Source organism: Nicotiana tomentosiformis, chromosome 9 (assembly GCF_000390325.3).
Source record: "Nicotiana tomentosiformis chromosome 9, ASM39032v3, whole genome shotgun sequence".
Taxonomy (NCBI): Eukaryota; Viridiplantae; Streptophyta; class Magnoliopsida; order Solanales; family Solanaceae; genus Nicotiana; species Nicotiana tomentosiformis.
Window position 1 is genome coordinate 7,192,921 of NC_090820.1, and position 72,089 is coordinate 7,265,009.

A 72,089-nucleotide genomic window follows, 5' to 3' on the forward strand; every position below is an offset into this window, starting at 1 on the left:
GGCATGAAAATCAGTACATAAAAGACATAGATGAAATATGGAGTACATAATTCCATATGTAAGTCTAAATAACTTTGTGAATCCTGAAATATTTATAATGCCATGCACGTGCGTATAAATATCGTATCATGCATAGGTATAGGTGTACATAACATCATCAAGCCTCTGAGGGTATCCCATCATATCATCCCAGCCATTGTGAGCAAAATCATTAACATATATCAGCTGATCAGGTGGTGGTGCGTATATAACGCCGTAACCTTTTTTCATATCCCATATACATATAATATATGTGTATATAACGCTATCTGGTCATGGGTCAATGTACATGTATAAATGAATGAAATGCATAAGAAATACGTTAATAAGATTTCTCGAAATGTTATAAGATCAATATGCCTTTCGGATAAACTTTATCAACTACGTATTTTTCTGAGACTCATAAACATAAGATATAATAAAAAGTCACATGGGGAATGAAGAACATAGACACCCCTAGTACTTCTATGAATAGAGTCATTTATGAAATCTGTGTGTTTGCTCGTTTCGTTTGTATTATATGAATTATGCCAAATAGAAAGAAAGGGTAGCCTTAACATACCTGAGCCGATTCTCTTAACAATCCCTTTAACCTATGTTTTTTTTGCGAAAAATACGTAATGGCGGATCGAAGTAGGGAAAAATCCATATGATATTCTTGAGAAAGATTATACCGTGTTCTCTTAGAATTGCATCTCACGCTGCTATTACATAATCTCGTATGAATTTGCTGAAGAAGATCTGTTACTTAGCAAATGTTAGCATCACACTTCAATAAGATAAGAATGTCTCTTAAAGTTATAGGTTGTGGGCCCCACTTTTGTGGCTTAGTTTTGCCCAAAGATCCCTTAAATGTGCCACCTAATCTTCATGAATCAAGAGTCATGGCTACATAGCCCCTTGCTGCCACGTTACCAAACTTGTCCACCAAATTTTCCAATTGATTTGTTAACTTGTTAATCTCCCACTAACCAATAATTAATCAGTTACTCACATAATTAAGAATTATCTCAAATTACTTAAAATACTAATCACTTTTAACACACTTTATATACCTTACTATCATGGTCATGTGGTACCTTGTATGACACTAGTCCATAAATACGGGGTATTATAGCTTGGACCGTATTTTACCACAAAATGTCAAACTTCAACAAAACTCATTTTCTTCCACTCGTTTACCCTCTAACCTTCACGAATTTACTTATCACTTATTATAAGTAGCATAATACTTATAACATAAAAAATAATCTCATTCCCGAGTCTATGTCGATTAACTTATGAAGAAACTTTAACGTAGAAAATGCGAAATGTAACATCCTTCCTCCCTTAGAAACATTCGTCCTCGAATGTTTCACTCCCCGGGATCTATATAAATTTTGGCAGAGTCGTCTTTGTAACAGTACTACTACTACCCTTCCTGTAGAAAACTCAATAATTTAATGCTACATATTGCCACAATCATCAAAAACGACAATGGCCTTACACGACCAATGACAATAACTAACACAAGAATCCATACTCGTACATTAAGGCTGTGATGTCTCAGTCGGATCCTTCTCTGGAAGAGGAAACACGTGAGGATACCTAGATTTCATGTCTTCTTCGGCTTCCCAAGTCATTTCTTCCACATTATTATTTCTCCAAAGTACTTTCATTGAAGCTACCTCTTTAGTCCTTAATCTCCGAACCTATCTATCTAGTATAACAATGAGAGTTTCCTCATATGATAACTGCTTTATGACCTGAACATCGTCAACTGACACGATTCTGGAAGGATCTCCGATACATTTATGAAGCATAGACACATGAAAGACTGGATGTACAGACTCCAAGTCAGAAGGTAAGTCTAATTCATATGCTACATGGCCTACCTTGCGTATGATCTTATATGGTCCAATGTACTGAGGGCTAAGTTTTCCTTTCTTACCGAGCCTCATAATGCCTTTCATTGGTGATACCTTTAGGAATACCCAATCGTCAGCCTAAAACTCCAAGTATCGTCATCGATTATCCGCGTAAGATTTTTGACGGCTTTGAGCTGTTAATAGACTTTCCTGTATAAGCTTAATCTTATCGATTGCATGTTGTACTAACTCTGGTCCTACTAACTTAGTTTCCCCAACATCGAACCATCTTATAGGCGACCTACACTTCCGTCTGTAAAGAGCTTCATATGGAGCCATTTGAATACCGGTATGATAGCTATTATTATACGCGAACTCAATAAGCAGTAGATGATCATCCCAGCTACCCTTGAAGTCTATCACACAAGCCTGTAACATATCCTTAAGTGTCTGAATAGTACGTTCAGCCTGTCCGTCTGTCTGAGGATGAAATATTGTACTAAGACTTACATGAGTTCCCAATCATTTTTGAAAGGACCTCCAGAAATTAGCTATAAACTGAGCTCCTCTATCCGAGTTAATAGATATAGGGACACCATGAAGTTGAACTATCTCCTTAATATAAATCCTTGCATAATCCTCTGCGGAATATGTAATCATAACGGGAAGAAAATGGGTTGATTTTGTAAGTCTATCAACAATCACCCATATAGAATAGAACTTATGCTGGGTACGAGGCAAGCCTACAATGAAATCCATATTAATTACTTCCCACTTCCAAGTCGGGATCTCTATAGCCTGAAATAGTCCACCAGGTTTTTGATGCTTAATCTTAACCTGCTGACAGTTAGGGCACTGAGCAACAAACTCCGCTATATCCTTTTTCATTCTGTCACACCAATATATTTCTCTGATATCATGATACATCTTTGTTTCTCCTGGATAGATAGAATAACGAGAATAGTGAGTTTCTCTCATAACTTGCCGACGCAACCCTGCAACATTAGGGACATATAATCGTCCTCGATACCTGAGGACCCCATCTTCTGTAATCTCAAATGGTGTCTTCTCCTTCTGAGGGGTTGTATCCCTATAATGTGCTAACACAGGATTTGCGTACTGGCGTTCGTTCACTTCAATTACTAAAAAGGATGTTGTCGTGTCCTGAATAGTAATTCCAGTATCACTTGAGTCCAATAATCAAACTCCAAGACTAGCTAGCTGATGAATGTCATGGGCTATCCCATTTTTTTCTAGTTGTAAATATGACATGCTACCTATAGATCTACGGCTGAGGGCATCGGCTACTACATTCGCCTTCCTTAGATGGTATAAAATATCAACGTCATAGTCTTTCAGTAGCTCCAACCATCTCCTTTGTCGTAAATTCAATTCCTTTTGCTTGAAAATATACTGAAGGCTCTTATGATCCGTGTAGATATCAACATGAATGCCATACAAGTAGTACCTCCACATCTTTAGTGCATGAATCACCGCGGCAAACTCTAAATCGTAGGTCGGGTAATTCTTCTCGTGCTTTCTTAGTTCTCTAGAAGCAAAAGCTACAACCTTACCATGTTGTATCAATACACAACACAATCCAACGCCCGAAGCGTCACAATAGATAGCATAACCATCGGTCTCCTCTAGGAGCGTTAGAACCGGTACTGAAGTTAATCTGTCCTTCAATGCCTGAAAACTTCATTCACAAGCATCGGTCCATTGAAACTTAGCTCCCTTCTGAGTCAACTTTGTCAATGGTGCTGAAAGGGAAGAAAATCCCTCTACGAATCTCCTATAATAATCTGTCAAGCCGAGGAAGCTACGAACCTCCGTCGGTGTCGTGGTTCTAGGCCAAGTCTTTACTTTTCAATCTTTTGGGTATCAACCCAGATACCTTCACCCGAAATAATATGCCCAAGGAAAGCTACAAAATTCAACCAGAATTCACATTTAGAGAATTTTGCATACAACTTCCTTTTTTGTAGAACTCTGAGCACAGTACGCAAATGATCTGCATGCTCAGTCTCTGAACGAGAATAAACCAATATATCATCGATAAATACAATCATGAACAAATCTAGAAAGGGTCTAAACACACGGTTCATCAAGTCCATGAATATCGCTGGGGCATTAGTCAAACCGAATGACATAACACGAAACTCAAAGTGCCTATATCTGCCCCTGAATGATGTCTTCGGAATATCCTTCTCCTTAACCCTTACCTGATGGTACCCGGACCTCAAGTCTAACTTCGAGAAACACTTGGCACCTTGCAACTGATCAAATAAATCATCAATCCTCGGGAGCGGATACTTATTCTTGATCGTCACCTTATTCAACTGTCTATAATCAATACACATCTGCAAGGAACCATCTTTCTTCCTCACAAATAACACAGGTACTCCCTACGGTGATGTACTTGGTCTGATAAAGCCTTTTTCAAGCAAGTCCCTTAGTTGTTCCTTCAACTCTCTCAATTCTGCGGGTGCCATTCTATAGGGAGGAATAGATATTAGCTGAGTATTTGGTAATAGGTCAATAGCAAACTCAATTTCTCGTTCTGGCGAAAGACCCGGAAGCTTATTGGGAAAAACATCGGGAAATTCATTAACCACAGAGATAGATTGAATGGTTGGTGACTCTACTTTCATATCCTGTACCCGAACTAAGTGATAAATATAGCCCTTTCTGATCATCTTCCTTGCCTTGAGATAGGAAATAAGTCTACATCTCGGCAATGCCGTATTACCTTTCCATTCCAAAACAGGTTCCCCTTGAAATTGGAATCAGACCATCTTTGATCTACAATCAACATTGGCATAACAAGAAGACAACTGATCCATACCCATTATAACATCAAATTCTACCATATCTAACTCGATTAGGTCTGCTACTGTAGATCGACTATGAACTACTACTATACAATCTCTATATACCCGCTTAGCTATCACTGGATCCCCAACAGGTGTGGACACCTCAAAAGGTTTAACCAACTCAGGTTATATTCCAAACTTACTAGCCACCAACGGAGTAACATATGATAAGTTGGAACCTGGGTCAATCAATACATATACATCATATGAGGAGACTGATAATATACTTGTAACAACATCAGGTGACGACTCATGATCCTGTCAACCTGCTAATGAATAAATGTTGTTCTAAGGACCTCTCGAGCTAGATGCTCCGCCTCTGCCTCTACCACGACCGATTAGTACTTATGAACCTTGCCCCAGGGGGTGTACTGATAATGACGAACCAGCTACAGATCCCGTTGGATGAACTTTGCTTACATCACCTCTCTTCGGACAATCCCTCATAACGTGGCCTGGATAACCTCAAGTATAACAAACACCCAACCCCATACGGCACTGCCCGACATGCTGCTTACCACACTGAGCACATCATGGCAAGGGCGACCTCATCTGACTTGACTCACCCCTATACTGAAAACTTGAGGCCTTGGAATTCTGACTAGGACCTGAATATGTGGAACGATCAAATCTCCTACCGGCAAACCGAGGGGGTGCGCTAGCCGATGGCTGGGCTGGATACCTCAGGTATTGTTATCTCTGACCACCTGGAAACTCACCAGAAGGACCCGAAGATCTCGCTCTCTTACTCTGGCCCCTATCATGCTCACGATCGGCCCTCTACTTCTTCTTACGCTCCTATACACCCTGAGCGTATGCCTAAATACGATAAATGTCCTTGCTTGCTGAAATGAGACCGACATACAGTCGTTAAGCAGGTGCGGCTCCAACCCCATCACGAACCGGTGAACCCGATCCTCCATCTTAGATACAATAGTGGGAGCATACCTAGCCAATGAGTCAAATTGAAGGTTGTACTCCCGAACACTCATATTACCCTGCCAAAGGGTCAAGAACTTATCAACTATGGCCCGTCTAAGCTCTAGTGGCATATAATGATGAAGAAAAGCCTCTGTAAACTCTTGCCATACTGCTGGAGGGGCATCCTCATCTCTGGACAACTCCCAAGACTCGTACCAATTAACTGCAACATCTTGAAGTCTATAGGAAGCTAGCTCAACTAACTCAGTTTGAGTGGCCTTTATTACCCTCAAGGTCCTCTGCATCCTATCGATAAATACATGAGGGTCTTCGTTTGAATCTGCTCCAGTGAACACCGGAGGGTCCAAATTAATGAAATCACGAACCCTCGCACTGATGGACCTATTTGCATGAACAATACCTATCTCCTGATGCCAAGCATGTGCGGCTACTAATCGAGTCAATAGCTGAATAACATCTCTCATCTCCTGACCTTGTGCATCTGGCTGATGAGCTTGATGAATAGGGGAAGGCACTGGAGCTGGTGGCCCTCGGAGCTCCTCTGGAGAGGGCGGGGTATGTGAAGTCTGAGATGTAATCTCACTATGAGACTCTTCCCGAGCCCTAGTAACTCGTGGCACTCGACTAGTAGTCTCATCAGCCACAGACTTGCCCTTCTGGGTGGCTGTAGCCTTCTTAGGCATCGCTGAAAACATAACATATCGTTAAGAAAATGAATTCTTATATCGCATGATCTAAGATAAGAAAGAAGGATAACATCCTATATATCATGTAGCCTCCTGTCTATAAGTGTGGTGCACAACACACCCATAAACAAGACTCTACTAGATACGGTCTGTAGACAACCCTAGGACATAACTGCTCTGATACCACTTTTGTCACGACCTAAACCGATGGGCAATGACGAGTGTCCGAGTCCTACATGTCGAACACCCCTAAGCATGCGTCTAAGATATAAATATGAATTTAGGGTAGGTCATGAATAACATCTTTCAATAAACTGCTGAATTACGTGAATAACATACGTGAGGAAAACATATCCAAAAGATATATTTACATATACATGCGGAATACGGTAAGGCGACCTGACAAGGCTACTATAGACAACTATATATCCAAGACTGTAAGCCGACAAGGCCACATACTATTCAACTATACATGACTGTCTACAGACCTCTAATAGAGTGTACAACTGTATAATGGATGGGACTGGGGCCCGTCATACCCATATATGTATATAAACACATCGCACCAAAACTCAAAGCAGCTCCGAATCAAATGGAGCACACCAAATCTCGTTGATCAAGGATCCTAAGAAGGGGGACTGTTAGCCTGTCTACCTGCACCCGCGGGCATGAAACGCAGGCCCCGGGAAATAGGGATGTCAGTACGAATAATGTACTGAGTATGTAAGACATGAAAATCAGTACATAAAAGACATAGATGAAACATGGAGTAAAGAATTCCACATGTAAGTCTAAATAACTTTGTGAATCCTGAAACATTTATAATGTCATGCACGTGCATATAAATGTCGTATCATGCATAGGTATAGGTGTACATAACATCATCAAGTCTCTGAGGGCATTCCATCATATCAGCCTCATATCTAGTTTATGCTTTCTTGGTATTGAAAAGTCCTTTGGTGGTTTAGGGTTTCAATTTTAATATTTTGTGGTCCCAACTTCCTTTTTTATTTATTTATAGAAAATAAGTGAATTAGATTTTTTGTATTAGCTTTAATTTGTTCTTTTTTGCGTTGTTTATTGGAGGGTGGGGTTGGGGACACTTTATTTGTTACTTTAATACTTTAATGTATGGTCCCCCATATCCATGGCTGCATCTATTAGTTTATTGTGGTTGACTGACTTCTTCAATGTGTGGCTGATTCTATTTTATTCTGCCTTTATGCCTTTATCTGCCTATATCTCTGTACCTTCTATTATTCTATTTTATTCTGCCTTCCATTAGTCTTTGTTTGTTTATGTTGACTGGTTTTAGTGTGTATGTTATACTGTTTCTATATTTTTTACCTTATATGATTTTAGTTTGTCTTAAATATGTATATTCTTTATTATGCAGTTTACTAACAATGGTCCTGCTGGATTTGGTCTTTCATCATGGTGGAGAGTGGGTCAAGAATCCACTCGTGGCATACTCAATAAAATTTCTACACACCAAGGAATGTTTTGACTTTGACTTGCTTTCCTATAATGATTTAGTGGATGAATATGTTTTTAACCTGGGGTATATAGGAGTCCAACAATTGATAATTAATGGTCCTTCTGGTGCATACTATGAAATAGAAGGTGATTATGGTATTAGGACTTCATTGGACTTTGTGAACAACCGGTTTAATGTTATTAACATATTTGCTGTAGAAGAATGTGAGCCAAGTATTAGTGTACCTAATATAATCCATCACAATGAGCATGGTGAACCTGATGAACTTGAAGCTGCCACTGATTGTGATGAAAGTGATAATTGTGATGATAATGAATATGTTGTTTCTTCAGACTATGATTCTGATATACTAGAGAAACTTTTTACACAAAAGAAGAGAGACATTAATGATAAATTGACTAACTATAAAGAGTTGGATAGGTCCATGACATTCAAAGATATTGCTGAAACTAGGAAAGTGATAAATATGTATGCACTTGCAAATGGTTATGGGCTAGAGCAACTTAAAAGTGACCCAACTAGGCTTAGGTATATTTGTGAAGCTGGATGCCCTTTTGTATGTCATATATCTAGGAATTCTTCAGAGGGTGGGGCTGAATTCAGGACCTTAAATTCTGAGCACACTTGTGAACCTGCATATGAGAATCATATAGTTAATGCCAAGACCATTGTTGCATACTTCAAGAGAGGGTTGCAAGATGATCCAAAAATTAAGGTTAGAGAGATTAGGGCAAGCTTGAAGGCTGCATTTAATATAAATGTTAGTGAGGCAAAGTGTAAGAGGGCAAAGAGATTGATTTTGGAGAGTCTATAAGGGAGTTTTACTGATGAATATAATAAGTTGGTGGCATATGTTAATGAATTGAAGTTTAGTAATCCTGGAAGTGATATAGTAGTTAACTTATCAAATGATGCTCTTGCTGAAGGCAAGAAAAGGTTCCTAAGGATGTACATATGTTTTCATGCAATGAAGATGGGGTTTAAGAGTGGGTTGAAGCCCTTTATAGGGTTGGATGGAACTTTTTTGAAAGGAAAAGTTAAGGGTCAGCTTTTTGTGGCAGTTGGTCAAGACTCTGCAAATTATTTTTATCCATTATCTTGGGATATTGTGGATAAAGAAACAAAAGTCACACGAAACTAGTTTTTAAGTCATCTACAAATGTCACTGGACCTTAAGATGGGTGAAGGAATCACTTTTATCTCATATATGCAGAAGGTATGAACACTTTACTTCATTATTTTATTATTTTACCAATATGTATACATAGATTATAATTCTTCTTCTTTCCTTTATATGCAGGGGCTGATTGATTTAATCTCAGGAGTTCTTCTCTAAGCACACCACAGATTCTGTGTAAGACACATAGAAACAAACTGGTGCAAGAGATGGGGGTCTGAGGAATACAAAAAATATCTTTGGTGGGCAGCTTTGAGTACCTATGAAGAGGAATTCCAAGATTAGTTAAAGAGTATGAGCCAAGTAGATGATGATGGTAAGGATGTTGTTGAAGATCTGTTAAAGTGTCCACCTACCTGCTGGAGTAGGGCATTCTTTGATACTACCTGCAAGAACCAGTCAGTGGATAGTAACTCACTGAGTCCTTCAATGCATGGATATTGCAAGCCAGACACAAGCCAAGATCAGAATCAAGGTTATGAATATGTTGACTGATAATGAAACTGGAGTGGTGGGGTGGGGAAGTGAATACAGTCCTAAGACTCTAAATTTGTATAACCAATTCATGAGGATTGCACAAAAGTGTCATATGAATGGCAGTGCTGACCAAGGTTATGAAGTGACAGAAGGTAGTGATAGGCACATTATAAATCTGGGGGTAAAATAATGTACTTGCAGGACATGGGACCTTTGTGGAATCCCATGTCCTCATGCAATCTGTGCCCTACTGTACAAGAAGGTTGACCCTTTAAGTGGGATTCACTGGTACCTTTTCAAAAAGGCATATCTCCAAACTTATTCTCATAAGTTACAACCTGTGAGAGGAGAAAAGTTTTGGAATATAGACCCCTCACAGAATACGGAACCATATGAATTTGTAAGAATAGCCGGCACGCCAAAAGTAAAAAGAACAAGAGAGATAAATGAGTCCTTTAATAGGCAATGACAATGGTCTCAATCCAGAAAAGGGAGAGTAATGACATGTAATAACTGTGGAGAACTTGGACATAATGCTAGGGGATGTGCCGAGGTAATCTATCTCTTGAACAATAAATTTATGCTTCTATTTTTTTCTGTCTTGTTCTAACATATAATTGTGTATGCTGATAATAACACTCTAAAGGAAAACAGCCAATGGGTGGCAAAACAAGGGGAAAACAGGAAAAAAAATAAAGAACTTTAGTTGATGAACCTGATGATGAACAACCTATATCCCCAGCTACTGCAGATATCCCAACTGAAGATGACTTCAATTTATCAGCACCCCAGCCAAGCCAAAACAGTCAATCCAGCAACTTTGTGTTTATGCCAACCCCTGCAGTTCGAAGACAGCTTCCAACTAGCAATGAATGCCTAGATTTTGAGATCCCTAACTTTGAACGTGAGCCTGACATAGCTATAAGACCAAAGAGTATCTCAGAAGCAAGGACAAGACTCCAGCTGAGACAGTAAAGCGTACCAGCTACAACCAGGCAAATTGGATTTATTAGTGATTCAAGCGGTGTAAGTCAACCATCGAAGCTTACTTTCTCAACAAAAGGCCTAACATGGCAGGAAAATTCTGCCATCACTGGAAATCAGTTGAACAAACAAAGGTTGACCAAGTTGCAAGCAAAAAAGGGTAGTGGTAAGGAGCAGAAGTGATGGAAATTTGCTTCTAGTGAACTTTTATGATGTAAATTTTTTGAAGTATTGTAATTACCAGTGTTTTAAAAGGCGTGGGCGTAAGGCAGGGCGTTTTATATATGCCTCAGCGGGGCATAAGCCCCGAGGCGCGGGGAGTAAGCCCCATAGGTATTTAATTTTTAATATTTTATAAAATAATATAATGACAGTTAATATTTATAAATAGGAAAAATTGCATAAAAATTAAAGAAAACTATATATATGTGTGCTCCATCCCCACAAAAAACTAATCAAAACAATCTATTATATATACGTTACTTACAAGCACAAGTAATTTGAGTCTAAAAGAATAAAGTTTTCTATATGGAGGAATAAAAAGGATGATTAACCTGCAATTTGAACTTTGAATTTGCTGCTATGAAGAAAAATGTAGTTCTCTTTGTATTTGTAAAAAAAAAAAAAATATTTATTGCTTTTGGGAGATATTAACAGACTAGCGGATAAGATACAAATTTGAAAAAATCATGAATTAGGGCTTAAATTAATAAAAAAGGTCTTTACTTTTAAATTTAATACTTTTGAGTTCCTCTTTAAACCTTTTGAGTAATTACCAAACTGATTTTTGAAAATTTAGGTATTATATGAAGGACTAATTCAACAAATTTTGTTTTAATTTGAAAAAGTCTTTGGGGCTTACTCCTTACTAAAAAAATGCGCCCCGAACGCCCGAGCGTACGCCCCGAACGCCCGGGCGTACGCCCCAAATTGCGGGGCATACGCCGCTTGAGACTTTCGCCCCACACCATCGCCCCGGGGCTTGCCCCAGAAACGCCTTTTAAAACAAAGGTAATTACTGCCATGACAGTAAACTTTATATTTTGGTTGTGGTTCTTTGGTTGTGACAAATTGGGTATCATGTTATAACTAGGTGTTGGCATCTTTTTGGGGTTATAATATGGTATCTAGTTGTCTTATTAAACGCACTTTATGAATGTTGATAGTTGGTGAATGTTCAGTTCATTGTTGTCCATTTTGTTCCCTTTTCAATTTTAGTTTTCCGTTATCTAGTTATCCATATTTATGACTGGAATGTAAGTTTTTCAGTTTTACACTTGCTGCTGTCTTTTATGTCAAATGAATTGGATTGGAAGCAATTAAATGACTTAGTTATTCAACATGCCATTTAGAATAATAAAATATACAGAACATATACTAGTAAGGGAAAACAACAAATACTACTACACCAACATCATCATACACTAAGGAAAAAAACTGACCAACAAATACTACTACAACATCATCATCAAATCTGCAGAACATGGCTGGAAAGCAACAAATTCTACTATAGCAAATACTACTACTACAACATGGCTTAATTGACCTAAAAGTCCGCTACATATATATAACTCAAAATCAGCAACCTTGACTCTGCAAAAAAGTCACTTCATCACCTAGGCTACAAAAAAATCAAGAAACAGTCCCCAAGAAATCATAAGCATCATCCTTGTCTTTGCAAGTTTATCTTCTAACTTGATGACTTTATTCACTTCATATTGGTGTATAGCCTTCATGGCAATTACTTCTTCCTTCAATTTGTCCCTTTGCATCTTAACCTTATCCATCGACGATGTTATATCTTTAATATTAGTCCAATCACTTTACGGGAAGATTTCATCTTTCCATTCCCAAAAATCACATGAACTAGGCTATCAAACATAATTGAAAAAGAACATTTAGCTAATCATTACAAACTCTAAACTCGTAGATTTCATAATTACAACAAACTTAAAAAAAAGAAAGAGAAAACTGAAAATTAACAACCTTAGGCCTCAGACATTTGTAGAATTTTCTTCCAGGGTTACATGGAGTAGACGAAGTGAAGTGGTTGGTTATAATGCCACAGCGACACCTAATCTGTGATGAACAACTATCTTGAGACATTTATCAACTAAAGCTACGACGAGAATGAAGAAAAGAAAAATTTTGGGAAGATTTCAGTCGAACCCTAAGTTCTCAGCAATGGAGTATCTTTTGAGGGAGAAGAAGAAGACGTTGGGTTAGGGTCAAAATTTTGGGAGTGAAATTGGGTCAATCTAATTTGGGAGTAGATTTAGGACTTTCAACTTAATGGAAAACTGACTTGGCAGCTGACTTGAAAAAAATGGAGTAGGTCAGCTGCCACATCGACCATCCGTTAGGGTTATGGGCAATTACATCAACTTTGTTAACGGTAGGGTGGGTATTGAACGTAAAGTGAAACGGAGGACAAACGTGTATTATTTCCAATAGTACAGGGGCAATAATGGCCTTTTTTCCTAATTTAAATATGCATGAGTTGTTTGGAGAATACAAACTATCGTAAAATCAAAATATTCGGAGTCGCTTAGTTTTGTAGTTTTTTTTACCATAAATTTGTTTTTAGTTTTATATTTTTTTTTACAAAATATCTTTATTTTACACATAAAAAATATAAAAATAACACAAAAAAACCTAAAACTTAGCTGTGTTGTTAGTGCAACAACCCATAAGATCAATGAAGGCCATGAACATATGTTCTTGGTCATATCACACCACCTCCACTAGCGGGGCATGTATTTCCTCTGCTATACCCAACAAACCTTAGGACAACGTACACAGAGTCTTATGGCAGAACTACATTCAAACTTTTTAATTAATAAAAGGCCTTAAATTTTTTAATTTTATATATATATATATATAATTAATTAATGTTATCTTTCTTCTTTTCACTATTTATTTATAGGATAGTGGTCTAAACTAAAAGACATGAAACCTTTAACTTTATATAATATTGTTATTATATTAGTAAAGTTTAACTTAGGTTAATAAGATACTAGTTATGTATTTGCAATATATTATCTTTAGATATTATTGTAAAAAATTTTAGTTGCTTACATGAATATTTGAATAATTTAATTCTAAATTCTAAAAAAAAATATCTTTTATTTCTTTTTCTCTAACAAAGTTTTCTTATTGTTTTCTATAATTTCAGCATTATCTAAGAAAAAAATCATAAATTTTTTGGACCTCAAAATCTGAAGCCTAAAACAAAGGCTTTACTAGCCTTCCCTTAAACTACCCCTAATTGTAACATGTAAGTGATCATAGGAGACAACAACAATAACCCAATAAAATTCATTAGTGGAGTTTGAGTAGGGTAGTGTGTACGCAGACTTTACTTCTACCCTGAGGTGATAGAGATGTTGTTTATGATAGTCCCTCGGTTTAAGAAGACGAAAAGAGACAAATGATCAATAACAACAACAGAAAACAAAAAAATTATAGCTATAAAATAAATAAAAAAGTAATAACAATAACTAGTAATAAATACCCAGTACTATGAAAAAATAAATGTTTTGGGCCTCCAAAGTTATGATGACAATTCACTCGCTTTGTATAATTTCGTTATTTTTAGCTATTATTATAAGTTAGACTGCAGCGTTGAAGGATATTAATTAAAAAGATCGAAGATAAGTGATGTAAATTTCTATTTGCGATGTATGTAATTCTGATAAAATCTTTTTTTTAAAAAGAAAAATGTAAATGATATACTACTAGTAATAATTTGCTTTGGAAAGTTCAATGTAATTCTCGACCACTTGAAAAGCCAAATAGTATATTTTGCCTTTTTGCAAAATAGTCACAGCATCATAAATTGGTCATTTTTGCAATTTGGTCATTTTTTCGCAAATTGATCATTTTTCGCTCCGACTATTCTTTTCCAATTTCAAGTTAATAATGGCAAGTTCTCAACCCTAATACCAACCCCTTAAACCCTTCCTCCGGAGCACCACCGTCTCCGTCTCCGCCACCCCCACCCCCACCCCCATCCCCATCCCCACCCTCACCTACACACTCTCCCCTTCAATACCCATTTTTCAAAAATGTCAATTAGAACCATTTCAAGACTAAAAATCCCATCTTTATTTCTCCTTAAACACCTTTCAGCTGTTTCTCCATTACCAAAAATCTCTTCAAACTTAGCCTCTTCTTCTTGTTCCACATCATGGGTCCCACAGTTTTCTAGAAATTTCTTAGGGGTTGTGAGGTTTTACCATGATGGAAGACCAAGAGGACCACTTTGGAGGGGTAAAAAGTTAATAGGAAAAGAAGCAATATTTGTGATACTTGGGTTAAAAAGATTCAAAGATGATGAAGAGAAGCTTGATAAGTTTGTTAAAACACATGTACTTAGGCTATTGAAAATGGACTTGATTTCTGTCCTTAATGAACTTGAAAGACAAGAAGAGGTCTCTCTTGCTGTTAAGGTTGGATTTTTTACTGCAAATTTATTTAGCTTTGTTCATATGAGGTAGTTAGTGAAATAGGAAAACAAGAATTGCACAAATTTTATTATGTTCTATAAATATTTGTCATTTCTGTTTCAGTAGTTTTGCATGATGATAACATGAGTTGAGCTTAAATGGAGAAGTGAGGATTCATATAGCCGACCCCAACTTGTTTGGACCTTAGTCGTAGTAGTTGTTGTTTCAGTAGTTTTATTGTTGTATAAAGTTGCCTCTCCATGTGACCAGGCGTTTACGGGTTCGAGCCGTGGAAACAAACGCTTACAGAAATGCAGGGTAAGTATGCGTACAATAGACTCTTATAGTTCGGCCCTTCCCCGGACCCCGCGTTTAGCGGTAGCTTAGTGCACTGGGCTGTCCTTTATTTAGTAATAGAGGAAGTGTAGTCTTTCTTTGTGCCCATTTAATGTCTAGTTATTGTGGAAGGGTTAAAATGGTCTCACGTTCCTTGAATAAACTTGAAAGGTTCAACCTTTAAGGTTTTTTAGCACTGGACTTTGTTGTACTTTTGAATTATCGATTTAGAACTTAATATTTGTTGAAAGTTTATTGGTTTAATACATATAAATATTGGGTTCTGTGAACATTGAATATAGGCTCCATCCAGCTGTGTGATAGTTGGGACACTGAGGAATATCTAGAAAGGCATTTCGGGAATCGGCCTGTTTCTATCTCTTTTCGTTTGTTTGAAGAAAGGAAGGCTCCCAAAGAATCGATCTTTCTTTTCGTTGTTGAGTCTTTGTTTTGGTAAATTAATGCGTGATATTCCAGATCCTCATGACTAATGGTAATGTTACCATTCATATAGATTCCCAGTTTTACTTGGACGCGATAAAATTTGTACAGTTTCACTTGTAAGGCAGATGCTGCAGTAAAGTGCTTTTGGTACTTTACGGTGATCAAGTTTATAGCCGATGGTTATGGTCATGAGGCATAGGAGAAGTTACTTATATTAGATCATAAATGATAGAGTTGGATAATTAGTTTTCCGTGGCTTTATGATAAGTTTGATTGTGAAGTTGTCCTTTTACGTTAATTTGGAATTGAAGGTTATGTAGATGTAGACTTAATTCTTTTAATGCTCTGTGCTGCAATGGACATGTGTAAATAGAACTTCTATTTTGAAGAAAAGAGAGTAAAGTGATCTTGACAACTTAGAATTTGGGAAAAACAGAGGATTACATATGCTACTCTGTGCTTTATGATCAAATGTTCATATAAAGATGTGGGTTACCTCCTCCTACATTGTCAGGTGGAAACTCGGTTGTGGTGGGAGGTATTGAATTTGTGCAGGCTATAATGATGATGTACGGTACAGTGAAAGAGGCACTTTTCATTTGAGCCTTGTTTGAGGAATAGCTTCTCATACATAGTTTCTTTTTGCTGCACCCTTGAGTTTCTAGCCTGTAAAGAAGAGGTGTTATCGATTATAGAGACTCGTATTCTTTTGTAGATTCTTTACTTTTTGATTTACTGCTTCTATATGAGAAATCTTTTTATGAATAAAATTACTTACTTTATGAAGAAAGAGAGAGAGAGAGAGAGAGAGAGAGAGAGAGAGAGAGAGAGAGAGAGAGAGAGAGAGAGAAGCTATGCATTTGCTTTTTATGCTTCAGTTGGAATATGGAATGGCATTAGCACAAACAACTAATTGTTTGTATTTATAGGTGTTTTGGGTTATTCAGAAACAGGACTGGTACCAACCCGATGTTTATCTTTACAAGGACCTGATCATAGCATTGGCTAGACGGAGAAAGATGGATGATGCAATGAAGTTATGGGAGAGCATGAGAAAGGAAGATCTATTTCCCGATTGTCAGACATTCACAGAAGTTATTCGGGGCTTCTTGAGAGACGGATCTCCTGCAGATGCTATGAACATTTTCGAGGATATGAAAAAGTCTCCGTATCCGCCCGAGGAGCTGCCTTTCAGGATTTTATTGAAGGGACTTTTGCCACATCCCCTATTACGGAACAGAGTTAAGCAAGACTTTGAGGAGATTTTTCCTGATCGGCATATATATGATCCTCCGGAAGAGATTTTTGGATTACGTTGAGGTTCGTATGCTCTGTGTTTTGCGTAAACTTGTTTCATACTAGGTTCCTTGTTGGTCAGAAAATGGCCTCCTAATAGCTCTTGCATCGTCTGTTTTAAAAGCTATAACATATTAAGCTTATTGGATAATCACTTTTCATAATACTTGCCGACAGATAATTATTTTCTTAATGGCTAGCTTGTATTTAGAATGAAATAGTAAAGCTATTTCAGTTAAGCTAAAGCAATTGAAAAAAAATTAAGCACACATATCATTGTAATTTTCTGTTCAGGATTGAGACTTGTTGCTGCAATGAGGCCTATAAAAGTGGTGGAGCAGGGCAATTTGGAGATCTTTTAACTTTCATCTACTCATTATCTCTAAGGACTCAACTCATATGAGAATTCAAATGGACTTCGTTCTTTTCACCTTTATTTTTTTAACCAAAGATATTACTATGTTTTTTTGCATAAGTCTTTGCATAGTCTTATTGTACTTTGGGCTTGATGCTTAGGACTCTAGGAATGATTACTCTTCACGACGATTAGGTTGTATGATGTTATGCTCATAGTTAAGTAGTTCTTTCATCGTATATGATTTCTTTATGCCAAATGACAAAGATGCTCAGGAGTTAGGTGGACATTCTTAGCTCTATCTTTTGTGTATACACCCTGGGGGATGTAGCATAGTTTTTATGGGTTCAACCGAACCCAGTATTTTTTGACACGCAACATAAGCGTATTGTGAAAACTACCAAAATTACTACATAAATATGAACTTATGAACCAAGATTCTCAAATGTACAATGAATTCAGTGCTAAAAACCTGTAAAAACCTGTAAGACTAAAGCCATTGGATCTGTATCTGCCTATATGTTAGTATTAATTTTCTTCTCGACACGCGCCTTCTTACCATGCAATCTGGACAATATTTGAAAATAGTAAAGTATGTTGTTATTTTAGCACACATCATTATCTCCATTATAACTCATTCATTCTTCAACTCTTCTATTAAATTGCTTGACTTCTATTAGCATTCAGAAGCACCCTTGGAAAAGGCAAAGAAAAGATTCTTTTATTATATCATGTTATATTATCCATTTTCTTCATTTAAGCTATTATTGTATGTTTGCTTCTTTTGCTTGAATTATATGCGACTGTTTTTTTATTGGTCTCAGGCTTTGAAGAACAAAGCCATACAGTTGTCTTTGCTGCTGCGGAAATATTTATTAGTGGAGCACGCATGATATATATCCAGTTCTAAGAAGCTTCTTCTACCTCGATATCTTATAGTACACAAATGCTATTAGCTCGTTCGAAAGGTATATCCTTCTTTTGATGACATGCTGAGAGTGAGTAACGGTGTTTCTGTGCTATCCTTGGCCGCGGAAATACCAGAAGAATGAGTAGTTCTTATGGTTTTGTTGCTAGATCAGACGTGATGTTAGTTCGAAGTTCGCGATATTTATCTTAACCCCTTGGCCGTTTGGACTAGGAGTTTGCTGCTGCTTATTTGGCTGCTACTTGGTACTGGTGTGAACTTGAGAAATAAATTAACTTCTCAGCAATCACCAGAGTTTTCCTTTTTTCCTCTTGGGGAACTTGTTCAGCTTTAAGTTACTATTCTGTAACTGGTAAAGTTGCTGCCATGTGACCGGGAGGGTACGTTTTCGAGCCGTGAAAACTTCCTCTTGCAGAAATGCAGGGTAATGCTGCATACGATAGATCCTTGTGGTCCGGCTCTTTCCCGGACCCCGTGCATAGCGGGAGCTTGGTGCAGTGGGCTGCCTTTTTGTTCTGTAGCTAGCTCAATAATATGACTTGGTATCTTTCGTGATATTTTGATTGTTATTCACATGGTCTGTAAGGTGCTTATGACATTTTGAGGGTTAAAGTATAGAATGATGTTACATTTGGTTACAGGACTATAGACATAGAAACTAGTCAACCACCTATAATTCTGCTTATTGCATTTTGTATCTCAATTCTCAAAATCCAGTTTATTAGAGACTGAATTATGACATAATGATCAATGAAGTGAGTAAAAATTATGGGAGATGAGTTTTTGAACCTAAAAAGAGGCAAAATGCTAAATGATTATTTCTTATAAGTCCAAGCTTTAGTGGACAGAGTTATTCATGCATCACTGTCGTTGAGGTGCCCAAGTCTTCACTCCCTAATAAACACTCATTATTCAATTGATCGATACAATAATTCTAAGAAAAATTAAGTCTTTACATTTTTCTCCTAAAGGAAGTAATCTTAACAAAATGAATGGTCATTATACTAACTATACATGGATACAACACAATCCTTCAATTTTAGTTAGTTCATTTTTATAACAAGAAAAGGGAATAAATTAAACCCTCAAAAAAGTTCAAACCACTTCATAATGGGTGGTAGAGAGATCATTTATCTCTACCAATCTTTTTCAACTATCAATACTATTTTTCTTATAAAAGAGAGAAAACAAGAAGATAATGATAATACTCAAGTAAATTTGAAAGAAGGAAGAAAAAAGAGAGGAAAAAAACAAGAAAAAAAGAAAGAAAAAGATAACTAAGATGGCTTGGATCTCCTTGATCTCCTTCTCAATTTCAAGGAGGTCAAATTCTTTTCTTGTCAAATTAATTCCTTTAGCTTTTGTCCTTTGCCTAAGCCTCACCTTTCAATTACCTATTGTCAAAGGAAGAATTCAAATTCTACCTTTACAAATTCCTCCACCAAATCTTGTCAAAGCATGTAATAACGATAACGAATGTATTTCGTGGATTCAAACGGATAGATCTAAATCAGACCTTGATTCTCTTCAAAAAGCCGATTTAAAAACAATAGCATTTTTGGCACTCAAAAAAATCGAACAAGAGGCTACAAATGTGTCAATTACAGTGAGATTGAAACTTTTGAATAATAGTGCACAATTATCGTCCGATACACAACAAGCTTTAAGCGATTGCAACGATCATTTCATACCCGCGATAGAGTTAATTAATGACGCTGTTGATTCTACTGTTAATGGCGCGTTTAACGATGCGATTAAATACTATACAACTGCCATAACAGATTTTGAAGTTTGTTATCCTCGTCTTAAGGCAATGAGAACTGCTAATTCTGTTGATGTTGAAGATTATGCTGATAATCATATTGCAGAGGTTGCTAATGCACGTAATGCTTTAGTTAAATTTATTAATATCCCTTTAGATATTCTTAAAATTGTTGCAGCTAGTACCCCACATTAAGTGATTTTTCTTGAAAATTTAATGTGTGTGATTCAACAATTGTTTGTTGTCTCAAATGTAAGAGGTATGTCATATATACTTTGACATACAATAATAAATATATATTTTGTACTATAATATTGGTATGAGATCATGAACTTGAATGGAGCAGATGATTAGTGAAGATTTATATAGTCGACCGCAACTTGCAGAGAATTGAAAAATATAATATAATTATTATTGTTATTGTAAGAGTTAGAATAGGTTTTTTCTATTCAGGGAAGAAGGTTATATTGTCTAATGTGTCAAAATTTGCCTCAAACATTTATGGTACAAAATATTGATTATGTATATAGTGAACTTTTTTATTTTTATAGTACTGAGTTATACTTGTAATGTTGTTTGTATTTCTTTCTATTGTCAATTGCAAATCTTTTGTCAATTGTATTCTTTACCTACAATTTCGGTGTGTTTATAATTTCGAAAGTACTTTCATAATTGATAGAATCCAACGTCCAACTTATGAGCTGGAAATTCCAGTTACATTACGAGTAAGTGAAAATCGATGTTCATTCTTTAAAATACAAAGGTAGAGTAAGTGCACAATAATAACTACAGCAAATCCCAATCTAATTAAGCTCGATTATATGAATCTTTAACATCCAATTTTGTTCAATTTTGATCTATCTCATTCTAATACCCAAGAAAAAATTGAAATTCGTAACACTAGAGTATAGGGTGGAAAGTGTAATTTTAAAGTTATATTGGGTAGTCTGTCAAACCATAACAAAACAACAAGGGAGGATAATGTAATTATAAGAAATATAAAAATCAAAAGCTCAAACATGCCCGCTATTTAGCTGAAAAGAAAATTCTTCTGTACTCTTTTTAGCAATAAATATATAAAATGGAAACCCCAATTTCTAGCGAATCAAACGATTGGGATCGACCTTTTACAGAAGAAGAACTCCAGGAAATCGAAGTTGCATTTCAATCAGCTACTAAAAGGCTTCAGAATTCCGAAGACTCATCTTCCGCCGGCGATGGCGACGAATATCGCCGGAAAAGTCGCCGGAGATTGCCGGAATCGCTTTTTGTTTTTAACTTCCAAAATGAAGCTACTAATTCAATGTCGTCTTTGTCTTCTTGCACTAGAAGTCGGTCTCAGTGTAGTTATTCCTTTCGTTCTTCTACTCAAGGTAACGGCTTTTCTCTCTCTTTTTTTTATTCCCTTTCATTGTAGTTAAATGTTTTTCTGGAGTAATGATTTTTGGTTGCAAATAAAAAAAAATCATGTTCTAATTTGAGTTAGTATAAATTTAGTAGAATGTAATATGATATACACTGTAATTGTTAGATGTCGGATTTGTAGATATCTTTTGGGTGACCTGATACAGTGTAACAAAATTTCTTACAATGACGGTGAATATACACTCTTCATTTTTAGCATGTTTAATAAAGAATGACATATTTCTATATATAGAAATAGTTTAAACTTTAGAAAAATCTATTTAACCCTTAATGGGATGATTTATATCGAACTAATGTTATTCCTATTGTAGCACATTGTAATCAGTTTGGCATACGGTTATTGCTCCAAAGTTTACCTATCTTATGAAGATCTCATGGTGAAATTCTATTAAATTTGGGGGAAATTAATAACGGTTGTTACTGTTGTGTATTAAAGATGGTTGTTAAATTTTAAATAAGGATTTAATGTCCAAGTTTCGTTTTATTTTTTGTTTGTGATGTAGCAGCTAAGATAGTGATGCAATACCCGGAAATATCATTTAAAGGACATGTTATATATAGCAGAACTACTAAAGAAGTGGAGAAATCTGCAGTAGAGCTTTTAAATTTTGTCGAGGAAAAGAAGAGGAAAGAAGGGCATGTTGCTCTTGGATTTGACATTGAGTGGAAGCCCAGTTTTAGAAAAGGTCAGTTCAATGTTAATAGTTTGACTTTTATATGAACTTTGCAAACTACGATGGGAATTCTTGAGTTCTATCAGTCTTTCAGTGTACTAGCTTTTAAATTTATTTATACTAAGCTTCATTTGAGGCGGTGTTAAATGGAATGTGTCATTTTTTGACTGTCATGTGTAAGTTATAACTTGTGAATTTTTTTCTGAAGTACCATCCCTGCGGTGTTAAATGGAATGTGTCATTTTTTGACTGCTAGTTTGTTATGACACTTGATGAATTTTGATAGTTCATCACGTGATTTTAAGGAAATTTACTTGATCTGCTGTTGTCTACAACGACAACGATAACTACTATGCTTCAACCAAAGCTAGTCGGAGCTGGATATATGAATCTTCAATATCCATGTCACTTTATCAATTGTCGTCTGCTTGGAGGAATGAGAGTGTATAGAATTTGATAGCTAAGATTCTTGGTTTCCAGTGCTGATGACAAAGGTGCTTTTAGAAAACAGACAATTCATTGGACCTTAGTGATTACGTCTGCATCTTAACTAGGATATCTACCAAGAATCCTATGTAGCTCATGGTGATTAGGAAGACTTATTTTCTCTATATTTATTTTTGCCAAAATATTTGATTGAGAGATTATTCTTTTTTATGCTCAAAAAGAATAATTAGTGGACGCTAAATACCGTTCTTATAGGTGATCTTTGCATCATTTATTCCCTATTTGGCATCACTTCTTGTGTGTCATACTTTTGTTACTTAAGCATACTCTTTAGTATAAGAAGGCACATATAACTCCTCATGACCTTTTGTTTCGGTTGTCACGTACTTAATTAATTGGATTTTGTACTTCATTTCACTGTCCTTATTTGTGAAATTGCACCCTAGTATCGCTCATTACATAATAATAGGTGCTTTCTTCAGGTGTGGCACCTGGGAAGGCTGCTGTTATGCAGATATGTGGCGACATGAGTAGTTGTTACGTTCTGCATATTATTCACTCCGGAATCCCTCAAACTCTGCAATCTCTTCTTGAGGACCCAACAATTCTGAAGGTTGACGCTTGTTCATTTTTCAGGAACATTTATCAAACAATAATAGGATATGGTTTCTTAACTTGTTAGTGTTCCAATTAATCAATAGGTGGGTGTGTGCATTGCACATGATGCTTACAAAGTTTCCCTAGATCACAATGTATCTGTAAAGACTTTGGAAGATCTTTCTGAACTCGCCAACAAAAAGTTTGATGAAGAGCCCAAGAAATGGAGTCTAGCATCACTAACTGAGAAGCTTCTTGCCAAGCAGGTTTTCTTTTGGTTTCTGTTTCAATCATATCTATTACTATTTTACTTTATTTTGTGTTTTTCGTTGCCGCCATTTAAGATCCTTGAACTGCTGGGGGGTTGGGAGGGAAGAGGGGGAATTGGGGATTGGTTTCTTGCTTTATTCCAGTTTTGTAGGGCTGCTGAGCCTGTTTTGTATCGATAGACTGAGTTTTACTTAGTTGACTTGTTAAAGTATACGCAGAGAACTTCAACCTTTGCAACTGTTTAGAGAAGAAACCAAGTAGAAATGCTACCTCATCAGCTGGACGTATGTGCATATTTTGAGTGTAAAGTCTTGCTGGAAAGACAATTGACTTACTATATTAGGAGTAATTATGATATGCTGCTACTCCCTGTAAATCTTTCTAGTTTTGTTTCCTTCAATTAGAATTCTTTCTTTTCTTGCAATTAAGTGTGAGATTCAACGGAGATTTTCTTGTTCTTGCAGCTCCCCAAGCCAAGTAAGATCAGGCTGGGAAATTGGGAGGCAAATGAGTTATCTAAGGAAAAACTATATTATGCTGCTACGGATGCCTTTGTTTCCTGGTACTTGTATCAGGTCAGCAGTAAAAATCATGGTTTAATCATCATTTCATAATCTTTTCTTTCTTTCTCTCTTCGTTGGTATAAATCTCTTTTTCCACCAAAGGCACTGAAGAGCCTTCCGGAGATTGTTGATAATAAAACGTGAAGACTCGGGACACTTGGCTGGAGAAGGATTTTGTTGCTAAGGTTGTTGAGAAGAAATGCAGCCTGAGCTTCATTTATCTAAAGTGCGGTCCAGTCGAGCTTTGTCCATGGCACCATCCAATTCTACTAGGTAGGTAGATTCCATGTCTCACATTGTTGTGCTAGTCTTTGTTTCTGAATTACAATTATAGAACCTCACTATAATTTAAAGTGCTCCTGGTAATTCCGCTGTTGTAAAATAGATAGAAGCCATCTAAAAGATTATTGCAGTGTAATAAATTCTTGTTGAGATACACTATAAAGCAAATCCTGTTTGTACATAAATAACCCTTCTCTAGGATATCTCACCTTTGATAGCTTTACCGTTGTGATCTCTTCCCTTATGCCCCTTGGCCTTATATTCAGTCAAAGACTCAGCCCCTACGATGGTTTCATCGATGTCCTTGGCCTTATGGCGTTAGAGCTCTTGTTTTGCCCAATTTTGTAAGCCATCAGTGAAGAAGAAGAGTAGATCATCACCTGCCATGGTAGGAAATTGGAGCATTAGCATCGCAAAACAATCCAAATTAAAATTCCGTTTTGTTCGGTTTGGATTTTCGATTTAATCCGAGCCCCTAACTACTCCTATATAAATGTTGTATTCTTTGTTTTTCTAACATAGCAACTAAAATGTAGATTAATATTCTTAGAAAAAAGCAGAACTCGCCATTTATTTCATGCATTAAAGCCTGTACAAAGATTACAGTGGAAAGATATCCTAATACTTTCTCATGCTCTCCTCAAATTTGTCCGCTGGTTTTGCATTTTTCCACCTTTATTATCAATGTCATTTATGTTGATGTGGTTTGAATAAAATGGAATAAAGACAAAATTATATAATGGATCTCAACTAATTTGGAATTGTGATGCAGTATTGATTGAATTTTCTAGAACTTTCTGCATAATATTAACACATAATTTTGTAAGTCAATCTTCGCGTTTCCTTGCCTGCTATAGAAATCACCTTTGTTTCGAGGAAGTTTGAATAAATTGTCATATATTATTTATGTCATGTGCGATTGATATATTTCGTTCTTCTATTGAATATTGAACCATGCTACTCTCAACCTTATTTAAGATACAAGTGCAATTTTTTCTTAATTCTTCATTTGTTAGTATTTTAGAATTATACTCACAGTAGATATACTTACATGAGGAAGTAAGGAACTTGGTTAATATGTTGGAATTGGTGGAAACTATTTAAGCAAATTGATAAGGCTGCGAAAGAAAATCAGCAAATGTTTCAGGTGTGACGGAAGAAATATTGGTTCAATCCAATAAAACAAGAAAAGGAAGGTAAAATTGAAATCCTACTCCCACTAGCTAGGAAAAAGCAAAAACATGCGACATGACAAAGTTGGGTAAACGAATTAAAAAGGTTAGATGTTGAGAATCCTTCTTCCACCAAAAAAAGGAAAAAAAGGCAGCGTTAATAGTTTTCTTGCTTCACTTATATTAAACCCTATATTTAGGACATTAATTCTGTCGAACAAAACAAACAGAAGCTCAAACCCAAAATCTTTTAGCTGTTAGAATGAATAACTTTCCCGATGATATCGTCGTCGATATACTGCTAAAGCTTCCTGTCAAATCACCTGGAAAGTTCAAACTTGTTTGCAAATCATGGCGTTCTCTAATTGAAGATCGTTAATTCATCAAACAACACCGTGACCGATGCCAAAGTGATATAAATTGTCACAGAATCTTATTGGCTTGCTATTGAGAGTGGAAGTGTCACATAACACGTGCAACTTGTGTGAGGTAGTTAGCTGGCAGTTAGCTGTCAATTGGATTGGTTAGTTAGACGGTTAGTGGGTTGACAATATAGTTAATTATGTTGAGCTTAGCTATGTAATTGTTAGTTAGTGAGTAGTAGTCATCTTCTATATAAGCATTGTATTGTGTACAGACAGATAAGATGAAAATAAGAAAGTGAAAATTCTCTCCACCGACTCTCTCTAGAACATTCGATCCTCCATTTGTTGAACTCTCAATTCATCTCTTCTGCTTAAACTTTGACATTGTATTAGAGCATACGGCCATTTATATGGTCTCTCTGAGAAATTGAATTACTGAAAACGTACTTCATCGAAACTCATTAATGGCGGACAACATCGATAATGAGTTGCCGGAAAAATTGAGCCATAATCACCCACTTTTTTTTGCAATCGACGGACAATTCTGGAACTGTGTTGATATCCTTGCAATTGACTGGAACAGAGAACTATTCCGTCTGGAGTAGAGCGATGCGAATTGCGATCCTAGGGCGTAACAAGCTAGGGTTCATCAATGGCAGTTGCAAGCGAGAAAATTACGGTCCAAATTTGGTTGATCTGTGGGGGAGGTGCAACGCAATTGTGTTTTCGTGGATTATGAATTGCGTATCACCGGAGTTACTCAGCGGAATTGTGTATTCCTCCAATGCATATGTGGTCTGGAAGGATCTGAAGGAAAGGTTTGACAAGGTTGATGGTTCTCGCATTTTCCAGTTGCACAAGGAGATTGCTACCGTGAGTCAGGAAACCAACGCTATTGTGACCTACTACTCAAAATTTCGATCACTTTGGACGGAGTTTGACAGCTTAGCTCCAACTCCTGAGTGATTGTGAGAAGTCTAGGGATTTTGTTGCATTCATGAGGCAACAAAAACATCTGCAATTTCTGATGGGATTAAATGAAACATATGAACATGCAAGGGGCCAGATTTTGATGATGGACCCAATTCCTTCGGTTAACAAGGCCTATTCTATTCTAATTGACAAGGAAAGTCAGAGGACTATGTCTTATATTTCTGTTGCCACTGAAAACTTGGAAGTCACAGCATTAATGACCACAAGAGGTGGCAATGGAGGAAATGTCAACACTCAGAGGTTCAAAAAGAATTATAATGTCACATGTGACTACTGTAAGATGAAGGGGCACACTCGTGAAGGAAGTTCAAGTTGATTGGTTATCCGGCTAACTTCAAATATAAGAAGAGGTTTGGGGGTAACATGGCAAACAATGCCATCGTTGAGGAACATAAACCACAGGAGACTGGAGCAGACAAGAACATAGCTGCTAATACACCAAAACAGTACATTGCACCACACTTTGCCTCATAACAGTACAATCAGATCCTGAAGCTGCTCAACAAGGAAACTCTACCTGAAACATCAGCAAACATGGCAGATAGTGCAGGTAGTATTAATGCCTTTTTAGCAGATATCAAAGAAAAGGTTTGGATAGTTGACAATGGTGCAACAAATCATATGGTCTCAGATATAAACATGCTGGATAAGAAACAAGAAGTAAATAGAAATAAGACCAGGAAGGTTCATTTACCTAATGGAGAGGTTGCACAGGTAACACATAGGATCATGCAGATTGGGACAAGCAGGAACAATAGATAATATTCTATACATTCCTGACTTTAAGTACAATTTGTTATTTGTAGCAAAAATCACAAGAGCATTGAATTGCTCAGTTTGCTTCTTCCCCGATTTCTTTGTGTTCCAGGGCCTCTGCAATGGGGAGGTGAGAGCGATTAGTAGGGAGGATGATGGCCTCTACATACTACCTCAAACTACTGGAGAAAGAGAAGAATAAAACAACTGGTTTGTCTAGTAGAATAGAAAAATTGGATGTAAGATTGTGGCACAAAAGGCTTGGACATGCCTCAGCAGGAGCAATAAAACAAACTTTTTCATTAGGATATGATGATTGTAAGAAAGAATTAGAGGATTGTTCTATATGTCCATTAGCTAGGCATGCTAGGCTGCCATTTAGCTCTTGTACTAGTAGAGCAGAAGCAATTTTTATTTGATACATATTGATGTATGGGGACCATATAGTGTACAAACATATGATGACAATAAACTCTTTGTTACTATTGTAGATGATCATTCCCGGATATGTTGGGTGTATTTGCTGAAGTTAAAAAGTGATGTGGTTGTGATTCTGAGAAATTTTATTCAGCTTGTAAAAACACAGTTTGACAGGTGCATCAAGATAGTAAGAACTGACAATGGGACAGAGTTTTTTAATGGTGAATGCAACTCACTATTCCAATCTTTTGGAATAGTTCATCAAAGAACATGTGTGTATACACCTCAGCAAAATGGCATTGCTGAGAGAAAACACAGACATGTCCTTGAAATTGCAAGAGCATTAAGGTTTCAGGGTTCAATTCCAATAAGATTTTGGGGTCATTGCATCCTAACTGCTGTGTATATCATCAATAGATTACCTTCTAGTGCTTTGGAAAGTAAAAGCCCATTTGAAGTATTTCACAGGAAGAAGCCTTCTCTTGACCATATGAGGACACTGGGGTGTTTATGTTATGCCAAGAGGATGAATGTACATGATAAATTTGAAGCCAGGGCAATTGCAGCAACTTTCATGGGATACTCTTCTGTTACAAAGGGATACATTCTATATGATCTGTCCAAGCACAATTCTTTTACTAACAGAGATGTCACTTTCAAAGAGACTATATTTCCATTCAGAATGGAGCAACCACACATAAACCATATGTTTTTAGAGGTTGAAAGTCAGGAGCAACCTAAACAGCTTCTAGATGCAGAAGTGGATTCAATCGCAGATATTGACATAGCACAGGAGGAAATATCCCCAACAGATATGAGTGCTCCACACACAGCATATCCAGACATGCCACATGAGAGTCATCTTCCTGCAGCATCAACTCAACCACCTGACACTCATGAAGTTGCTCCACATAGTGCTGACACAACTGCTTCATCACAGATAATTTACCACCTCCACAAGAGCTCAAAAGATCTAGCAGAGATAAGAGAGTGCCAATATGGATGACAGATTATGTCATTCCCTCACAGCAAAAACCTTATTCCATTAGCAATTCAGTATGTTACTCCAACTTGAAGCCAACTTATCAAGCATACTTGCAGGCTTTCTCTGCAGTAATTGAACCAAGATCCTTTCATGAAGCTTCCCAAGACAAGTTATGGATTGAAGCTATGAGAGCTGAAATTCAAGCTCCTGAAGATAATAAGACCTGGGAGTTGGTGCAATTGCCAACAAGGAAGAAGTCAATAGGTTGCAAATGGATGTACAAAGTAAAGTACAAGGCAGATGGCACTGTAGAAAGGTACAAAGCTAGGCTTGTGGCCAAGAGTTACAATCAAAGGGAAGGGCTTGATTTTCATGAAACCTTCTCCCCAGTGGTGAAGATAGAAACTGTTAGAGCTGTAGTTTCTATTGCTGCAGGCTGCAGCTGACGGTTGGCATATTCATCAAATGGATGTCTATAATGCCTGTCACGACCCAAACCGTAGGGCCGCGACGGGCACCCGATGCCTACATCAACCGAGTACCAACGTAACGTATCATTCTTATCATACTATAATGTAAGTGGGCCAGAAGGGGCATCATGAGATAAACAGAGTAAACATGAGGGAATACCCGACATAGAACGACCCAACCTGATATAAAAACTTATACACGTGACATACGGGCCTATAAGGCCAACGTGATCATTTATAAACTCAAAACATAGGCCGACAAGGCCATACAAGTATCCGTACACACGACATCTGTCTATAAGCTTCTAAGAATACATAATTGTCATAAAGGTCAGGACAGAGCCCTGCCATACCAATCAATACATGTCCTAATCATACTGACCAAATAACAACTCCGGAGCAAATGGAGCGCACCAACATCTTCCACTGAGCTGATAGTCTACTTGGAGGGCTCTCAACCTGTCTATCAGACCTGCGGGCATGAAACGCAGCATCCCTAGGCAAAGGGACGTCAGTACAAATAATGTACCGAGTATGTAAGGAATGAAAATCAGTAAATAATAGACATGAGAGAAACATGGAGTAAAAGACTCAACATGTAAGCCTGAATAACTCTGTGAATCATTATTATTTACAATGTCATGCATATGCGTATAAATGTCATATCATGCTTAGGTATATGCATTCATGACAACATCAAGCCTCTGAGGGTATCCCATCATATCATCTCGGCCACTGTGGGCAAATCATCAACGTATACCAGCAAATCAGGTGGTGGTGCGTATATAATGCCGTAACCTTTTTCCATATCCCATATATATATATAATATACATATATACGCGTATATAACGCCATCTGGTCATGGGTCAATGTAAAGGAATGGAATGCATGAGAAGTACGTTAATAAAATCTCTCGGAATGTCATAACACCATTATGCCTTTGATTAATATCGTGAAATAAACTTTATCAACTTACGTATTTTCTGAGACCCATGAACAAATGATAGAATAATAAGACACATGGGGAATCAAGAATATAGACACCCTTAGTATTTCTGTAAATAGAATCGTTTATGAAAGTTGCGTATTTTGCTCATTTCATTTGTATCATTTGGATCATGCCAAAAAGAAAGAAGGGATAGCCTTAACATACCTTTGCAATCTTCTCTCCAATCGTCAACCAAGCTCAATATGATCTTACGTCTACAATGAGTAACCCGACTTCGTCGTCATCATATAAGCATTGTAACTCTCATATTTCAAAACCAATATTCTACAAGAAAACGGACAGCACCTCTCTACTTTTACTACATCCTATAAGTTACTAAAAGTCACCAAACAGCCCAAACAACAACAATATAATTCACAATAAGCTCTCTGATTACTTCAACAACCATTTTGAGCGGCAAGCTCGATTTACAATTAACAAAAAATATAATTTAATACAATTCATTTTCGTTGAATCTGCCTACAACTTGTATAACATCATACTTATGCTTACCATATCATTTTCATCCCAAAATATCATAAGAATAATCTTCGAAAATAGTCCACACGCCTAACACCTTAACCGTTATCGTCAACCTCTTGTTTTTCATGTTATCTTCTTCAATCCACTGAATTAGCACATAGATAAGCTTAACAGCAGCAACCACAACATAATCCCACTATTTATAACAATTTCCAGCCACAACCAACCATATATATAGCCTCAACACAGCCCACAAAAAAAAAATGATTCCTTATGCCATGTCAATTACTATCTTGAAGATTTTAACTCAAACAACATATGATTAATCTTAAGCACAACCAAGAACATGATTTACATACCTTAGGCAGTAGATACAACTTGAAATTTTAGCCATAACAACACATATATATATATATATATATATATATATATATATATATATATATATATATATATATATAGCCTTAAAACAACCCAACAACCCAACAAAAGATAACAACTCCTCTTCCCCTTTCAAGTGTTATCTTGTAATCTTCATGCAATAACTTAACCAATACATAAATAATATTAATCCCAAGAAATATGGTGTTATACATACCTTAAAGGCCAACTTTTTACTTGTATCCATGAACAACCTCCTCCACGCCTCAATCATAATCACTGGGAAACATGTATATGAGTTACGCACTTATAAGAAACTTGAAGTTCAATTGCCTTCTTCGTGAATTTGAGCAATCGAACTATGAGAAAAGGAAATAGTTTTGTTTTATTGCCGAAACTATTCTCAAGCATCATGCCCTTTTTAATTAAATGAGTTCTACTAATATTCTAGTAGTAGTAGTAGAGAAGGAAATAGTTTTACTTTATTTCCAAAAGTGTAATGAAACCGTGGAACTTTGGGTTTCTGTAATCATCATATGTGTTACACTTTTGATTAAATATGTTGTCAAACATCCAGCTAGCTAACATAAGAGAACCTCTTCCTTAGGTGTATCGTGGGGTCCACCCCACTTATAACTTCCATGCTTAGCAAGCATTCTTAACCCAAAATGTGACACCACCGTATCATCCACACATATTAGTCATACTTTACTTTTGTTGTCATGGTCCCACGTGGACAAAACAATTCATACACTTATCCACTTAAATCAATAATTAACCAATTACTCACATAATTAAGAATTATCCCAAATTACTTAAAATGCTACTCACTTTTAACATACCTAATACACCTTACTATCATAGTCATGTGGTATCTTGTATGACACTAGTCCATAAATGACGGGAATTATAGCTCAGACCGTATTTTATCCCAAATTGACAACATTCAACGAAACTCATTTTCTTCGATTCGCTTACCCTTTCACCTTCACAAATTTAGTAATCACTTGTTTGAAATAGCGTAATACTTATAACCTCAAAATAACCTTGTTCTTGAACTGATGTCAATTTATGACAAATCCAACGTACAATACTATGGGGTGTAACATAGTTGTAATACTATAGCCTTTTAAGTTACCTTCAACAATAACAGATGTATGTACAATCGGCCACACCAATCTCAGTTATGCCCTATAGGAGCTAACAGATATGGTTTAAGAGAAGGACGGGATATCAGGATCCAACTGGGGTTAGAGTAACCCAATAATGGTGGATGGATTGTTATCATTAGCTAACCTTTCCAAAGATAGTGCAAATGTGGTAATAGATCTCCTTGTGAGACACCCAGATGGTGAACTCTAGAATAGTACAGTTAGATATGAATACTACAATTTTCAGACATTTCACAAGATAGGCAGTGGAATCCTAGAAGGGATAAATATTTTTCTTAGCATGACTCCAACTCCGAGTAAAAAAAAAGGCGAATGTTAGGCATTCCGAAGAGCCAGTGAGGTGAAGCAAGGGGAGCTAAAAGTGAAAGAACGTTCTGTTGAAGTTTTCATAATAAAGTGATAGACAAAAATATTATCTGGAGAATAAGAAGAGAGTAAATGAAGCATCATGAGTAAGATGTGATATATGGGTGACAACGGTAAATCAAAATATGACACGATGATGGAGTCTATAGTCAAGTGAAGGAAAAGACAAGAGGAAACATGCCTTAAAACAATAAAAGAGTATACGCCATAAAGTCATATCCCCATTTCGAAAAACGAGTTGGTGACTCCAACGTGATTACCAGAAGGAAAAGTTAGACCCCCAGAGTAATAGAAATCAGTATGGGCTGGTGAACAAGATAAACTGAACATGAATAAGGGACCGAAGGATGTTATAATAGTCGGCATCGTGAGAATTTTAGAGATCACGCTCCAGCGATAATAGAATGGACAACAGAAAAATAACCTTTAAAGTTCATTCAGGAAGACGTTTCTCTAAAGCAAGCACAGTGAGCAGAGTTAAGCTTAAGGGACTAAGTGTGCCAGTTACACTAAGTGTCACCCTCGTGCCTAAGAACTTTAGTTATCCTTGGTACAGAAGGGTTACTGCAAGGCGGGTAAGATGTACGGTAAATCAAAATATGACACGATGATAGAGTCTATAGTCAAGTGAAAGAAAAGACAAGAAGAAACATGCCTTAAAACAATAAAAGAGTATACACCATAAAGTCATATCCCCATTTCGAGAAACGAGTTGGTGACTCCAACATGATTACCAGAAGGAAAAGTTAGACCCCCAGAGTAATAGAAATCAGTATGGGCTGGTGAACAAGATAAATTGAACATGAATAAGGGACCGAAGGATGTTATAATAGTCGGTATCGTGAGAATTTTAGAGATCACGTTCCAGCGATAATAGAATGGACAACAGAAAAATAACCTTTAAAGTTCATTCAGGAAGACGTTTCTCTAAAGCATGCACGGTGAGCAGAGTTAAGCTTAAGGGACTAAGTGTGCCAGTTACACTAAGTGTCACCCTCGTGCCTAAGAACTTTAGTTATCCTTGGTACAGAAGGGTTACTGCAAGGCGGGTAAGATGTCAGTAAATATATAAAAAGAAGCCAAAAATGAAGAAGTAACTATGGAATAGTAAATAAAGAATACGGTAAAAAGGTGAAAGGAATGAGATTGCATTTATTCAGATCCTACAGATATGATACGACTCCAGAACATTATGCAAGCATGACACCGGGGAGAGGCAGTAAGGGTTCCGCACCAGATAATACTGATAAATAAGTGGGAATGAGCACTCGATACATAAGGAGTCAGTACGAGAGGTAAGTTAAGGCAAATGACATAACCCAAAAGGGGTTACGCAGAATATAGATATGAGAATGGACCAACGAGTAGTCTGTAGTGGATTCAGGAAGAGTCTAGTTATGGCTAGACAAGAGGATACAAATAAATCAACAGATTGTGCAAGATATACATAGTGAACCCCAACATAGGGAATCCAGTCTCGCAGATACGATATCGCAATTGTTGAAAAGAATTTCAAATTGGAGTTGGGTAGTTAAAGGTAATGTATAATTGTTTCGGAAATAAAAGAGAGTACCACTGGGGAGACATTCAAAATTTCAGTTCAGAAGCAACCCTACGAGCACAAGGGCGCGAAGGTATGCAACTAAGGATAATTATAGGCGAGTAAGAATATCAAAGATTCCTTCGGGTATGCGATGTAATAAGCTTGTAGCTTTACAAGAGTCAGAGTGTCTCCACTATATACTACCCCGAAAGACTAGCTGAGAAAATAAGGAAGAAGGCTTCAACCTAAGCATAGTAACATAAAGAAGAAATGGTCTTGTAACAACAGTCCCACTACAACATTGTATGCACTCAATAAGAAAGTGGCACCTATCGTGGCTAATGAACGGGAAGAAGAAAAAAATCAAAAGGTGATATTCAAGATCATATGGGTTGCATGGAATTCCTACATATGTGGGCACTAAGATGAACCAAGTATTCATGCAACAAGTGGCAGAACGACCAGGAAAAGTCATTGCTTACATTTAAAGACAACTGAGAAGGCACGAAAGGAAATCTATGGTGCTAGCAATTTAAAAAAAGATTGCGAGTAGTATAAATATATATATGTATAAGTCGCAAGCTAAGGTATGATAGAGCGACAAGGTTTAGGTAGCCAAGAGTAAGGTTATGAAAATATGAGTGAGAAGGTGACGAGAACAGGTAAGGCCTCGAGATTAAGACTATCAAAACAAGAGAGCTGATGGTTTCCCTAAGTTATAGAAAGCTCGGTACAGTCTGAACGAACTCATAGGAGTCTAAGAATATGAGCAATTAGAAGAGATGAAATGCAACCCTTGTAGTAGAATAAGGGTGTAATTGTAATAGATAAAGGATGACGTTTGGGCCTTCGATTGAGTAATGATTTGAAGGAAAAAAAAGGAATTCATGGACGGCACGGGATTAGAGTACCCCCCATAAGATGAATCACGTTGGAATGCTATGAAAAAAAAAAACGGTTATTGAAGCATAGTATCGCCCCTAGGTGGATTAGGCAAGCCACTTCAGATATCCCCCGATAAGACGTAAGCCCTAATGGCAATGTATTACATAAGAAGTCTAAAGTTTTCAGTGGTAAATTGTAGATCAACATTGAGGTAAATCAACAATGGATGGATAAAAGTTACAAAGTACGAAATGAGATTAGCCCATCATTCTTAAGATGAACAGTAATGAGAAAGGATTAAAGGACTTAGATTTATACATATAGGATAAGCAACGAGAGTAACATGGAGTTTGGTAGCAGACCTCACAGTAAATCGAAGTAAGAGTTATGGTATAGTATGATCTACTTAGATGTAGTAAAGCCATAGACACCCAGAGGGACAGCTTGTCAAAATTCTGTATATGTTCACAAAGTGAGGCCTAGAGATTGGCTAAAAGCTAGAGGAAGAATCGAATAGGCGCACATACAAGGAAGAAGTAGTACAAGCTACATGACAGAAAGTAGCAAGAGTTACGAGATTGGAAGAATTCCGACCACAAGCCGTGGGGTGAGAAAGAGGTCTAAAGGTGGGAATGCCCTGGACATTGGATTTATTCATAGAACAGTTGCCTAAATGACAAGGACAGTATTAAAACCATTCGTAAAAGCTATCCGATTATGAGACCGATAAGTGCATCAGTCAACATTCGAGGACGAATGTTCCAAAAGGGGGGAATGATGTTACACTCCGTAATATTACAACTATGTTGCACCCCGTAGTATTGTACATTGGATTTGTCATAAATTGACATCAGTTCAAGAACAAAGTTATTTTGAGGTTATAAGTATTATGCTATTTCAAACAAGTGATTACTAAATTCGTGAAGGTGAGAGGGTAAGCGAATCGAAGAAAATGAGTTTCGTTGAATGTTGTCAATTTGGGATAAAATACGGTCCGAGCTATAATACCCGACATTTATGGACTAGTGTCATACAAGGTACCACATGACTATGATAGTAAGGTGTATGAGGTATGTTAAAAGTGAGTAGCATTTTAAGTAATTTGGGATAATTCTTAATTATGTGGGTAATTGGTTAATTATTGATTTAAGTGGATAAGTGTATGAATTGTTTTGTCCACGTGGGACCATGACAGCAAAAATAAAGTATAACTAATATGTGTGAATGATACGGTAGTGTCACATTTTGGGATAAGAATGCTTGCTAAGCATGGAAGTTATAAGTAGGGTGGACCCCACGATACACATAAGGAAGAGGTTCTCTTATGTTAGCTAGCTGGATGCTTGACAACATATTTAATCAAAAGTGTAACACATGTGATGATTACAGAAACCCAAAGTTCCATGGTTTCATGACACTTTTGGAAATAAAGTAAAACTATTTCCTTTTCTCTACTACTACTAGAATATTAGTAGAACTCATTTAATTGAAAAGGGCATGATGCTTGAGAATATTTTCGGCAGCAAAGCAAAACTATTTCCTTTTCTCAAAGTTCGATTGCCCAAATTCACAAAGAAGGCAATTGAACTTCAAGTTTCTTATAAGTGCGTAACCCATATACCTGTGTCCCAGTGATTATGATTGAGGCGTGGAGGAGGTTGTTCATGGATACAAGTAGAAAGTTGGCCTTTAAGGTATGTATAACACCCTATTTCTTGGGATTAATATTATCTATGTGTTGGTTAAGTTATTGGATGAAGATTACAAGATAACACTTGAAAGGGGAAGAAGAGTTGTTATCTTTTGCTGGGTTGTTTTAAGGCTATATATATGTGTTGTTATGGCTGAAATTTCAAGTTGTATCTGCTGCCTAAGGTACGTAAATCATGTTCTTGGTTGTGCTTAAGGTTAATCATGTGTTGTTTGAGTTAAAATCTTCAAGATAGTAATTGACATTGGCATAAGAAATCGTTATCTTTTTTTTTTTTGTGGGCTGTGTTGAGGCTATATATATGGTTGGTTGTGGCTGGAAATTGTTATAAATAGTGAGATTATATTGTGGCTGCTGCTGTTAAGCTTATCTATGTGCTAATTCAGTGGATTGAAGAAGATAACATGAAAAACAAGAGTATGACGATAAAGGTTAATGTGCTAGGCGTGTGGACTATTTTTGAAGATTATTCTTATGATGTTTTGGGATGAAAATGATATGGTAAGCATAAGTATGATGTTATACAAGTTGTAGGCAGATTCATGGAAAATGAATTAGATTAAATTATATTTTTTGTAAATCGAGCTTGCCGCTCAAAATGGTTGTTAAGTAATCAGAGAGCTTATTATGAATTATATTGTTATTGTTTGGGCTGTTTGGTGAATTTTAGTAACTTACGGGATGTAGTAAAAACAGGGGAGGTGTTGTTCGTTTTCTTGTAGAATATTGATTTTGAAATATGAGAGTTACAATGCTTATATGATGACGACGAAGTTGGGTTACTCATTGTAGACGTAAGAAGATCATGTTGACGATTGGAGAGAAGATTGCAAAGGTATGTTAAGGCTATCCCTTCTTTCTTTTTGGCATGATACAAATGAAACGAGCAAAATACGTAACTTTCATAAACGATTCTATTCATAGAAATACTAGGGGTGTCTATATTCTTGATTCCCCATGTGTCTTATTATTCTATCATCTGTTCATGGGTCTCAGAAATTACGTAAGTTGATAAAGTTTATTTCACGATATTAATCAAATGGTCTTATGACATTTCGAGAGATTTTATTGACGTAATTCTCATGCATTGCATTCATTTACATTGACCCATGACCAAATGTCGTTATATACGCGTATATATGTATATGTGATATTGGAAAATGTTACGACGTTATATATGCACCACCACCTGATCAACTAGTATACGTTGATGATTTGCCCACAATGGTTGAGATGATATGATGGGATGCCCTCAGAGGCTTGATGATGTTATGAACGCATATACCTAAGTATGGTATGCCATTTATACACATATGCATGACATTGTAAATAATAATGATTCACAGAGTTATTCAGACTTACATGTTGAGTCTTTTAGTCCATGTTTCTCTCATGTCTATTATTTACTGATTTCATTCCTTACATACTTGGTACATTATTTGTACTGACGTCCCTTTGCCTAGGGACGCTGCGTTTCATGCCCGCAGGTCCCGATAGACATGTTGAGAGCCCTTCAAGTAGGCTATCAGCTCAGTGGAAGATGTTGGTGCGCTCCATTTGCTCCGGAGTTGCTATTTGGTCAGTATGATTAGGACATGTATTGATTGGTATGCCAGAGCTCTGTCCCGACCTTTATGTCAATTATGTATTCTTAGAGGTTTGTAGACAGATGTCGTGTGTACGGATACTTGTATGGCGTTGTCGGCCTATGTTTTGAGTTTATAAATGATTATGTTGGCCTTATAGGCCCGTATGTCACGTGTATAAGTTTTTATATCAGGTTTGGTCGTTCTATGTCGGGTATTCCCTCATGTTTATCTCATGACGCCCCTTCTGACCCACTTACCTATGATGATAAGAATGATACGTTGGTACTCGGTTGATGTAGTCATCGGGTGCTCGTCGCGGCCCTACGGTTTGGGTCGTGACAACGCCTTCCTCCAAGGAGACCTGCATGGTGAAGTATACATGGACCTACCTGAGGGCTTTACCAGCCAGGGGGAGTGTAAAGGCCGGTTAAATCCCTATATGGCCTAAAGCAAGCGAGTAGACAATGGAATGTGAAGCTGACTGAAGCATTGATCCAACATGGGTTCACTCAAAGCTGTTTGGACTACTTATTGTTTACAAAGAAGCAGGGAAGCAACATTGTGGTCATTCTAGTATATGTAGATAATATGCTAGTTACAGGCAACAACTTGCAAATGATTGAAGATACTAAAAGGCAGTTGCATCAGTCATTCAAAATTAAAGATCTAGGGGAACTAAGGTACTTTCTGGTGATTGAATTCTCTAGATCACACAAGGGGATATTGATGAACCAAAGCAAATATGCCCTGGAACTCATATCAGACATAGACCTGAGTGCTGGAAAACCAAGCTGAACTCCTCTTGATAGTAATTAGAAATTCACTACTAGACAGTTAGTTGGATGCATTGACAGGGTTACAAGATGATGAGCCTTTGGTAGATAGAGAAAAATACCAAAGACTCATAGGAAAGCTATTATACTTGACTCTAACCAGGTTGGATATTGCATTCTCAGTTCAGACACTTAGTCAGTTCCTACAAGAGCCAAAGTAGTCACACTGGGAAGCAACACTGAGGATAGTAAGATATGTGAAGAGGGATCTAGGAATAAGAGTATTGATGAGGAGCAAAAGAGAAAATAAGTTGACTGCCCTTTGTGATGCCGATTGGGCTTCATGCCCAAATACGAGAAGGTCAGTGACAAGATTCATTGTGAAGCATGGGGAATCATTAATATCATGGAAATCCAAGAAGCATGACACTGTGTTAAAGAGTTCTGCAGAAGTAGAGTACATGAGTATGGCATCAGTTGTATCAGAACTGGTTTGGCTGATAAATTTGTACAAGGAGCTGGGAGCAGAAGTGGAACTACCAGTAAACAAACTTAGTGATAGCAAGGCAGCTTTGCAGATAGTGGCCAATCCTGTGTATCACGAGAGAACTAAGCATATCGAGATCGATTATCAATTCATCAGAGAAAAAATACAGTTAGGAGCAATTAAGACTGTGCATGTGTGCTCAAGGGATCAGCTCGCAGATGTGTGACCAAGGCATTACCAAGGCAACAACATGAATATCTAATATCCAAGTTGGGGATGCTAAATGTATTCGCACCCTCCAGCTTGAGGGGGAGTATTGAGAGTGGAAGTGTCACATAACACGTGCAACTTGTGTGAGGTAGTTAGCTGGCAGTTAGCTGTCAATTGGATTGGTTAGTTAGACGGTTAGTGGGTTGACAATATAGTTAATTATGTCGAGCTTACCTGTGTAATTGTTAGTTAGTGAGTAGTAGTCATCTTCTATATAAGCATTGTATTGTGTACAAACATATCAGATGAAAATGAGAGTGAAAATTCTCTCCACCGACTCTCTAGAACATTCGATCCTCCATTGTTGAACTCTCAATTCATCTCTTCTGCTTAAACTTTGATACTTGCTGGTACAGGTCGTGTTACCAAGACTGCTACTCCATAGATGCTCCACTTCAACATGATTCTGTTGTCTCTGTTCTTGAGCTTCCTCTCCCAGCACTCGAACTAACATTGGAAGGAGTATTTGCGAATGAGTTTGTATTTGTGAATTCTTGCAATGGTTTATTTCTTCTATGCTTCTCTTCTGACATAATTGTTTTGTGGAACCCGACCATCAGAGGATCAAGAATAATCCCTGGTCCAATCTCTGTTGCGAATTGGCATACGAGTTACTATGGTTTAGGCCATGTTTCTTCTTTCCAGGATTACAAAATAGTTAGAGTTGTAAGTACAATATCAGATGGCTATTATGTTCAAGTATTTTCGACTAAAACTAACTCGTGGAAACTGATTGGCAAGTTACCTCGGTGCAATGACTTTAGGCGAGAAATGGTTGTAGATGACGGATTTATTTATATGATCACGTTTGAGCATGCCCACAAGAAGTGTATTATTCAATGTATGTGTTTGAAAAATGAAAATTTTGGAGAAATATTATATCCAGATGGGACAGATCTATTTACTGTGGGAGACAACATTTTGGCTATCTATACGAACCATATTAATGAGATGCAAACTTGGCAAGTTTGGTATTGTATGGAAAAGAATGGAATGAGCACCTGATGGAGTAAAATATTAGCAATTACAAAGTTTGGACCTCACCTGTGTGACATAGCTTGGACCAGCCCTTTGGTTTTTAATAAGGATGGAGATATATTGATTTTGGAGAATACATATAATGAGTTTGTGTTTGAGGTTTATGATTCAAAAAGACAAAAGTTTGAAGAAGTTGAAGTTGATGGGCTTGAAGAAGTTAAAGTTGATCTGTTTATAGGCCCCAACTCTGAATATGTTACACTAGCATATGTGGAGACTTTAATTTCTCCTAATGCTCTATAGTACTACAACTCAGTTTACAAGTTTAATTTTTTACATGTTTCTTTTAATTCATTATTCCTTGAACTTTGTTATTCCATATTGTGTCATTCTTACCAGTATTGTTAGTAGTATTCTTGTATTTCTTATTTTTAGATCTTTGTTACACATAATGTCTTTATTTTTTTCTTGTGTCGTTACTGTTGCTCGCTTCTTGTTTAGTGTTTCTTTAGCCGAGGGTTTATCGGAAACAACCTCTCTACCTTCACAAGGTAGGGGCAAGGTCTGTGTACACACTACCTTCCCCAGACTCCACTCGTGGAATTATACTGGATTTGTTGTTGTTTAATTCATTAATTATGAGTTAGCTATTCTTCTCTCAACTGTATATATTGGGCCTGCTATTGGGACACACATGCCCAGTCCGCGCCCAGTTTCTATTTTGATTTGGGTTAGGCCTGGTAATTAGTTCCATTGATCATAACTCATAAGGTAGAAATGACACCAAGTAGCCACTTTAAAGGGCTGTTATTTAGGAACTAGCCAGTGCATCTTGAATTTCACTTTTTCAGTTTCAATTTTCAGGACAATATGTCCTGAATTGTACAGAATTTAAGATATTTAGTTTATAATTTCAAGACAAAAATAAATACTGGTTATTCTCTAAATAGCATCCTTGAGAATGCATATATGTGCACTTGCCCCCTATTCTTGAGGTTTTGACATAATTGGTCGTTCGACACAAACTTAAGACAACCTCTAGCCCATTATATTTGATTGCAAGTTATAGCCAAAAACTTATTGCATTGACTACAACAAAACATTCGCTAACCCACCTTATCTTTTTTATTTTGCCTTTTTGCTATGGCCAGCTCCACCATCCAAACAATTATCATAACTCATCATAAATATCAGTCTTTACTTTCTCAATTTAATAGTTTCTGTAGTAAGATTGATATTACATGCACTTAATAAATTTTATTTTTAGTCAAGATATGGTTACACAGAAAAAAAAAAAAAGAAGAAATTTTCGCTATACATAGTGGGGCATTTTACTGTACATTACTCCATTGATAATAAAATTTTTTAGTTGCAAAAAAAATAAATTAATTTTCTGTTTTTGCTTGTTTTGCATCTTTCCTTTTAAGAATTGTGGAGTATACTCCCTTTTTTTTTTTTTTTGAAACTGAAAATTTTATTTATATAATACTACATAAGTTCAAACATAGGATCCGTGGAGTATACCCCATTTGTTACAATTTCTAGATACACTAACAGACAATAAATAATTAAAAATCACAATAAGATACATCACATCAATTATGTAATGACTGGTTTTACAAACGTGCAGTCATTCAATATACAAAAAAGACTGTCAATATACAAAAACATATACAAAATAGACTGTCACTATACAATTTATATACAAAATAGATTGTCACTATACAAAAAATATATAAAATAGATGTCACTATACAAAAATAATATACAAAATAGATGTCACTATACAAAATATATACAAAAAAGACCTTCACTATACACAAAATATACAAAATAGATGTCATTATATAAAATAGACTGTCACTGTACAATTTATATACAATAAACTGTTACTATACAAAAAATATACTAAATAGACTGTCACTATACAAAATATATACAAAATAGACTGTCACTATACAAAAAATATATATAATAGATGTCACTATACAAAATAGATTGTCACTGTACAATTTATATACAATAGACTGTCACTATACAAAATATATATAAAATAGACTGTTACTATACAAAATAGATATTTCGGGATATTAAATATAATATGTTTGGGCCGGAGGGACATTTCAGGTCAATTGAAAAAAATATGGGTTATTAAAATGTTGAGAGGCTATAGAGGGTCATTTTCTGGGAAAATTCAAAAATAGCCAGATTTAAGAGCGGTCATTCAAAAAAACCCACAATTTCAAAAGTCATCGAAATTTAGGTACTTTTCATGTAAAGATAAATCTGAACGAAAACACTGTTCAAAATCTAGAAAAATACTCCAACATAATATACTGGAGTTCCAGCATAAGTATACTAGAATTCCAGTATTAGCAAAATAATGGTTATTTTTCAATGACTTGGCAAACGCTGACTATTTTTGAATGACCAGTCCGAAAACTGGCTAGCCCGTGCTATTTTAACTCATTTTCTCCCTATTCTTCTCTCAACTGTATATATTGAGCCTACTATTGGGACACACAAGCCCAGTCGACTATAGGAAGTAAATATGTTTATGGTATCTATAGGAGAAGTTAATAGTCATTAAACTATAGTGGTTTTTGAATTTTTTTTCTATTTTGATTTGGGTTAGGCCTAAGGTAGCGGCCCATTCCAATTCATTGCTCTACCCCATCGTCGTTATTGGTTTCCATGTCTACTTTTTCAAATAACAATTACAGCTCGATTTCAAACAAGTTATCATGAATCCTCATATATGCGATTCTACTTATTTAGGATTGATGCATAGTAGTTGATATTGATTACCTATCTTTGTTTTCCAATAAATTAAATTTAGAAAAAAAATCAAATGATGATTTTAAGAGGGGACTAAAAAAACTAAGTCAAAGGATACATTCTATCTTTACTCCAATTTTACAAAGGGTAATCAAATAAATTTCTTGAATCACTTGACATTCCCTTTGTGTATTACAATCCAATGAGTTGGTCTATCCATACACTAACTCTAAAACAAGAACGCTTTATTTCAGCGTGGTTATTATAGAGTACATGCCAATCTCTATAAGTGATTGTGATATGTGAGATTTTGACAGGAAAATACTTTTGGTCTTTCTTTCTTTTACAAAAAGTCGAATGTGACTTTAGAAAAGAAATAAAAAAGGTGATAGCAACTGAAAGTATTGACTTATTAATCCTTTTGCATGTGGGTGGGCCTTTTGTTTACTTGAATTTGTTCACATTCCTCAATCACCCAATCACCTCTCCTAACCCACCCCTCCCCCCACCAAAAAATAGGGATTGAGATATTGATAGTAGGGGAATCGCAACATCTCTCTCCCTTCTCCTTTTGTAGGTTGAACATATTTTCCTTTTAGTTTTTTTTCATTACACAGGAGATTGGGAGGGCGGAGAGGAGAAGGATAATCGAAGTCGAACTAACAAAGTATATATCAGAGACTCTTACTGATTAGTGTGGCGGAACCAAAATTTTCACTAAGTAAAGTTAAAATATAAAGAAACAAACACATGAAAAGTCAAAAAATTCAAAATATAATATAACTATATATTATAATTTTTCGAAGAAAATTGACACCCCGAATAAAGTTGGCTCCGCCACGGGAGGAGGATAATGGAGTTTAGTGGTGATTATGGAGGCCATGTGGCGAGGTGTGTGATTACATTAGGGAAAAGGGACAAAAGAAAATGAAAATTGACACTACAAATCAAATCAAATCAATGTAGTTTATGGAGAACAAAAAATGGTAAGGGCAGAAACTCAAGAGTTTGAGTTGCCTCACGGTCTATTTGTGGGTAAAAAAAAAAACTTGAAAACAATAAAGTGGCAGCGTCCGGTGGATAACGTATCTCGCTATTCAGGTAAGGTTTCGGAAAGGGTCTCACTCCAAGGGAGGTAATATGATCAACTTATCTTTACTAAAGCATTAATAGTTGATTTCACGACTCGAACCTATGACATATAGGTCAGACGGAAACAACTTTATCGTTATTTGCAACTTAGCTTGATGAAAGCATGAATAGTTGATTCCACGACTCGAACCTATGACATATAAACTTTACCGTTGTTCGCAACTTACCTTGACGAAAGCATGAATAGTTGATTCCACGACTCGAACCTATGACATATAGGTCAGACGAAAATAACTTTACCGTTGTTTGCAACTTAGCTTGACGAAAGCATGAATAGTTGATTTCACGACTCGAACCTATGACATATAGGTCAGACGGAAACAACTTTATCGTTGTTCGCAACTTACCTTGACGAAAGCATGAATAGTTAATTCCACGACTCGAACCTGTGACATATAGGTCAGACAGAAATAACTTTACTGATGTTCGCAACTAATCTTGACGAAATCATCAATAATTGATTCCACGACTCGAATCTATGACATATAGGTCAAAAGGAAACAACTTTATCGTTGTTTCAAGCCTTCATTCGAACTTGAAAACAATAAAAAGCGTAACAAGGAGTCGGCCGTGAAATTTAGAACATATACAACTGCTCTCTCCGGTCTGGAAATAAGTGTCTTGCTTTAAAAAATCAGAAATGGATTAAGTAATTTTTTTAAATTTACCCACATTCTAATAAACGTCTAAATAGTATGAGTAAAGATAAAGAACAATTTAGTCAAATTATCCTCCTATTTTAGTATTAATGTTTTTATTAATAAACGTGTCAAAATCTTAAACGGTACTTATTAGATACGACGAATCACTAACTTGTCACATACCTATCCAACCTGAATTAAAATAGTAAAGCAAATGTTTAAACTCTCACCTTTAAAGCTGAGTTAGATAGACCACCGAGATTTTTTGTCCATTTAGTACGGCAATAGTTTTACAAAACTTACTTTTCTGCCACTTACTTTTGTTTTTAAAAAAGTACTACTATATGCTCCCTACTAGGTAACATAAATGTTCGATGCCTAAATATTTAAAAATTTTAAAACTATTAACATAAATTATCGTCGACTCCATCGCTTAAATTAAAAATAGTCAAAAGTAAACAATGAATTCAACCGCTTATTTATCTAAATATCCTTAATTTAAGTGTAGATGTAAGTTTTGCCTATTTGCATTGCAGCTTGAAATAACACTCTTATTTAGGATTATCTCAAGAAAGACCACTTATCTAATGATTACATAACTTTTTATTTTTTTTCCTTAGTAAATTTCAATTATCTCCTTTAATCTTTTGGAATTGAAAAACAGTACTCCACCTATTATACTGGACGAAACGAGATAGTTGTTTTCAAAAGGACAAAACACCCGTCACTTACTATGAATTATACGACAAATATTTTTGAACAATGAATAGAACCTAATAATATCTTATGCATTCTTATTTGGGTTACATTAGTGTAGACAACAAGGCTATAAACATATATAGTCAAATCTTTCTATAACAGTCTTGTTTGTTTCGATATTTTTTGACTGCTATAGTGAAGTGTTGTTATGAAAAATATATATTATAACATAACATAAAAAATTGATTCCAAAGAAAACTTAGTCATTATAGTAAAGTGTTATTATAGAACATGACTGTCATAGAAAGACCGGATTGTATAAGTTTCGTCCTTATAAGAGAATCTTGACAATCTTTTTACGACGCTAGGAGATTTAATGAACCTACAACCTATATCACCCTTTAAAAATCAGAAATAAACTTAATATTCTAACATTAAATTAAGAAATATAGAAATAATTTGTGAGAATTGCAAGCAATTTTAGTAACAAAGTCAATACTTAGTCTCCTCCATGTCTTCGAAAAGGGGAAATATCTCTATAACAAAATAATAAAAGCATGAAATTCAACTCTTTATTTTTCAGCTCCATAGTAAGCAAAATCATACGAAAAGAAAAAGGTGGATATGAGATAACCATAACAGATGCGTCGGAAGGACGTCAAGTGGTTGATATTATCCCTCCCGGACCAGAACTTCTTGTTTCCGAGGGCGAATCTATCAAATTTGATCAACTATTAACGAGTAATCCTAATGTAGGCGGATTTGGTCATGGAGATGTAGAAATAGTACTTCAAGATCTATTACGTGTCCAAGGACTTTTGTTCTTCTTGGCATCTGTTATTTTGGCACAAATCTCAACAATTTTAAGATTTCAATCAACATTTAAATTTTTTCTTTATTTTATTATGTACAATATGTATGTTGGAGTCTTGGAGATGACGGAAATAAAAAGAGAAATTAAAAGTCTATGTCAAGAACTAACAAAGACAAAACAAGAAAATAGAGAGGGACGTGTCTATCACATTTATAAGCGTGTGGGGTCAATATGTAGAGAAAATATATTCAATTACGCAAGAACTTATAGTTCATGAAATTTCACTAAAACCTCATAAGTTTTATGAAATTACAACAAGAAGGAATAAAAGTATCTTATGAACTGTAGTTCTCTGCCGACATTTTTGTGGGCGCGTACTATATTAATGATGGTGATAAAGAATATATAAATATAGCAAAAGGGAATTTGGACATTGTAATTTTGTCATTTTGCTTGTTCTATTTTATCTTTTGAAAAAGAAGCTTCTTAATGCAGTTAATTGAATTTCGCGGAGTTGAAAAAATTCGTTTATAGGTTTGACAAAAATGGTAAGCTTTTGGTTCAATTATTTGGACCTTCCTTCAAATATACTATAAGCTTGTGAAGAAAGCTGAGCTACACAGCCATGCAAGCTGAGTTCTAAGCTTCAGCTATGGTGGAATGTTAATAGAGAAAGAAGGCGAGAGAGAATCAGTTATTCCCATTTCAACTGATGATAAAGCTGTGTAATATACACCTATTTATGCTTGAGCTAAAATATCTAGTAACTATCCAACTAATGCTCACTACTAATCTAACAACCTTCTAACAATAATTAAAACTGCCTAACTAACTAACGCACATGATTGTCACGTGCTCACTACACTACTAGAAATTTGGGAAAAATCGTCCACAAAAACCGACCAAAGTCGGTCGGTAATGGCCAATAACCGTCCAAAACGCGACCATTAACGTGTAGTCGGTATTTTGAAGGTCAGACGAGCATACCGACCAAAGACGATTGGAAATTACCGACCAACATTGGTCTGTATGCTCTACACGACCATATGATAATTTAATTAACTTACCGACCAACATTGGTCGGAATGTTATTTTAATAATTTAATTTTACCGACCAAACTTGGTCGGTATTTTAAATTTATTAATTTTGCTTACCGACTAATGTTGGTCAGTATTGAATTTTATTTTATTTTATAAATAGTTAAAATTTAACAATACCGACCAACGTTGGTCGGTAAATTGGACAGTGCAGGCAACTTACCGACCAAAGTTGGTCGGTAAACTGGACAATGCATGCAACTTACCGACCAAAGTTGGTCGGTAATTTGCAATTAATTTTTTATTTATTAGTTACCGACCAAGGTTGATCGATTTTCTGGGATTAATTTTGGCAGAAAATGCCTGTTTTGGTTGCTATACCACCTGCCAAATAAAAATAGCATACCAATACCCCCAATTCACATCTAATAACCACCAATTCACCACATACAACCCCTAATTCACCTCAAATCCAACCAAACATCCAACAACATTAACAACAACAACAACAACAATCAAACATCCAATTAATACTTTAAAACTAACAAATTAAAGTTCAATTAAACATCGCAATCCAAAACAAAGCAGAAACTAAGTAATTACAACAATTTTAAAATTGTTCAATCTAATTCAAAACTAGTTCAATTAGTCTAGTTCAAAGTATATCAAAGTATTGGTCAAGGGATTTTTTTACAACATCATCACCATCTGATGAACTTTCATCTATAAGACGGTATAGAAAACGGTCTTTCGGAGGACGGGAAGAACGATCACGGGGAAGATGGGAGGAACGATCACGTGGATGCCGAGCCTCTGGCGATGACTCACGAGACTGGGGGCAACAAAAAAGCTCCAGTAGAAAGGAAAGTTCTGATCTAGCTTGCATACCAAGGAATTGAGCCTCTCTAAACCTTTCTCTTTCCTTGGCCGCTTCTAGCTCGGATGTAAGATTTGCTACTGTCTCCCACATAGTCGAGAAGCTCTCCCTATTAAGTTCCTTGCCATGTGAGGAAGTCCTTATTCCTTACATTCCATACCTATTTCGATAGAATTATTTCTCAGGAAGCCCATATACCTTCCCCTTTTGGACCGCCAACAACCTCCAACCATATTCTTTCAGCATCCTCGTCCAAAGGTTGGGTTGGCTCGCCCGATTCACCAGCTGGCTGACTACGAATGAATTCTTCCACGTTACTTTGGTAGCGATCCTATATTATTTTAAATTAAATTAGTATTTAAAAATTCTTATAAAATAAATTATAACACTTAAAGAAAATGGAAAGCTTACATATGCAGTCTCTGCCCGTTCCTCGACCCACCTATCTCCATCCCCCTCTTTCTTCTTCTTTAAAATATGCGTCTCCTTGAATAGCTCATCATGGTTCATCGGACGCCCATACATCTTTTCCTGAAAATAAATTAATTTAGTTAATAAATAAAATTGATATACTTAGAAAAGTAAAATAATTTAAGTAATTACCAATCTTTCTTATTGTCCCGATGCTGATAGCACCCTCAGTGTGCAAGGAGCCTCCCTTCTCGGATGAGCTAGTTTTCTTTCCTTTTTCGCTCTTCTATAAGAAATCCTCGGTCTACCATTGCCTTAACAAATCATCCCATAAATGTTGCAGACACCAATGAGGCCCTCTTGTTCTTCTTTCTACCATCCGAGAAATGATTCGACAATCTCTTGCGGGCTTTATGATAAAAATTTGCAGCAACTTCCTCGCTATAGCGGTCTTCCTATACACACCTGCTCTGCATTTCAAAATTTAAATATTAGATGGAAACATCATAAATATAAATTATTAAACTGCTTAAAAGAATATTTATACCTTAAACTGATTGAAAATTTGCTCCTTTAGCGAGTATGAGAAATCAGTCCAAGTCGCATAAGGGCCATCATTCTCAACTTTTACCCTACCTACATGCTTAGTTTTGATTACAACCCACCAATCAGACTTATTCCGCTGTAATGGATAAGGAGCACAATACACTTGTCTAACGTTATGTGCAATTATGAAAGGATCATAGCGATCATACTCCCTCGTATGATTAACCTCAATTATGTTGTATTGGTGGTGTGCACTTGTACCTCTTGTTAGATTTGGGTCAAACCACTTGCATCTAAAGAGTATCAATTTCCTATATGGCCAACTTGTATATTCTAGTTGTAATATTTCTTTGACCACACCATAATAATCAATATCTCCAACTTGGTTGCCATCACCTCCTTGAACCCACACCCTGTAGTTATTGCTATTTTTATTTTTTGAGCAATCCTGTGTATGAAACTTATAACCATTCACTACGTACTTAGACATTGTTGTGACCTGAAGCCCAGGTCCCCAAGATATATCTTTCAAAAATTAATTTACACCATTATTCGGGTTATTTACCTACATAGTGTAAGAAAAAAATCGTAAGTTGGCATAATCGAATATATATATATATATATATATATATATATATATATATATATATATATATATATATATATATATATATATATATAGCGGGAACTTTAGAAAAATATTATCAGGATAAACTTACAAATTGTTTGAACCACGTATCAAAACTCGTATATACAACATCATTGCCAAATTGACCTACGGAGTGACTGTGACACATCAAATACTTTTAGTGACAGGTTGACCAAGTCAACACATTTCATTCCAGTGGCAGTTACCTATTCTTCTGAGCGGTTAGCTGAAATTTATATTCGTGAAATTGTCCGCCTTCACGGTGTGCCCATCTCTATCATTTCTGATCGAGGTACGCAGTTCACTTCATATTTCTGGAGGGCTGTACAATGTGAGTTAGGCACGTGGGTTGAATTGAGTACAACATTTCATCCACAGATAGGCGGACAGTCAGAGCGCACTATTCAGATATTGGAAGATATGCTTCGGGCTTGTGTTATAGACTTTGGAGGTTCTTGGATCAGTTCTTGCCACTTGCGGAGTTTGCTTATAATAATAGCTACCAGTCGAGCATTCAGATGGCTCCATTTGAGGCATTATATGGAAGGCGATGCCGTTCGCCAGTTGGCTGGTTTAACCGGCAGAGGCTCGGTTATTGGGTACCGATTTGGTATATGATGCCTTGAATAAGATCAAAATTATTCAGGATCGATTTCGCATAGCTCAGTCTAGGCAAAAGAGTTATGCCGACCGTAAGGTTCGTGATATTGCATTCATGGTTGAAGAAAGAGTATTACTCCGGGTTTCACCTATGAAAAGGTATAATGAGATTTGGAAAGAAGGGCAAGTTGAGCCCTAGGTATATTAGACCCTTTGAAATTCTTGAAAGGGTGGGTGAAGTAGCCTACAGGCTTGCACTACCACCTAGTTTATCTGTTGTTCATCCGGTGTTCCATGTGTCCCATGTGTTAGATTTCATCTCAGTCCAATTGGGGAAAGATTTGACTTATGAAGAGGAGCCGGTAGCTATTCTACCCTGGCAGGTCCGACAATTGAGGTCTAAGAGTTATCTTTCAGTTCGGGTACAATGGAGAGGTCAGCCACTAGAAGCATCTACCTGGAAGTCCGAGTAGGACATGTGGAGTAAATATCCACACCTTTTCACTAGCTCGGGTACTTTTCTAATTCCGTTTGAGGACAAACATTTGATTTAGAGATGGAGAATGTGATGACCCAAAAGGTCATCTTTAAATTTAATAATTAATTCTATGTTCTAAGACCTCAAAAATAACTATTTATCACTCCTCGACTTGCGTGCGTAGTCCGTATAATTTTTCGAAAAGTTTTATGTGAAAATAGATTAAAATGTAAAATAGAGCCTTAAAACTCAACTGAGTTGACTTTGGTCAACATTTTGAGCAAACGAACCCGGATCAGTGTTTTGACCATTCGGTAGGTCCGTATCATAATTTGGGACTTAGGCGTATACCCGAAATTTAATTTGGAGGTCCCTAGTTTAAGTTATGGCCATTTAACAGAAACTAGTAATTTAAAGGATAAAGATTTACAAAAGTATGACCACGGATTCGACTTTGTGATATCGGGGCCGAAATCCGATTCTGAAAATTGGAATAGCTCCGTTATGTCATTTATAACTTGTGCGAAAAATTTGAAGTCATTCCGGATTCATTTAACATGTTTCGGCACAAGTTTTGTAAATTGAAAAGTTTGAAACTCAAAAGTTCAAATCGAGGTGTGAATTGTAATTTCGATCCTATTTGATGTGATTTGAGACCTCAAGTAAGTCCGTGTTATGTTACGAGACTAGTTGGTATAGTTGGACGAGGTCCCGAGGGGCTCGGGTGAGTTTCAGACGAGTTTCAGACCATTTTTATAAAACTTGCAAGTCTGGTTCTGGTGTGTCGCACCTACGCAATTTTGGCCGCAGGTGCGAGGTCGCTTCTGTGGCTGAGAGACCGCAAATGCGGAGGTCTCGCTTCTGCGACTTCCTTCGCACTTTTGCGCAGTCGCATCTGCGACGTGAAGGTCCGCATATGCAGTCCTCTGCTGGGAAGCCTTGCTTTGCAAATGCGAGCTTTGTCTCGCAAATGCGAGGCCGCAGGTGCGAAAATATAGCCCACATATGCGAAAATGCTGGGCAGAATACATAAAATCGGGTTTTAGCCATTTTCACTCATTTTTGAGTTTTAAGTCTTAGATTTTGGCGATTCCAAAGGGGTTTTTCACGACTTTGAATTGTGTAAGTGTTCTATAACCAAAAGTGATTATATTTCATTAATCCATGTCTATATTCATCACTTATTTCGGATTTAGATGCAAGAAATTAGAATTTTTGTAAAACTTTCCAAAAACGATAATTAACGATTTGAAGGTCCATTTGACATCAGAATTTGGTAATTTTTGTATGGTTGGACTCGTCTCGGAACGGGTGTTCGGATTTCGAAAGTTTTTTTTTTTGAGATTCGAGACGTGGTCCCCACTGTTGATATTTGAGATGAATTTCGGATTTTAATCCGAAAAATTAGTAAATTCATATGGAATTAATTTCTACTGTTTGTATTGAGTATAGTGAATTGTTTATGATAAGATTTGAGGATTTCGGATGCTAATTCGTGAGACAAAGGTTTATTGGATTCTTGAATTTGGTTGCAAGCGAGGTAAGTGTCGTGGTTAATCTTGACTTGAGGGAGTATGACTTATTTGTCTATTTGCTACATGATTTAATGTGCGGGTACAACGTATATGTGAGGTGACGAGTACTTATGCATTGTGGTTGAGTCAAAGCATGAGGGTGGAATTTTTTTATTGTGAATAATTGTCTATTTAATTGAGATATTCCTTCTTAAGTTTATTATTGATTATTTGATCACTATTCGTGAAATTATTGTTCATTTAATTATTGTTGAATATTTTGGAAGGTGAAGTCGGTATTCTGGTATTGAATTGATTGATAAGTGTATATCCCCGCATTTAAATACTCTTCCGAATTTATATAATTATTTTCATGGTAAGGAAGAGTGTAAAAGCACGAAGGGTGATGCCGTGCCATTTGTGAGTGTAAAAGCACCAGAGGCGGATGTAGCGTACTAGCTACGGGTTCAACTGAACCCATAGCTTTCGACGCAGAGTAAAACTCTGTATGTAAAAATTAATTAAAATTGAAAAAATAGTAGATATGAACCCATAACTTTAAAAATATAATGAGTTCAATGTTAAAAATCTTAAAGTTGAACCCATAGGATTTAAATCCTGGATCTGCCTCTGAGAAGCACGAAGGGTGTTGCCGTGCCATTTGTGAGTGTAAAAGCACGAAGGGTATTGCCGTGCCATTTGTGAGTATAAAAGCACGAAGGGTGGTGCCGTGCCATTTCCATATTATCATTTGCTCATTTTATTGTTGATAATTAATTAGCTGCTAAGTGACACTTCTCCTGCTGAAATTATTATATCCTTCCCTTTCGCATGTTATCTCCCAATTTATAAATTGTATTATTGTTACTTTGTATTTGTATATACTTGTTCAGGTTGATTACCTACATGTCTTGTCATAGCCTCGTCACTACTTCGTCGAGGTTAGGCTCGGCACTTACCAGTATATGGGGTCGGTTGTACTGATACTGCACTCTGCACTTCTTGTGCAGATTTCGGAGTTGGTTCCAGCGGCGTATAGCAGATTTTCCCGCATATAGCTACCAGTGGAGACTTGAGGTATAACTGCACAACGTTCGCAGTTCTAAAGTCCCCTTCTATATTGTTTCACTTGTGTATTATATTTCAAACAACTTGAATTTTATTCAGACCTTTATTTGTATTATTCTAGAAGCTCGTGCACTTTTGACTCCAGTTCTGGGATGGTATTTAGACATCGCTATTATTATGGATTATTTACTACATTTCAGACTTTACTTATGCATTTGTTTCTTTGTAATTAATTTATTTAAAATTATTTTAAAATGGCTAATATTATTCTAATGCTGGCTTGTCTAGCAAGAGAAATGTTAGGCGCCATCACGGTCCCGAAGGTGAGAATTTCGGTGACCCGACCGATCATTTTGAGAGTAATAGCCCCGATCCTCTATTTACTGCTTCTCCCATATCTATTTCTACTATTGTGAATTGCCGAGAGGTTTCATTTTGGTTTTTGGATTGCTTTGGCACACTTAGTCCCTAAATAGAGGTTTAAGCCTTAGGATTTAGACCGTAGTCATAACTGTGAGAAGATGACTATGGAATGAAAATCCGTCGGTTTTGTTAGCTCCGTTAGGTGATTTTGGGCTCAGGGGCGTGTCCGGATTGTGTTTTGGACGTCTGCATCTCATTTAGACTTGAAATGGTGAACATCGAATTTTTGGAGATTTGGACCGATAGTGGAAATTTTGATAGGGGGTCGGATTCTGATTCCGAAAGTTGGAGTAGGTTCGTAATGTTGAATACGACTTGGGCGCAAAATTTGAGGTCAATCGGAAGTGGTTTGATAGGTTTCGGCATCGTTTGTGGAAATTTGAAATTTCAAGTTCTTTAAGTTTGAATTGAAGGGTGATTCGTGATTTTAGCGTTGTTTGATGTGATTTGAGGGCTTGACTAAGTTCGTATGGTTATTTAGGACTGGTTGGTATGTTTGGTTGAGGTCCCGGGGGCCTCGGGTGTGTTTAGGATGCTCCACGTGCCATTTTGGACTTAAGGAAGATAGCGGATTTTCTGGTGTTTTGTTGCAGACTTTTTCTTCATCGCGTTCGCGAGGGAAGTCTCGCGATCGCGTAAGGCAATCTGAGAGGCCAACCAAAGTTGTTCTGCATGTTCATGAATTTGAGGACGCGATCGCGTAGTCTTAGCTGGGTAGATGATGGAATTGTTCATCGCGTTCGCGAACATGGGCATACGAACGCATAATGATGTGAGGTGGTGCTTCGCGAATGCAGATCCAAGGTCGCGTTCGCGTGGATTTAAGGAGGCTAAAGCTGGGCCACACACTTTGTTCATCGCGAATACGTGAGAACGTTCGCGATCGCGTGAGTCTGAGAGCCAGAGCATCGCGTTCGCATGGTGTTTTACGTGTTTGCGTAGAGTTAATTTCTTGGGCAGCAAAGTTGTTCTTCGCGATCGCGAGGCTATTTCCATGATCGCGATTAAGGAATCATTGGGCAGACTTATATCGTTTCCAAAATGGGGGTTTTGCCATTTTTATCAAAAACTTGAGTTGGGAGCTCGGATTTGGACGGGATTGATCTCAGCCAAACCCACTCTACAATTTATTAATGAGGCGGTCGATGCAATAATAAACCCAACGAAGGTTGGGATCGAATCCACCAGGAGTTAGAATACGAGATTAGGTATATATCTAAGTTAATTGCAAGTTTTGACTCCAATTACACTTTCACAAACTTGATTGGTGTTCTACTTCTACTTTACTCTATTGTTTGCAAGTATAAAACTAAGGACAATATTTTTGGTTTTGAGTTTTTGAAATGATTAAAAAGGACTAGGGTCGTGACTTCTACCTAGGTGGTTATCTAACGGGTTGTAAACTCCAGGGAAAATTTGATTAATTGAGGTTGTGATGTAGCAATCACATCCGAGTACTCACTCTATACCTATCGGTAGTTTGAGTGATTTTGCCCAATTTGGCTTTCTCAAGCCCAATTGGGTATTTGCACAATATAAGTGATATTAGCTCAAATCGGTTATTACTATCTCTAGGTTTAACCCTTTAATTGGGGCTATCAATTTCTTGAGTTCACCCTAATTTCTTGTTAGCCAAGTTTTCCTAGACTTAGTCTCTCTTTCTCAAGTAAAGGCTAAGTCAAATAGGCATGAATCAATGTTTGCAACCATTGATTCTAGGGTTCAATCATGAACAAGGCTAAATATCACTAACCCAATCAAAAATAAGCCCATAATTAAACACCCATCAAATACCCACACTAGGGTTGGGTCATAACCCTATCTAAAGATTTAGCTACTCATGAAAAGTACAGAAATCAAAGAAGAAATTAAGAGAGAATGTATAATAATTGATTAGACAAAGAAAATCTAATGTTAAAAAGTTAATCTAGTACAAAATTACTCAATACAGTAAAGACAAAAGGCCCAGGCGCACTTCTGAAAACTCAACTTAACCTAAAAATGATAAAACGTTCTATTTATACTAAGTTGAAAATATCTGACAAAAATGCCCCTACAAAGGTTGTGCGGCCGCATAATTCTGGTGTGGTCCGTACAATGAGCTACTGCGGCCGCTCAATTATCGTGCGGTCCGCATTATTGGGAACTTGGGCTTGGAACTTGGGGGCTTCTGTGGTCCGCATATAAATGGGTGCGGCCGCACTTATGATTATGCGGCCGCACAAAACTGCTGCAGTCCGCACTCCTTGCTTTTTTAGACTTGACACAACTCTCTGATTCTTCAACCTTATGGACCGCATAATAATGAATGCGGCCGCAAAATTTTGGTGCAGTCCGCATGCCTTTAGCTGGCCCAAAAACTACTCTCTGAATCTCCCCTCTGCGGCCGCACTAGAATTATGTAGTCCGCACTGCTTGCCTTTTTGCCCTGTTTTGGTTGTTGTTCATTTTGGACTCCTTTATGAGTTGATTTTGACTTCTTTGGCTCGTGTCCCAATATTCCTGCAAGTAAGCACATTTTGTTAGTTTCCGGGAATGCCTTTAAGCAGTTTTGAACAAAATCGCAAGTAAAGGAGAGCAAATAATCGGTCAAAATCTCCACTTATCAATTCCCCCAAACTTAAGCTTTTTCTAGTCCTCAAGCAAATAAGGCAATTCCCACCTCCACTAGAAAAAGAGATATTTCAGCTGGCCTAAGGTGAATCAATGACACATCAATTGAGACCAACAATTACCCACAACACATATGAATTATCAACAATGCAATGGTTTGACCTTTTGAGTACAATAGTTCTAATGTGACACTAAAGCATCAAGAGTTGACTCTATTCATCAAGGAAGCTCGCTCTTTCGCGTAGGTCATTATGGATCCCAAACTCCTCCTCCTCTACTCTCCATTAGCACATCTCAATTTAGAATGCAACACTCGATACAAGAATTGTGAAAAGTTTGCTCATCTCTCTCAAAAGAATACCACAAGTTCGACTCTAAGTACCATAAGCTTGCCCCTCATGTAAATCACCACTAATGTAAGCTCACTCAACTTGAAATCATGTAGGACTTTTGCGGGATGTAATGAAGGCCTTTGGACCAAGGTAGGACTTGTTGGAATAGAATGGTTTCATCTTTCCTTAAGCACTTTATTTTCTCTTTTCGGCTCATTCTTTCCCGACTCTTTGAGTCATTTTATTTTTCCTCGGGGAAACTAGAGAGACGTAACATCGTTCTTTCTTGATCATGACATTCATTCTTCTCCTCTTCTATTTACTTCAGCCTTTTATCCTCATTTGCTTTTGAATTCCCTTCAACTCTTCTCTTTATTCACTTTCTTTTTTGTCATTTTTCTTTTTGTTCTTTCTTTCTTTTCTTTTTGCCTTCCCTTTTCTTCATTTCTTTCTCTTCTCTGTACCTTTTATCACTACAAACTCCTCGTCTCTCCCCCAAACTTATGTTTTTACCAATTATTTCTCAAGAATTCTAAGGAAAGATTGGGTGCCAAGAGAGGGTCATTTCAGAACGGATAAAGGCTTGTAACTTGGTTATTGAAAGACAAAGGCTTCGGCTCAAAGAGGTTGACTAGGGATATCACATTGGTAGGCTATGGAAGATTTCAATTTCAAATTGGATCAAGGAGAGCCAGCAATCATTTCTCAAGCCAAGCTACACTTAGAATTTCACCTAGAAAAACACTCGGGGCAAGTTCTAGACTATTGGCACGGAAACTTGGACTTGCAATTCACTACCTCACCTCTCACACTGCTGGATTGCTAAAGAGAATGGAGTCGATGGCCCACAACAACCCTAGCTAAGATTGAGAATCACAAATGGCTCGACTGAACCACTCAATGACTGTTTGAGTTAACACAAGAGTCTAAAGGTCACAACTAGAGCTATTTTATGCCAACAACTTTATTTTTAACCATAAGGTCAGAGGTAAATGTGTTGGTACCAAGTGAAGCATGCTCGAGACACTTTCATTCATTACTACTATATTTTGTCAAAATATAAAAGAAAACGGACTCAATCCCTTAAGAAGGTTGTCACGCTATCCATCGTTGGGAAGAGCCACCCGGTTCACACAAAATCCACCTTTGGATAGAACCGTGACATTAAGAAAACTAAAGGCTTATTGTTCACATAAAACATAAATAAGAAGTTATACTACTAAGGAAAAACCATCTAAAGAAGCTATGAAATAAACTACGGAAAGCGAGATAAATGAATATATAAACCGAAATCAAATGAGTATATACATAAGGAAAATGAATATCTACATCAAATGGGAAGAATATATACATACCAAAGGAAAATAAAGACGAAATAAAAAATAGTATCAGAGTTATTACAACCCAAATGTCAAATGTCAAAGTCAAATAATCAAAATAGACCACCCCCCAAATGAAAATAAGCATTGTCCTCAATGCTTAACAAAAATAAGAACAGGGAAAGGGTAGAAAGTTAAAAGAACTCCCTATGTGGTCTTAGTCTGCATAGGATCATCAACACCCTCTGTCTCCTCCAACTGTATGTCATCATCTCATGGCTGAGGGACAGCAGGGTTGCTGAGCATCTGTATCATCTCCTCCGTAGTGTGTGCAGTCGCAACCGGCTCCTTAGACTGGCCGGCTGGTGCCTCTGGTGCCTCTGCTGGTACTGCATGTGCTGCTGGTACTGTCTGCTCCTTAAGGAAGTCCAATGAAAGATCTCCAGTAAATGCAATCCTTTCAACCTTTTTACTCAGCTTCTCTACCGACTTCTTTGATGCCTGGGATCTACGCATCTTCTTGACTTGTTTGCCCAAATCCTTAATGACCTTCCCATGCGTCGCCAGAGTATCAACAATAGTCTTCTGGTTCTCCAGAATCTTCTTCAATGTTTCCTCCACTGATGGAGGTACCTGTGGCTCTGCTGGGGCTGAGGATTGTGCTGCAACATCACTGGATATATCAGTCAGCTTTGTAGTAGCTGCATGCATCCAGTTGTTGAGACTCGCCAATATTTGGGAGCCTCACAGCGTAGTCTGAGGAAAAGTAGATGAGGCCGGCATTGGTAATGGCACTGACAGTCTAGCAGAAATAGGCAGACCGGAAGATGAGGGTGGAATGGCTGCTGTCCCAATGGAAGTACTGGCTGCGGTGGAAAGCTCGACAGCTGAATCAGTAATCACTACCGCTGGCTCCTCAGACTGGCCAGTGGAGGTAGTAGCTTTACCCTTGAATTTCGGGTTGTCAGATCCCTGAAGGTGGTACCATGAAAAAGGCTTCTTGGCCTTCACTTCTGTATCATAATGCTTCAGCTCTACCCCTTGATCTTTGAAATATTCTGTAAGGACATTCGGGTACGGATAGGATCTTTCACCCTTCTAGACAGCTAAAGTGATGTTGGTGGACATGATGGCACCAACATGTATCGGATACCCCACCATAATTGAAGCCACCAAGAGTGTACAGGGAAGTGGAAGCATGTTTTCATTGAGGAATGGGTTAATGCGGATACACACGAACGTTTTCCACCCTTTTGCTTCAAAGTTTAGGGTAGCTCGGACTATTGGATTTCCTGTTATGAGCCACTGAGGTGCTGACCCTCGAATTGCCAGAATCTCAGCTAGCCATCGGCGAGCTTCGTCACCCATAGCCAGCTTCTCCAGTTATTGGACTGCCTCCACTTCCTCAAACCCCACATACTTGTTCAGTGCACATGCGTCAAAGCGGATTTTCATATTCCGCACTTTTGTCACCTTAATTCCCTTTTTGATGTGAGCAACATTTGCGTAGAATTCCTTGACCAAGTACTCATTTTCATCTAGGATTCTGGTGGTTAACCATTTCCATCCTTTCTGCTCCTGGAATTGCCTAAGGACATTGGGGTTGTGCTTATTAAAATCTTTCATCAGAAATTGTCGCTCAAGAGTGAGCGACCTCTGTGGCCACCATTCCCTAAACTTTGCAAAGGAGACATCACTGACAAATCTATCCTCCCATACCTCTGGTCTCTTAGATCTCTCCAAACCTCCCACTGCAGTATCACCCCCTCTCCCATCATCTGGGACATCATCATCATCATCCACATTAATTGGGTCAGAAGGAGCATGTGAGGAAGAGGTCTCAGAATCTTGACTACCCTCTTCCGAACCTTCAGACGAACTAGCAGAAGAAGATGACTCGTCTACTAGGTAGAATATACCAGGAAATTATTGTGATTAGACTTCCGGCTGTGATTGCACGGAGTTACCCTCAGAAGCTTCCTCAGATGGGACATACTCACTGGTTTCCGAGAGTTCGGGAGGTCTGTTAACTGTAACATTCTTACTTATAGCCCTTTGAAGTGCTAGAGGTAGGTTGCTTTTACCTCGACCTCGGGAGGGTTCTGCCCTCCCTTGCGATGCATCTCCTCTACCACGTGAGCGAACCATTGTCTGCAATGCATAAGGATAAGAGTCAGTTAGATTTGTAAACCACAGGTGCATGCATAACAATTGCAGTAAAGCAATCTCAGAAGGGGAAGTGCCGACCGCACAAAAGCGAGTGCGGCCACAAACTATCCAGTGCGGACCGCACAAAAGTGAGTGCGACCGCATAACAAAAAATGCGGACCGCACAATTTTGAGTGGGGCCGCACAGCTCCAGGTTCAGACTACTGGGGTCTATGATGTTTTACCAGTGCGGACCGCACAAAAATGAGTGTGGCCGCACAAGTCCACTACGGACCGCACAATTTTGAGTGCGGCCGCATAATTTAAGCACACAATTATCCTAACTCAGAGAGCTGCAGACCGTACAAAAGTGTGTGCGGCTGCATAGCCTGTAGTGCGGACCGCACAAAAAAATGAGTGCGGCCGCATCATTCAAAATTCACGAGCACTTTTTAGGGTTCATGCAATCTGTTCATAATCTAGACATAGTTTGCATAGTTAAACATGGATAGCTACTTACCCAGACCCCAATTAACACTTAATATGCTACCTACATGATTGTAAGCATAAAAAGACTAACTATTGACATTTTAGACATGTAAGTAACCCTAAATCAAAGAACAAAACAAAACAAAAGATGAAAAATCTATAGATGGAATTAACATACCAATTATGAAGATGCAGGTGATGAAATGAGGGACAATTTGAGAGCAATGGGGAAATTTACTGTGCTAGTCTAGCTTCATGGCTCAGAAGATCGAAAAATGTAAAATGATGAGAGAAGCCCTATTTATACTTTTACCCGTGTGGCCCAGATTTTTACCTGAGTGCAGCAGCATAATGTTGATGCGGACCGCATTTCTTACCTGCCTTTGAGAAGTCTCGCTGCAGACCGCACAAAAGTGAGTGCAGCCGCATCATTAGTGTGGACCGCACAAAAATGTGTTCGGCCGCAATTTGTTCAGCATTTTTGACAGGCCAAACTTCAGAGATCATGTATTTTTCATCTCCCAGTTGTGCGACCGCACACAAAATTATGCGGCCGCAAAGTGGCAGTGCGGTCCGCATAATTCTAGTGTAGTCCGCACTTTTGTGACACTTAGCCAAAATTTTCATGGTTAGTTCCTGCAATGCATACCCATTATTGCATACACTTCAAAACTAGTTAGTACAAAACAAAGACTATCTAAACTAAAGAAGAAAAAATAAGAAAAAGAAAAAGACATATGGGTTGCCTCCCAAGAAGTGCCTGATTTACCATCAATCACTTGAACTGGAGCAACGCCATAACGTGGCCATCATCAGCCTTGCCAAGATAATTTTTAACCCGGTGCCCATTGACTCTAAACACCTCATAATTCTTATTTTTCAAATCTAGAGCACCAAAGGGTGTCATGTGTACAGCTTCAAATGGGCCACTCTACTTTGATTTCAGCTTTCCCGAAAATATCCGCAACCGAGAGTTGAACAAGAGCACAAGATCACCTTTTTTGAATTCTTTGTTCCGGATATACTTGTCATGGAGGTACTTCATATTGTCCTTATACAAGGACGAACTGGAGTATGCATGGAACCGAAACTCATTAAGTTCATTCAATTGCTCCACCCTAAGATTTGCAACTACATCCCACTCAAGGTTAAGGTTCTTCATCGCCCACATAGCCTTATGCTCAAGTTCCACCGAAAGGTGACAAGCTTTCCCGAACACTAACCGATATGGAGACATACAAATTGGTTTTTTGTAAGTTGTTCTATAAGCCCAAATAACATCGTCAAGTTTCTTCGACCAATCTGTCTGGTTGGCATTCACAGTCTTTGACAGAATACTCTAGATTTCCCGGTTGGAGACTTCAACCTGTCCACTTGCTTGAGGATGATAGGGCGTTGACACTTTGTGAGTGACACCATACTTGGAGAGTAAAGTATCAAAAGCTTTGTTGCAAAAGTGTGATCCCCCATCACTAATGATGGCCCTTGGAGTACCAAACTTTGTGAATATGTTCTTCTTCTAGAAAGCTACAACACTTCGAGCTTCATTGTTAGGCAAAGCCTTAGCTTTAATCCATTTGGACACGTAATCCACAGCTACCAATATATAGGTGTTCCCACATGAGCTCACAAATGGACCCATAAAATCAATTCCCCAAACATAAAAAATATCAATCTCTAGGATGGTGGTGAAAGGTATCTCATTTTTCTTGGAGATCCCACCGGCCCTTTGGCATTCATCACAATGCTTAACGAGATCGCTAACGTCCTTGTAAAGGGTAGGCCAATAGAATCCACAGCTTAGCACCTTTGTAGCAGTTCTCGCTCCACCATGGTGACCACCATATGGGGAAGAGTGGCAAGCTTCAAGAATACCCAATTGTTCTTCTTCTGGTACACATCTTCGGATAACACCATCAGTACAAATTTTGAAGAGATATGACTCATCCCAATAGTAGTCCAGGCAGTCCCATTTGAGCTTCTTCCTTTGGTTTGAAGAGAGCTCATTCGGAACAATGCCACTCATAAGATTGTTGGCCATATCGGCAAACCATGGCATCCCAGTCATAGAAATGGAAAGGAGTTGTTCGTCAGGAAATGAATCATTGACCTCAAGGCCATCATGTGGCCTCCCCTCCTCCTCCAATCGGGATAAGTGGTCCGCCACTTGATTCTCACTACCCTTGCGATCTTGAATCTCTAGATCAAACTCTTGCAATAGAAGCACCCACCGCATCAACCTTGCCTTAGAGTCTTTTTTTGCTCATCAAATAAAGAAGTGCCGCATGGTCGGTGTGAACAATCACCTTTGTACCCATTAGGTACGGGCAAAACTTCTCCATAGCAAAGACAATGGCCAGGAGTTCTTTCTCGGTCATCGTATAGTTGACTTGGTCCTCGTTCATGGTCTTGCTAGCATAGTAGACCGGATGAAAGATCTTGTTAATTCATTGCCCCAATACCACTCCAACCGCCACATCGCTTGCATCACACATGAGCTCAAATCGTAAGCTCCAATTTGGCTCGGTGATAATAGGAGTGGTAGTCAACTTATACTTGAGTAGTTCAAATGCCTTCATACAATCTTCATTGAAAAGGAACTTGGCATCTTTCTCCAAGAGTTTGCACAAGGGGTTTACCACCTTAGAAAAGTCCTTGATGAATCGGTGGTAAAACCCCGCATGACCTCGAAAGCTCCTTACTCCCTTCAAGGAAGTAGGGGGATGGAGTTTGGATATCACTTCAATTTTTACTTTATCAACCTCAATACCATTCTTGGAAATATTGTGACCGAGGACAATGCCCTTCTCGACTATAAAGTGATACTTCTCCCAATTCAACACCAAGTTAGTTTTCTCACAACGTGCCAATACCTTATCCAAGTTATCTAAGCACTCTTCAAAAGAATTCCCCACGACAGGAAAATCATCCATGAAAACCTCGAGAAAGTCCTCCACCATATCGGTGAAGATGGCCATCATGCACCATTGAAGGTTGCTGGTGCATTGCATAACCCGAATGGCATCTGCGAGAATGCGAAAGTGCCATAGGGACAAGTGAAAGTGGTCTTCTCTTGGTCTTCAGGAGCAATAAGAATCTGGTTATACCCAGAATATCCATTAAGGAAGCAATAATAAGCACGTACGGCTAGCCTATCCAACATTTGATCAAGAAATGGAAGTAGAAAATGGTCTTTCCGAGTAACTTTGTTGAGCTTCCTATAATCCATGCACACTCTCCACCTGGTGCAGTTCTTGTGGGGATCAATTCATTTTTGTCATTTGTTATCACATTCATGCCCCCTTTCTTTGGGACACATTGCACCGGCGAGGTCCACGAACTATCGAAAATGGGATAAACAACCCCGGTATCCAACCACTTGATGATCTCTTTCTTTACTACCTCTTGCATGGCCTCATTCAATCATCTTTGATGTTCCACGGAGGGTTTGGAATCCTCCTCCAAAATGATTTTGTGCTTGCAAAAGGCGGGGCTTATACCCCGAATATCCGCCAATGTCCAACCTATTGCTTTCTTCCTCCTTTGGAGCACCGCAAGGGTGGAATATACCTGCACGTTAGTTAAGCACGAGGAAAGAATAACAGGCAAAGTGGAACAAGGGCCTAGAAACTCATACCTGAGGTGTGAAGGCAAAGGCTTTAACTCCAAGGTGGGAGGCTCCTCGATTGAGGGCTTTGTTGGTGGAGTCTTCCGGTTTTCGAGATCCAAGGAAAGTTTTCGGGGCTCATAAGTATATGATCCCATTCCTTGCAAAGCATTGACACAATCTACAAAGCCTTCCTTCTCATCCTCATCATGATTCAACAATACCGATTCCAAGGTATCTTCAACATTTATCACAGCACTTGTGTCATCAACAATTACTTCGGTCATAAGATCCACGAACGAACACACTTCATTGCTATTTAGATGCCTCATTGATTTACAAACATGGAACACCACTTTTTCATCGCCCACCCGGAAGGTGAGCTCACTTGCTTCCACATCAACTAAGGCCTTCCCTGTAGCAAGGAAAGGTCTCCCCAAAATGATTGGCACATCTTAGTCAACCTCACAGTCAAGTATCACAAAATCTGTGGGAAGGATGAACTTGTCGACCCAAACTAACACATCATCAATTATCCCCAATGGCCTTTTCATTGTCCGATCCGCCATTTGCAACCTCATGGATGTGAGTCGTGGTTTTCCAATCCCCAATGTTTTGAACACAGAATAGGGCATCAAGTTAATGCTTTCCCCCAAGTCACATAAAGCTTTGGCAAAATCGGCACTCCCAATAGTGCACGAGATTGTGAAAGCACCGGGGTCTTCCAACTTTGGATCTATGGAGTGCACAATAGCACTCACTTGATGTGTCATTTTGATCGTTTCACAGTTCATTGATCTCTTCCTTTTTACCAAATCCTTCATGAACTTGGCATATCCCGGCATTTATTCTAAGTCTTCAACCAACGACACATTTATGGACAAACTTTTCATCATATCAATGAATTTCTTGAATTGATTCTCATTGTTTTGCTTTGCAAGTCTTTGAGGGTATGGAGGAGGAGGCGGCCTTGGCATTAGTGCCTTAGCCTTTGGCACTACCAGCTCCTGCATGTCAGTCACGTGCTCCCTAGACGGGTTCACTTCTTCTTGCGTCTCCTCCACATTCTCATCAATATCAATCCTCGCTTCTTCATTAGCTTGAACATCATTGCTTGGCTCATCATCATCTTGCACCAACACATCATCACCCACATGTCTTCTTTGGTTTGAGGTACTAGCAACTCCACCTCTCCCACTTCTTATTGTCACGGCCATTGCATGCCCCGTATTCCCACCTTTTGGGTTCACCACCGTATCACTAGGTAGTGCCCCCTTTGGGGGAGTATTTAAAGCTTGAGAAATTTGGCCAGGTTGAACCTCTAAGTTGCGGATAAAAGTGTTATGGAAGGCTAATTGGGCATCAAAGTCGGCGTTTTTATCCATCATTTACTTAAACATGTTTTCAATACGTCCCATTTCACTATTGGAAGAACTAGGACTTTGCGACGGATATGGAGGCGGGTTGTTTGATTGTTGATACATCGGGGGCTTATGAAAGCCCGACCCCCGAGTTCCATGATTGCTATTGTTCCAACCCCCTTGATGATTATTGCCACCCCAAATACCTTGATTATTTCCTCCCGAATTGCCTTGATTACCTTGATTACCCCAATTGCTTTGATTATTGTTGTTTCCACCACTCCAATTTCCTTGGTGGCCTTGGTTGTTCCATTTTCCTTGGTTTCCTTGTGATCTCCATTGTTGTTTATTTGGAGCATTGCTTCTTTGACCTTGATAATTGTTGACATATTGAACCTCTTCATCTTGCTCATCATATGGACCATCTTGATTATACCCACTGTTATTTTGCTCAAATTGTTTCGGATGGTTTTGTACTTGTTGACCTCGTTACCGTCTCTTGTTTACCATTATGTTCGCCCCTTTCATAGCATTCACCTCGTCCGGTCCTTGAACCTGTTAAAGCTGAGCCTTGGCCAATTGGTTCATGGTGGTTGTCAACTCTGCAATAGCTTTCCCATGATCATGTAGTTCCTTGTATAGGTGAATAACATTTGGGTCACCCTGAGGAACATTTGCTCTACTTTGCCACGCTGAAGAGGTGTTTGCCATCTCATCCAAGATTTCACAAGCTTCAGAATAAGGCGTGTTCATGAAGTTACCCCCAGCGAGTTGATTTACCACACACTGATTCATTGTGTTGATCCCCCTATAGAAGGTCTGTTGGATCATGGCCTCGGTCATATCATTGTTCGGGCATTCTTTGACCATGGTACGATATCTTTCCCAAATCTCGTGCAATGGCTCATTGGGTTCTTGTTTGAAAGCTAGAATTTCATCCCTTAGTGTAGCCATGTTCCCCAGAGAGAAGAATTTGGCAATGAACTTCTCGGCCAACTCATCCTAAGTGTGGATGGAATGATTGGGCAATCTCTCTAGCTAGTCCAAAGCCTTTCCCCGTAGAGAAAAGAGAAACAGCCTTAACCGCAGTGCATCCTTGGTGACATTTGTTTGCTTGCTCCCCCAACAAGTATCGACGAAACCCTTGAAATGCTTGTAGGCATTTTGGTGTGGAGCTCCGGTGAAGAAACCCCGCTGCTCAAGTAGTGTAAGCATCACGTTGGTTATTTGGAAGTTGCCCACCCATATCCAAGGAGGGACTATTGCACTTGCATAGCCCTCATTCTGCAACACCCGGTGCGCTTCTCTTGGTGGAGGTGGGGGAGGGTTTGGGACATTATCATTAGGCGGTCGGCCTCGCCTGTTTACTTGAGGTTCGGGATGAACCTCATCCACTTGATCATCATCTACCTCCTCCCGCAATGGTAAATTTCCTAGGGGCTCGTTGTTAAGGGCTATTTTGTACCTAAAAGCAATTCACAAATGAAATTAGTGAATCGGAAGGAAAAAAAAGACAAAATACACAAATACCTAGATATATAGCTAAATCTGTTTAACTCCCCGACAATGGCACCAAAAATTGATCTCGGCCAAACCCACACCATAATTTAGTAGTTAGGCTGTCGATGCAATAATAAACCCAACGAAGGTCGGGATCGAATCCACAGGGAGTTAGAATATGAGATTAGGTGTATATCTAAATTAATTGCAAGTTTTGACTCTAATTACACTTCCACAAACTTGATTGGTGTTCTATTTCTACTTTACTCTATTGTTTGCAAGTATAAAACTAAGGACAATATTTTTGGTTTTGAGTTTTTCAAATAATTCAAAAGGGACTAGGGTCGTGACTTCTACCTAGGTGGTTATCTAACGGGTTGCAAACTCCAGGGCAAATTTGATTAGTTAAGGTCGTGATGTAGCAATCACATCCGGGTACTCACTCTATACCTCTCGGTAGTTTGAGTGATTTTGCCCAATTTGGTTTTCTCAAGCCCAATTAGGTATTTGCACAATATAAGTGATATTAGCTCAAGTCGGGTATTACTATCTCTAGGTTTAACCCTTTAATTGGGGCTATCAATTTCTTGAGTTCACCCTAATTTCTTGTTAGCCAAGTTTTTCTAGACTTAGTCTCTCTTTCTCAAGTAAAGGCTAAGTCAAATAGGCATGAATCAATATTTGCAACCATTGATTCTAGGGTTCAATGATGAACAAGGCTAAATATCACTAACCCAATAAAAAATAAGCCCTAAATTAAACGCCCATCAAATACCCACACTAGGGTTGGGTCACAACCCTAGTTAAAGATTTAGCTACTCATGAAAAGTACATAAATCAAAGAAGAAATTAAGATAGAATGCATAATAATTGATTAGACAAAGAAAATCTAATGTTAAGAAGTTAATCTAGTACAAAATTAATCAATACAGTAAAGAAAAAAGGCCCAGGTGCACTTCTGAAAACGCAACTTAATTTAAAAATAAAAAAAAGTTCTATTTATACTAAACTAAAAATATCTGACAAAATGCCCCTACGAAGGTTGTGCGACCGCATAATTCTGGTGCGGTCCGCACAATGAGCTACTGCGGCCGCAAAATTATCGTGCGGTCTGCATTCTTGGAAACTTGGGCTTGGAACTTGGGGGCTTCTGCGGTCCGCACAAAATTGGGTGTGGCTGCACTTATGATTATGCGGCCGCACAAAACTGCTGCGGTCCGCACTCCTTGCTTTTTTGGACTTGACTCAACTCTCTGATTCTTCAACCTTGTGGATTGCATAATAATGAATGCGGACACATTTGGCCTCCTGCGGCTGTACAATTTGGGAGCGGTCTGCATGCCTTTAGCTGGCCCAAACACTACTCTCTGAATCTCCCCTCTGCGGCCGCACTAGAATTGTGCGGTCCGCACTGCTTCCCTTTTTGCCCTGTTTTGGTTCTTGTTCACTTTTGACTCCTTTATGAGTTGATTTTGACTTCTTTGGCTAAATCGCAAGTAAAAGAGAGCAACTAATCGGTCAAAATCTCCACTTATCAGAGATCTTGAGGGATTTTCAGAGATATCGATTGGGTAACGATTCTTAACTCCTTTACGGTTATATTCCACTAATATATAGTTGATTTCATTATTTACTTTCGAATTTTTGGGTTGAAAAGTTGGGAAAATGGGGGAAAAGTTCTTCAACCGAATTTCTGAGTTTTGATTGGGATTTAGACATCGGATTTAAGTAATTTTGATACGAGTGAACTCGTGAGTGAATGTGTGTTCGTATTTTGTGACTTTTACCCTATTCCAAGATGGGGCCCCATGGGCGATGTTTGAGTTAATTTTGGATTTTTATTGAAAAATATAGTATTTTCTTATGAAATTGATTCCTATGATTTTTATTGACTGTATCGAATTATTTTGGCTAGATTCGAGCCATTCAGAGTCGGATATTCGTGAAAAGGTATTTCTTAAGTGACTTGCCTAACTTTGTGGGGGGAAACTCCCCGTAGGATTTATACTATTTTTGATATATGAGCTCTGTGTACGTGAGGTGATGAGTACGTACCCGGGCTAATTGTGTAAAAATCCGATTTTTCTACTAAGTAATAACCTGATTTCCTTCTTATTTGAGTTTTATCAGCATGTGTAGTATCCTGCTAGACTAAAATAGCATGCCTACTTGCCTTAACTATTTATTTGTACTACGTGCAGCATGTTTAGTGAATTTACCTGTCTTTCCTTAACTGGTAGTTAGGTTGAACTGTAGAATTTAGTGCCGTAACTATTTAATTCTATTATTTAGATGCATATTTACTTTAGGACTACGGAACGGTATTCTAGGAGATCCCCATGTACTGCATATTTACTTTGGGACTACAGAACGGTATTCCGGGAGATCCCCCTGTACTGCATATTTACTTTGAAACTACGAAACGGTATTCCGGGAGATCTCCTTGTGCTGCATATTTACTTTGGGACTACGGAACAGTATTCTGGGAGATCCCCTTGCCCTGCATATTTACGTTTGGGACTACGAGACGGTATCTCGGGAGATCCCCTGTTATGTTTCTGTGTATTGAGTTGTTACCTTCTATGAAATCTTTCTTGTTAAATTTTAGTCTTTATTTTACTGCGATATTTCATTCTTGCCTTGCCTTATTATTATTTATGCCAGTAGGTTCCTGACCTGACCTCATCACTACTCGACCGAGGTTAGGCTTGGCACTTACTGGGTACCGATTGTGGTGTACTCATGCTACTCTTCTGTACATGTTTTTCATGTGCAGATCTAGGTGCTCCTTATGAGCCACACTATCAGTGAGCCGGGACTGCTTTGGAGATTTCAAGGTATATCTGCCGCGTCCGCAGACCTCAGAGTCCCCTTCTACTCTTCTTCATGTCCACTATCTTCTGTATTTCTTTTGTTAGACTCTGATGTATATAGGGATACTAGAGTTTCCTTCTATAGTTTGTGATTCACGATATTCCGGGTTTTGGGAATGCTGTGTAGTATATGGAGGAGTTGGTTATTGTACATGCCAAGCGTCATGGTACTCAGTTATGGTATTATTGCTATAGTTAGTTGTTAAATTTATGTTTTCATTTCATTATTCCGCAAATGTTAGGCTTACCTAGTCATAGAGACTAGGTGCCTTCACGACGTCATACAGAGGGAAAATTGGGTCGTGATAAGTAATGTGATGACCCAAAAGGTTATTTTTAAATTAAATAATTAATTATGTGTTCTAAGACCTTGAAAATTACTATTTATCACTCCTCGACTTGCGTGCGCAGTCCGTATAAGTGTTTTGACCCGTGAAATAGAGCCTTAAAACTCAACTTAGTTGACTTTGGTCAATATTTTAAGCAAACAAACCCGAATCAGTGTTTTAACCATTCCAGTAGGCACGTATTGTAATTTGGGACTTGGGCGTATGCCCGAAATTTAATTTGGAAGTCCTTAGCTCAAGTTATGGCCATTTAATGGAAACTAGTAATTTAAAGGTTAAAGATTTCCAAAAGTATGACCATGGATTTGACTTTGTGATATCGGGGCCGGAATCCGATTCTGAAAATTAGAATAACTCCGTTATGTCATTTATCACTTGTGTGCCAAATTTGAAGTCATTAACGCAAAAGTTCGAATCGAGGTGTGAATTGAAATTTTGATATTATTTGATGTGATTTGAGACCGCGAGTAAGTCCGTGTTATATTACGGGACTGGTTGCTATAGTTGGACGAGGTCCCGAGGGGCTCGGGTAAGTTTCGAACGAGTTTTGAACCATTTTTATAAAAATTCCAGGTCTGGTTCTGATGTGTCGCAATTGCGCAATTTTGGCCGCAGGTGCGGGGTCGCTTCTATGGCTGAGAGACCGCAAATGCGGAGGTCTCGCTTCTGCG

The 72,089-nt window shown here is 37.8% G+C and overlaps 4 protein-coding genes across 7 annotated transcripts; all 4 read left to right on the plus strand.

Annotated features, from left to right (window-relative positions):
- The first annotated feature begins 14,499 nt into the window (after positions 1-14,499).
- On the plus strand, positions 14,500-18,971 carry LOC104102550 (protein THYLAKOID ASSEMBLY 8-like, chloroplastic). Its single transcript, XM_009610284.3, has 3 exons — positions 14,500-14,977; positions 16,684-17,074; positions 18,230-18,971. Exons 1-2 carry the CDS (start codon positions 14,594-14,596, stop codon positions 17,071-17,073), a joined length of 774 nt encoding a protein of 257 aa, XP_009608579.1. The 5' UTR covers positions 14,500-14,593; the 3' UTR covers position 17,074; positions 18,230-18,971.
- Positions 18,972-19,528: 557 nt separating this feature from the next.
- On the plus strand, positions 19,529-41,539 carry LOC104102548 (3'-5' exonuclease-like). 4 transcript variants are annotated; one of them, XM_070186228.1, is made up of 7 exons: positions 19,529-21,468; positions 22,024-22,206; positions 23,124-23,254; positions 23,343-23,504; positions 23,973-24,083; positions 24,174-25,978; positions 40,520-41,539. In XM_070186228.1, the coding sequence occupies exons 1-6, from the start codon at positions 21,177-21,179 to the stop codon at positions 24,213-24,215; spliced, it is 921 nt and encodes a 306-aa protein (XP_070042329.1). In that variant the 5' UTR covers positions 19,529-21,176; the 3' UTR covers positions 24,216-25,978; positions 40,520-41,539. The 4 variants fall into 4 exon arrangements, with proteins under 4 accessions (XP_070042329.1, XP_009608576.1, XP_009608577.1 ...); XM_009610281.4 differs by having other exon boundaries at positions 24,174-24,344; XM_009610282.4 differs by having other exon boundaries at positions 22,027-22,206.
- LOC138898345 (uncharacterized) lies at positions 26,500-26,856 on the plus strand. The gene has a single exon (XM_070184404.1). The coding sequence runs from the start codon at positions 26,500-26,502 to the stop codon at positions 26,854-26,856; it is 357 nt and encodes a 118-aa protein (XP_070040505.1).
- Positions 29,062-29,490, plus strand: LOC117278324 (uncharacterized mitochondrial protein AtMg00820-like). The gene has a single exon (XM_033657783.2). The coding sequence runs from the start codon at positions 29,062-29,064 to the stop codon at positions 29,488-29,490; it is 429 nt and encodes a 142-aa protein (XP_033513674.1).
- Positions 41,540-72,089: the final 30,550 nt, after the last annotated feature.

Excerpts from the sequence above, each read along its gene's own strand:
- LOC104102550 (XM_009610284.3), top strand. The coding sequence starts at position 14,594 with ATGTCAATTAGAACCATTTCAAGACTAAAAATCCCATCTTTATTTCTC. Across the intron at positions 14,978-16,683 it reads AGGTCTCTCTTGCTGTTAAG|GTGTTTTGGGTTATTCAGAA; the intron begins GTTGGATTTTTT and ends TTGTATTTATAG.
- LOC104102548 (XM_070186228.1), top strand. The coding sequence starts at position 21,177 with ATGGAAACCCCAATTTCTAGCGAATCAAACGATTGGGATCGACCTTTT. Across the intron at positions 22,207-23,123 it reads GAAGCCCAGTTTTAGAAAAG|GTGTGGCACCTGGGAAGGCT; the intron begins GTCAGTTCAATG and ends TGCTTTCTTCAG. Across the intron at positions 23,255-23,342 it reads AGGACCCAACAATTCTGAAG|GTGGGTGTGTGCATTGCACA; the intron begins GTTGACGCTTGT and ends ATTAATCAATAG.
- LOC138898345 (XM_070184404.1), top strand. The coding sequence starts at position 26,500 with ATGCGAATTGCGATCCTAGGGCGTAACAAGCTAGGGTTCATCAATGGC.
- LOC117278324 (XM_033657783.2), top strand. The coding sequence starts at position 29,062 with ATGACAGATTATGTCATTCCCTCACAGCAAAAACCTTATTCCATTAGC.